At 57.2% G+C, this 69375-nt stretch overlaps 2 protein-coding genes across 3 annotated transcripts; both read right to left on the bottom strand.

Moving 5' to 3' along the window:
* Positions 1-9189: 9189 nt before the first annotated feature.
* On the bottom strand, positions 9190-35272 carry FBXL18 (F-box and leucine rich repeat protein 18). 2 transcript variants are annotated; one of them, XM_065923740.1, is made up of 5 exons: positions 35141-35272; positions 29120-29335; positions 24426-25832; positions 21116-21334; positions 9190-13320 (listed from the first exon to the last, which is right to left on the bottom strand). In XM_065923740.1, exons 1-5 carry the CDS (start codon positions 35156-35158, stop codon positions 13255-13257), a joined length of 1926 nt encoding a protein of 641 aa, XP_065779812.1. In that variant the 5' UTR covers positions 35159-35272; the 3' UTR covers positions 9190-13254. The 2 variants fall into 2 exon arrangements, with proteins under 2 accessions (XP_065779812.1, XP_065779811.1); XM_065923739.1 differs by having other exon boundaries at positions 24295-25832.
* Positions 35273-42245: 6973 nt separating this feature from the next.
* ACTB (actin beta) lies at positions 42246-45698 on the bottom strand. The gene is made up of 6 exons (XM_065923741.1): positions 45574-45698; positions 44696-44824; positions 44302-44541; positions 43417-43855; positions 43145-43326; positions 42246-43014 (listed from the first exon to the last, which is right to left on the bottom strand). Exons 2-6 carry the CDS (start codon positions 44816-44818, stop codon positions 42871-42873), a joined length of 1128 nt encoding a protein of 375 aa, XP_065779813.1. The 5' UTR covers positions 44819-44824; positions 45574-45698; the 3' UTR covers positions 42246-42870.
* Between the last annotated feature and the right edge of the window lie 23677 nt (positions 45699-69375).

Genomic DNA, 69375 nt, shown 5'->3' on the forward strand with positions numbered 1-69375 from the left:
TTCCAATATTCTGGGTGGTGGGTCATAGAAGATCTTGCTGTGATTTATGTCGGAGAGTGTTTTGCCTATGTTCTCCTCTAGGAGTTTTATAGTTTCTGGTCTTACATTTAGATCTTTAATCCATTTTGAGTTTATTTTTGTGTATGGTGTTAGAAAGTGTTCTAGTTTCATTCTTTTACAAGTGGTTGACCATTTTTCCCAGCACCACTTGTTAAAGAGATTGTCTTTTTTCCGTTGTATATCCTTGCCTCCTTTGTCAAAGATAAGGTGTCCATAGGTTCATGGATTTATCTCTGGGCTTTCTATTCTGTTCCATTGATCTATATTTTTGTCTTTGTGCCAGTACCATACTGTCTTGATGACTGTGGCTTTGTAGTAGAGTCTGAAGTCAGGCAGGTTGATTCCTCCAGTTCCATTCTTCTTTCTCAAGATTACTTTGGCTATTCGAGGTTTTTTGTATTTCCATACAAATTGTGAAATTATTTGTTCTAGTTCTGTGAAAAATACCGTTGGTAGCTTGATAGGGATTGCATTGAATCTATAGATGGCTTTGGGTAGAATAGCCATTTTGACAATATTAATTCTTCCAATCCATGAACACGGTATGTTTCTCCATCTGTTTGTGTCCTCTTTGATTTCTTTCATCAATGTTTTATAGTTTTCTGTGTATAGGTCTTTTGTTTCTTTAGGTAGATATACTCCTAAGTATTTTATTCTTTTTGTTGCAATGGTGAATGGTATTGTTTCCTTAATTTCTCTTTCTGTTTTTTCATTGTTAGTATATAGGAATGCAAGGGATTTCTGTGTGTTAATTTTATATCCTGCAACTTTACTATATTCATTGATGAGCTCTAGTAATTTTCTGGAAGAGTCTTTACGGTTTTCTATGTAGAGGATCATGTCATCTGCAAACAGTGAGAGTTTCACTTCTTCTTTTCCTATCTGGATTCCTTTTACGTCTTTTTCTGCTCTGATTGCTGTGGCCAAAACTTCCAACACTATGTTGAATAGTAATGGTGAGAGTGGGCATCCTTGTCTTGTTCCTGATTTCAGAGGAAATCCAAAGCTTTATTTTTAAAAACCTGGCATTTTTGGACATGTCTGGTGGTTCCATGGAAGACCTCATGGGAAAAAATTACCTTTATTTAACCTAAGTCAGAGCTCACTCAGTGCTAAAAAGTATTTCACAGAGGGGTGTTTATCTAAAACAATTACAAGCAAGTGTTTTAACATTGCAGCTGCCTGAGGCAATGAATAACAGTTGGAACAAGTAACAGAGTAACCAGAATAAGAGGTAAATAAATAATAAATAGATAAGAGACTGACCAAATGGCTGAAAAATGCGTTATCCAGAGGGGCTTTGAAAAGCTCTGACGTGTTTGGATCTTATGTCTTTGGTGGGCAAAGATCTCTCTGAGGTCTTGCCTACAAGGCACTTATCCCATTTGTGAGGGCTCTGTCCTCCTGACCTAATCACTTCCCAAATGCCCCACCTCATAATACCATCTCTGTGGGGGTTAGGATTTCAATATATAAATTTCCCTCAGCCAGGTCCAACTCTTTGCAAACCCATATGTAGCCCACCAGGCTTCTCTGTCCATGGAATTCTCCAGGCAAGTATACTGGACTAGGTAACCATTTCCTTCTCCAGGAATCTTTCCAACCCAGGGATCGAATCCAGGTCTCTCGGATTGCAGGCAGAATCTTTACCATCTGAGCCACCAGGGAAGCTCATAAATTTATGAGTAGGGCCGCAAATATTTGTGTGTGTGCTCGGTCGCTCAGTCGTGTCCAACTCTTTGCGACCCCATGGACTGTAGCCCATCAGGCTCCTCTGTCCTTGGGATTCTCTAGGCAAGAATACTGGAGTGGGTTGCCAGACCACAGCATTATATGATTCCACTTACATGAATTACCTAGCGTAGTCAAACTACAGAGAAGGAAAGCAGAAGGGTGGGGGCCGGGACCGGTGGGGGAGGGATGGGGGGAGTGAGTGTTTCCTGGGGACGGAGTTTCAGTTAGGGAAGATGAAGAGCCCCGAGGATGGGTGGTGGGGATGGCTGCAACAGCGTGAGGGTCCTCAGTGCCACGGAACTGTGCAATTAAAGATGGCCACGGTGGTTAAAAGAGGGGAAGGGATGGGGTCAATATTCATACTAGCTTTATAAAGAAACTCTTAGGCCGATATGAAAAATCACAGCAGTGGTTCCCTGGGAAGGGAGGGATGGTGGTGACCTGAGGGCTGGGGGAGGAGTCTTCTCATGCCTATTCACTGCTTTTGGTTTGTTTGTGTTGTGGCCTCACTGCACGGCCTTCCTGCAGGGCCCAAGTTCCCCAACCAGGGATTAAACTGGGCCCCGGCAGCCAAAGGGCTGAGTCTCAACCCCTGGACCGCAGGGGAATTTCCTGTTTTGTTTGTTTGTTTGTTTGTTTGCCAGGCTGCCTGGCTCACAGAAGCTCAGATTCCTGACCAGGGATTGAACCCAGGCCCCGGCAATGAAAGCTCAGGCCCCCAGCCTCTAGGCCATCAGGGCCACTCCTTTGGTTCACGGTTGAATCACATGAATATATCTTCCTGTTCCAAATATTACATTTAAGAAAAAATCAAAATCAGCGAAAGAAAAAAACTGTTAAGAAAGAAGAATTGAACCTAAGTTTGATCAAACCTCTGGACCCAGCTGCCCATCGGCAAGAAACACAGACAGTATAGATCGGCACCGAGGGATACAGTCGGGAAAATCCAGGCGGTGGGAAATTCTCCAGGTGGGCTGGCCCGGGCTCTCCAAAACATCAGTTGTTCAGGAAAGAGAGGGACGGACGGGCCCCTCTGGACAGGACTTGAAGATACAGCAAAGAAAACGCGAGGCTAAGCTGCAGCATCGTTGGGGTGGGCAACGCAGGGCCCGCCTGGACGGGCGGGCCAGGGAGGCGGGCACGGCCGGCGCTGAAGAGCACTGCTCCTCTGTGTGTGTGCTGAGTTGTTTCAGTCGTGTCTGAGTCTGGGCGACCCCGTCGGGTGCAGCCCGCCAGGCTCCTCTGTCCATGGGATTCTCCAGGCAAGAATACTGGAGTGGGGTTGTCATGCCCTCCTCCAGGAAATCTTCCCCACCCAGGGATCGAACCCATGTCTCCTGCATTGCAGGCAGATTCTTTACCATCTGAGCCACCGGGGAAGCCCTGTCTCTCAGTACATTACGCTAACTCATCAAGCTGTTTGTTTTCTGTGATTTTCTGTACTGATTTTTTTTTTAAGAAAAGCTTAAAAGAAACTCAGGCCTTCCACACCCTCCCTTCAGAACAGAAGACCACTGCTCTGTGGCTTCAAACTGGCGATCCCAGGCATGGGGCCCAGAGCAGCTGGCTGGCGGGCGGGCGGGCCAAGGCTGCTGGGGAGGGAGCCGAGCCTCCTTGATCTTTTCTGGAGGACACGGTAACCGTGCACAAAGCTCACGGCTTCTCTGCTGAAAACCGGGCTATGTCTTGGAAGAACTTTCTCAGACCACCAAGGCTTCATGAAACGGTTCACTGCCCCCACACTCACGGAGGAGGGTCTGGACCACCCGCCCCCAAGGGCTGGCTCTGGGCTCTCCCCCACCACCTTAATTTGAGGGGGGTCCATTGCCACCCCAGCGATGGTCTGAACTGCCCAAACGTTGCTTCTCACGGAATCCAGTCTTTTTCTCTTTTTTTTCAAGAAACATATGTGTGTTTTGTTTTTCTTTTGGCGAAGCCATACAACATGTGGGATTTTACTTCCCAAGTGTGTATTAATTGCTTAGTCGTGCCTGATTCTTTGCGGTCCCAGGGACTGTAGCCCGCCAGTCTCCTCTGTTCATGGGATTCTCCAAGCAAGAATACTGGAGTGGGTTGCCACCCCCTTCTCCAGGGGGTCTTTCTGACCCAGGTATTGAATCCAGGCCTCCTGCTTTGCCTGCAGACTCTTTACCATCTGAGCCACCCCTTACTTCCCCAACCAGGGATCAAATCCATGCCCCCTGCAGTCGAAGCTCAGAGCCATAACCACCGGACCACCAGGGAAGCCCTTGGCCTCATTTTGGTAGCCCACTCCCCTAAAGACTCCTCCTCCAGAGTCTGGTGTGTAATTGTGTTGGTCCAGATTTTGCTCTGCACAAACTTACCCTAGGAAGGACTTTCTCTAACCAAAATAGGTCATCATATCCTGTATAGAATCTTGCAACTTGCCTCTGGGATTAATAGACAATGAACAATTTTTTAATAGATCTAGAAATGATCTGTTCTCGTTGAGAGCATCATCCTAGAATATGTTTTTATTTTCTCTCTTTTCTATTTTCCAGAATATGTTTTTAATGACATTTTATTCACTTTCTTTTTATGTGTGTTTTTTGTTTCCATCTCAGCATTAATTTCCTCTGTGCCCATTGTAGAAAATCTGGAAAAAGAAGAGAATGAAAACGCACTCACTGAGAAGTCCTCCTCCCACGGGGAACGTGCCTGCACTTCCCTCCAGTCACTCTTCCTCTCCCCTGTTCCCCTCCCTCGCTTCCCTGGTGGGCTCTGAGTGCAAAGAGGGAGTAGGGGATGCCCCCCCACCCCAAGCCGTATATTCCTTTTCTGTCATCACTGATATCGTGTCAGTGACCACCATTCTAGAAGTCAGGAGTCTGACACGGGGCTCAGTGGGATAAAAATCAAAGTGTCAAAAAAAAAAAAAGTCAAGGTGTCTACCAGGGCTGTGTCCCCTCTGGTGGAACTAAGAGAGAATCCACCTCCTGGCTTTTTCCAGCTTCCAAAGGCCACCCGCTTCCTTGGCTCAAGACCCCTCCTCCGGCAGCGTCAGGCCAAGGCCTCATTCAAGCCTCCCTCCTGGACTTTCAGGAACCTCTGCGATTCCACTGGGTCCATCAGAAGAACCGCTCATCTCAAAGCCTCATGAGCTGCAAATGTAATTCCCCTTTGCCGGTAACCAAGCATAGTCACGGGATCTGGGGATGAGGGTGGAGGTGACTTCGGGGGCCATATTCTGTCTCTGCAGATGGCCAGGCCTGATGCTGCCAGGACCCAGGCCCAGAGTCCGTTTAGGAGGTAAGTGGGCGGGAGGGGCTGGGTCTGTGGATGAGACCAGGAGCCTCAATTTGGGAATATGCAGCCAGAAGTCGCCACCCTCCCTGGACACAGATGCATGTGGTGGGGAATCACCGTTTAGTAGGATTTACATCATTTTAAAAAATATTTATTTTTATTTATTTGGCTTCACTAGATCTTCATTGAGCCACACAGAATCTTAATTGCAGCATTCAAACTCTTAGTTGTGGTATGAAGGATCTAGCTCCCCAACTAGGAATCAAACCTGGGTCTCCTGCATTGGGAGTGCCGAGTCTTAGGCACAGGACCACCAGGGAAGTCCCCCTACGTCATCTGAGATCTATTACTTTTAGTTGATCTGCATTGCTCGCTTGTTCGCCTTAACAATCATTTATGTCCTGGGGACTTAGTGCATTTGAAATCAGGGAACGTAGCAAATAAAAATTCCCGTGTGGGACGCAGTTGAGAGGTGACCTCCGCGTCCTGAAGCCCAAGGGCTGAGATGGGGACTGTCATCCTGTGCAAAGATGCTAAACCCACCCCCCAAATACAGCTCTGCGTTTCCAGTTTCCTAGAAGATCCTCCCTGCCTCTAAAAACTCTCCCTTAGACCCAGAAATCTCACTAACGAGAGTCTCTCCTAAGAAAATCTTTCTAAATATAGAAAAACGCTCCAGCACAAGGGTATTCGGGCTGTTTTCCTTGGAAGAGTGACTAATTAGAGACAACCTAATTGTCCGACTGTGGGGGGCCAGTGGGCCGGAGGCAGCAAAGCCGCATCATTAAAATGATGAGTCCGGGAGAACGCAGGCAGCCGCTTTCATTACCATGCGCGTACACAGGACCGAGATCCGGTGATCACAGCTACAGACGGTTTCTAAAAGCCCGGAACAAAGGCTTGAAGGACATTAACAAAAACAGCAGCGGAGGTTCTCTCTGGCTGGGGAGGACTGGGCTGATTTCTCTTCCCCTTTGTTCTACATCTCGGAAATTTTCAAGTTCCCTGGGATGAGCATAATAGAAACGCCTGCCTTTCAGTGAATTGGTTGTGTTCACCGACTGATGTGTGAAATTAATGCCGTCCCTTTGTGTGGGTGAGTGAACGTGCGTGCGTGTTACACGTGAGTGTGCGTGCATGTGTGAGAGTGCGTGGGATGTGGAAGCGGAGTGTCTGAACGTTGGGTGTAGGTAGTCTGAGTGTGACTGGGTGTGAACGTGCGTATGGGTGGATGTGAGGATGAATGCGACATACATCAGTGTGTGTGTGTGTGTGAAAATGTATGTACGTGAGTGGACACGTGTGTATGTGTGGATGTGAACGTGGGGGAATCAGTGTGGGTGTGTGAGCAAGTGTGCGACCCTGTGAAAGTGGGAACCTGTGTGTTCGTGTGAATGTGTGAGAAAGGGTAGGGCTAAGTGTGATACGGACACGAATGCGGGGGTGTTTGTGGACCTGTCTGTGAGAGTGGGGGGGTGTGGACGTCGGGTGTGTGCAAGTGCACAGACGTGAGCACGTGTGCTGGAGTGTTGGTGAATGTGTGCACGTGCAGCTGTGAGTGTATGTGTGTAAGCAGGAGTGTGTGTGTGGACGTCGGGCGTGGGCACCCATGTGACGGCCAGGTCTGAGGGCACATCTCTGGGAGGCAACCCCCGCCCCCCGCGGTGGGGAGAGAAGCCCGACTCGCCCACAGGGGGGCGGCCCAGCCACAGGCCTGGCCGAGGTCCCAGGAAAGAGCCAGGCCCGACCCCCAGCGGTGAGCGAAGGAGGTCCGGGAAAGAGCCAACCCAGACCCCCCAGTGGTGAGCGAAGGAGGTCCAGGAAAGAGCCAGTCCAGACCCCCCAGCGGTGAGCAAAGCAGGTCTTGGGCCCCCCAAGCGGCTCCAGACGAGACGGAGCCCAGGTCAGCCACCCCACAGAAGCCCGGAGCGTCTCCGAAAGGCTCTTCCCACCCTGGAGTCGGGGGTCTGCCGTGCGCTCCCACCCCCCACCCCCACCCCACCGACCTGTGGCCCCAGGGACCACGTCTCCTGTGTGTGCAGCAGAGCCCGCGGGGGCTTCTCGCACCCACCCTCCTGTCTGATGAATGCCCCCTGCTGCTGCCCTGGACGCAGTGGGCAGAGGGTCAACCCTACCCCTCTTGGGAGGCTCGCTGCTGAGGCCGCTCAAGGATCGTCCTCTCAGTTTGCTCCCCTGCTCCCGGCTGGAAGTGAACGGTAGTGGGGAGTCCCGGGGGGCACCCTGGGCTCGGGCGGTCGGCTCAGGCAGAACCGGGAGGGACAGAGGCTCCTGTCCCCGAGTGACTGCTGCTGCTCAGGTAGGTGGCTCACCTGGAGGACGGCCCAGGGGCTCAGGAGGCATCGCTGGGCCCCCCTCTGCCCACCTGATGTCCCCTGCCCTTGTCCCTCTGTCCTGCCCCGCTCTGGACACGGCCCAAGTCCAGGTCCCCACTTCTCCCCAGACACCTGTCCACCTGCCCTGAGCTCCTGCCTCAACAGTGCCTTTCTATCCTCCCCCTGGCTGCGGGCAGGTCCTGGAACCCAATCTAGGGCAGGAAGTTTCCACGTAAAACCGACGCTGCCAACACGCCAGTCCCAGCTGGACACAGACTGTGTGATTTCACCGGATGAGCTCCCCAGAGAGTCAGCTTCACGAGACAGAAGGGAGGCGGGTGGGTACCAGGGGCTGCAGGAGCGGGGTGAGGAGTTGGTTGTTAGTGGGGCAGAGTCTCAGCTTGGGAGGATGAGAGAACTCTGGAGATGATGGGGGAGCCGGTTACACGACAACGACAACGTCAAAGTACTTAACGCCACTGGACTGTCCAGATAAAAATGGTTTAGACAGTAAGTTTTTTTTTTTAATTATAAAAAGTTTTATTGGAGAAAAATAGAACCACCACGTACACAGGGAAAAGAGCACAAAAATTCAACTGACATGGAACTGAAAGTCACAACTACCCAATGTTGTTTGCAATTACTTTCCAATTTCTTAAATGGTTTCCCTCAATTTTTTACATAGCTTTGCCAATTTTTTTCAGCTGAAATAACATCAAGTTTTCTAAAAAATTAAGAGCCTCAGCGAAGGGACCAGCTTTTAAGATAACAAAGGTGACACCAAGAGTCTCCTAATAGGACCAATTCTACCGAAAAATTCCTGAAGCACATAAGTACTGAGTCTGGTAGAGCAGTAGCTCAGAGACCATCAGGGATCAGTTAGAACGCTGACTCAGACGGTCCAGTCTGTAGAGAGGGCAAACAAAAAAGCTGCATTTCCCTGTCAGATGAGTTCACGTAAGAAAACCAAGGAGGTGCTAAGAAAATACAGGCAATGGCTGCTCAAAATAATAAAGAAGGCATTCTAAATACCACATATTATTAGACAACAGTGTGTAAAGTGATGCAATTAGAAAACAGGCAACTTAAAAAAAATATGGTCACAGGTCTTTGAGAACTCAAGAAAACCGTCAATACCAAACACAAGAGCTGAAAGTCTTCGCAGCTGAGGGGTGAAAGTGAAAGTGAAAGTGAAGTCGCTCAGTTGTATCTGACTCTGCGACCCCGTGAACTGTAAGCCCACCAGGCTCCTCCGTCCATGGGATTCTCCAGGCAAGAATACTGGAGTGGGTTGCCATTTCCTACTCCATAGACAGTAAGTTTTATGTTATATACATTTTACACCTGGAAAACACAAATATGTGTATTAAATGAAAATGAAACTGACTCGGTTTCATCACTGCCCACAGCCCCCATATAACACCTGGGCTGGCCCAGCCTCTGCCAGCCACACAGAGCCTCCATGCGGAGGGCTGCTCAGGTCCCACCGGCGTCCTGCACCCCTGCCCGCCAGCCCTGCCCTGGCTGTGCCCCTCTCGTGGCCTCTGCCCACCCCCACCCTCCAGCCTGCAAAGGTTGAGTCAGCGACTGCCCCCTGATAGCCCCAGGCATCGACTTGCCCCGTGTGGGGTCTCATGTCTCCCTCCAGGGATCCCCAAGCAGCCCGGCAGAGATTCTGTCCTCAACACCCGAACAGCAGCGGGTGACCGGAGCGCCCCCACCTCGGCCCACCCTCTGGGGTCGCAGGGAAAAGGTCAGGGGGCGCCCCAGCTGGAAGGACCACACAGCTGCCCAGTTTTGCTAAATCAAGTCCACTTTATTTGAAACTTCTGACATGCCACAAATTTACATGAAAATACCCATTTGAAATGTAAGTTGGAACACAAAATTCAGGAGCAGCTTCGCCAAAGGACAAGGAGGTCTGTGTCTGTCATCGAAAGGCAGGTGACGCGAATTCGGTCACTTAGCACCTGGTCACACACACACACATGGCCGCGAGACAGCCTGGCACCCGCCGCCCCGCCCCTCACGACTGAGCCCGTGCTGAGCGGGACTCTCTGGTCGGAGGGGCAGGGGCAGGTGCGCAGGCGGGCAGTAGTCAGAGCGGCTGGAGGCAAGCGGCGGCCGTGGGGTGTCACGTGCCATGGCACACGGGCAAAAGCACACGCCGGCACACACCCCTCTGCCCACCCCCGCCGCTCACAGCCCCTCGCCCAGCCTGTGGACACAGCAGGGCAGCCTCTGGGTACCGCTGGCCTGGAGTTTGGTACAGCCAGTGTCCCAACCCTGTGCTATCAATGCAAGACCTCATACTTCAGTGTTTTTGAAAAAAACTTCAGAAAGTAATTTAGATGATGCTGGTCAGCCTGTGTGGGACCTGGGGCTTGTGTGAGTTTCTGTGGGTCTTTGCTCATCACACCCGGCGGACCAGAGACACTGCTCATCAGAATCCTGTGCCCTGAGCCCCTCCGCTCGGGGAGGGGCTTCCCCGTCCCTCTCCTGTCAGCGGGGAGGGGGCCCAGGGCCAAGGCCACGAGGACCACAGGAGTCGGCGTCCACGTCTCCCTCAGCAGGGGCCACACTCTGGTATCCTCACCCACCAATCTCTTTTCCCAAGGTCTCAGGGCTTTTCAAATCTTAACGCGACAGGGAGGCCCAGAGGAAGCAGAAGGTTGAGTGGGCGGGAGGGAGGACCCATCCCGGCAGGTTCCCCACTGCCAGGCTGGGCGGGTTGGAGCGGTTACGCGCTGGGACCCGCCACCATCCTGGCCACGCACCGGGAGACCACCAGGGCAATGAGGTTGTGACCGCTGGGTGGCCCTCCGGCCAGCAGAGACCCAGGCACCCTGGCCCCTCTTCCCCAGGCCAGGCCTCTACCAAGCTTCCGCCCCTGGGTCCCCGGATCCCGCCTCAGGGTGGGGGCGGGGTGGGGGTCAAAGGAGCATCACCTCGAGCACCCAGCCTTGCAGAGCCGCCAGAGGAGGGCGCCTCGGCCCCAGACCTGAGCGGAGACGCCCTTGGAGACCTGGAGAAGGGACCCTCGGACCTGTCTTCCCGGGTCCTCGAAAGGCAGCCAGCAAGCCTCCGGGATCGCGAGCACCTTTGGCCCGTGGCCGTGCTGCCTGGGGGCACGAACTTAGCAGAGCCCAGTCCCAGGAGCAGGCGGGGCCTCGGGCGGGGCACCGGCAGAGGGGAGGCTTTGGGGGGCCAGTTGGGGTCTCTTGTTAACAATGGGAGAAACGTCAGGGTCTCCTCCTCCCTCATTCCCAGCTCCCCGGTGTCTGTCTCATGCACACACCATGCAGACATGTGTGTACCCACACTCGTGTGCACACCACGATCAGAACCCTTACACGGCAGATTACACTCACATGTGCAGGCACACAGATGTACACGCACGCTCCATGCACACGCACGCACGCATACACACACACACACACGCACGCGCAGGCCCCAGTGCTGACCAGGCCCCTCTCCGCAGGCAGCATATGGTCCGCCGCTTAACAGCCCAGATCCGCCAATTGGGGACCATCAGGGTGGGTTCTTTTCCCAGCATAAAAATGCTGCAGAATATAAATTGCAATTAACAACGGTGCCAAAATAGCACTTAGCGAGAATAAGCACATTATTGACATCTGGTGAGTCCTGTCTTGGTTGCAGGAGTAGGGGAAATTCTTGCTCTAAGTAAAGGGTGGTCAGGGGGACAGTAAAAACACAAGCCCGCTCCTAGGGGGCTGCTTTCCAAGGCAGCTCACGCCCCAGCCTCCCGTGAACGGCCCCACCCAGCCCTGTTGGCTGGCATAGACGAGGCTGCTAGTTGAAAGCACTTGCTCGTGAGAACCATGGCCACCTGCGGAGAAGGTCCCAGTGGGAAGGTCACTCTCTGGCCTGAGCCCAGCTGCTCTGGATGAAAAGACACATGTACCAGGGCCCTGGGGCTCCTGCCCCCATCCTGGGTTGAGTCCCCGGGCTGGTCAGGCCGAAACTGGCCACAGCCCTGCCGTGAGGGAAGCGGTCAGTCCCCACACCGCCTTCCTGATGGCCCTCCGGGTGGTCTCTAGGTGCATCCGACAGAAATGCCCAGAAACGCATGGGGGGAGGATCCCACCACCTCTCAGACCCTCGTCCACAGTGTGTGGCCCTGTCTCTCTGGGGCCCAGGGCAGCCTGCCCGGCAGCCTGCGGGGGACCAGAGGAGCCGGCCAGGCCCGTGGGGTGAGGGCCCCACCGCGGGGCATTCCCCTGGAGCAGCCGGCACGCCGGTCCTCCCGGTAGCTGGGGAGGGAGGGGGGCACCCACGGCAGGAAAGCCACGGGGCGGGGGAGGAGCCCAGCTCCACGTGCAAACACGCCGTCCGCCCGGTGCAGGGAGGCGAGAGCAGGGCCAGGGCCGCGGGGCGGGAGGAGGCCGCCAGACAGACGGCGCTTAGGAAGCGCTGACCGGAGCGCTAGGGGCCTGGGTGCGCCCGGGACCCTGACCTTAGGTGCGCTCCTGTCATCCGAAAGCCTCTTGACCCCCTGGGCCTGGCAGGGGGAGGGCTGCTGAACTGTCTGCCCGCGGGAGGACCCCGGGAAAGGCCGGCGAATGTGGACTCAGGGTCCAGGTCCCTTCAACAGGCAAACGACAGGACAGGCAACACGCAACGGGGGGGCAACCAGCATGTGCAACAGAGCGGAAGCCAGCGAGGCTGGGGGCCACGGAGCAGACAGCAGTCACGGGGGGCAGCAGTGGCAAGGCGGGCCTGGCAGCCTGCACGCCCAGCCCATAGGGGCAGAGGCCAGCCCTGGGCCCTGGGGAGGCAGCCTCTCTGGAGAACCAGGGGCCCCTGGCTGGAAGGCCCCCTGACGCCGCCCAGCCTTCCCGGGACATCTCCAGGAACATCACCAGGAGTGTCGGGGCCAGACTCTGGGTGCAGGGCTGGAAGCCCACCAGCCGTGGGAGTGATGGCTCTGGGGAGAGTCTCGCAGTGACAAGGCAGAGGAACCCGGTGACCCCAGGGTGTGAGGCTGGGACTCGGGGAGGCTGCCCCTCGTTTTGGGAATAGCTGCGGTGCCATTTTTTAAAGTGCTAAATACAGCTCTCTGAAACGGGGTAATGGGATCGCTCCTCTGGCCTCACACGTCCTTTCTGGGTTTTAATCTTTCAAGTTTTTCTAACAAAGCAGGTCTGCCTACATTTCCCCAGAAGCAGGGACCCGCAGCTTCCAGAGCTGGTGGCTGTGACCGCGTGCAGCGGGGGACGTCCGGCCACCCGCCGCTGGCCTGAACCTGCCTGATGCCGTCTGGGTAGAAAGGAAGCGGATTCTGGGTTAACAGGAAGAAGGGAGCCCCAAACTGCAGCGCCCCCCAGGAGCTCCCCTCCGCCCCTCCCCAGAGCCTGGAGGCCACCGACCAGCAGCGCAGAGTCAAGGGCACTGCCGGGCGGGGGCACTGGGGCCATGTGGGGCTCTGGGGACCTGGCTCCCAGCGGGTCCGCACCCGGGAGGCACCCCAGCCGGGTCCCCGGTCACCGGCCAGCCACCCTCGCCTCCCTCCTCTCCATCTCAGCCGAGGGGCGCTGAGCCCAGGGTCCTCACGCGAGGAAGCGCCCGGGGGCCAGGTGGGTGCACAAGACAGCGGGGAGGTGGCTTCCTTCCCCCTGGGGCCCCTGGGGATGCGGGCCTGGGCGGGCGGGCAGGGGCAGCAGCTGTGGCTGAGGGGAGGCCACGCGTCCGTTCAGGTTGTGTGTCCGCGGCCGCAGGCGGCGGCAGGCGGGCGGGCGTCCACCCCCATCACCACCATAGGTTGGGGGGCTCCTCGGCCACTCTGCTTTTAAATAAAGTGACCTCGTCCAGGTGCACCATGGGCACGTCCCGGATCACGTCAGTCAGGCCCTCGTGCAGCAGGGGGAAGATGACGACGTTCAGTGCTGGCCGCTCCGCCTGGAAACTGAACCAGAGGCAAGCCATTAGCGGGCGGCTGACGCAGGAGTGTGCGCGGGGACCTTCCCATCGTCCGGGCAGGCCCTGTCTCCCCGGGGCAGCAGGGGGGGTCCCCGAAGGTGACACCAGGGAGCCGCAGCACCGAGGTCCCACAGCCAGAACTCGGCGGGGGCGGGGACAGGCGGCCAACCCCGCACGCACACAAACCACCCAGAGGCACACCGACTCCCAAGTCAGGTGACGCTGTCACTGCCGGGAGGACACACCACGGCGCCTGGCGCCTGCCGCCAGCCCCGAACCTGTGTGTGCAGAGGCCACACCAGCCTTCCACCTCAAGTACCCTTGGGCACCAGGTTCCACCCGGTGGGGTGGGGGAGTTTATACGGAGCCTCTGCCGGGCCGAGCACCACACTGCGGCCGACAAGACGCCACCGCAGGCCACCTCCCCGCAGCCCCTGGCCAGCGGGGTGAGCGCCCCCTTCCCACCCGCAAGCCAAGCTGAGCTCGTCACGGGAGGAACTTCCACCCCATATGACTGCGAAGGGAGAGAAGCAAGAAGGTGGCCACATGATTTGCCAAAACTAAAGCCAGGCGGCCCCCCAGCCCACGCCTGCTGCAAGGAACGAGGAAACCGCGGTCCCAGCCTCCCTCAATCCCCCAGCCACCCCGCCCCCAGCAGCACTGCACTGGGTTTAGGACATGTGCAAACTGAACGCCAGAAAGGCATTCATAAAACGTGACATTGTGGCAATAAAGACGCTGAGGAAATGCCTCCTGGTTCTGTGCGCCACGTTCTGCTCCCAGCAGGAGCGTCTGTGACCATGAACCTCGTGGGCAAGTCCTCACCTGCAAGCCTGCTGTGCGATTAACTTGATTTGAAACAAAATAGTCTCGGGTGTGGGACGTGCGTGCGAGACGCCCGCCCGCCCACCTGCCTCCCTGAGGCTCTTATGGAGCCGCAGTCAAAATGCCGAAGGGGATTAACTTCTCACCGAAGCCCGGAGTGCAGCTGCCCCTTCCGAGCAGCCCTGACCTGCGACTCGTGCCCCAGGTAAACCGACATCCTTCCCAAGGCCTTCTCTGGGGTCAGCACCCAGGTCAGCCCCCACCTTGACACAGCGGGAGCTGGGGGCGGTGCTCAGTCGCCCTCATGCCTCTGAAAGGCGCCTCCCAGGCCAAGGAGCCCACGTGCCCTCCCGGCTGGAGTCTCACCGTCCCTGGGCAGAGTGAAGCCTGGACGAAAAGTGGACGAGGGGCAATGGCCCGCAGAGCAATCGCTCCTTCTGAGGGTGGGGCTGAGGTTCCCTCTCTCTCCCCGGGGCGGGGAGACAGGCTCTTGGTGGGGCTTGTGTGGGGGGCCATCCGTCCACAGGTTTTGCAGGGTCACCTGCACATGGGTTGTAATGTTCCTGTGTACAATTCAAGTGTGGTTTGAGATTGAAGTAAATTGATGCAGAAAGAAAATAAAACTCCTTGCTGTCCACCATGTTCAGAACTAGACAGATGAGCCACAGCAGGGGAGGCCGCCTCTGAGGGCCGCTCCCCTGACCAGGGCCCATCGCATCACGAGAGAAAAGACCCAAGGCTGCAGCCTGGAGTTGCAAGGACAAAAGCCAGGCCTGCCCGGTTGACAGGTTCCCCTCCAGGCACGGGGTGCACGTCCTCCTGGGCGCCTCCACCGGGGCAGCCCCCCACACCCGGCTCCGCCCTCAGCAATCTCCACACCATCCTGGGCAGCAGAGATGGGGAAGCCCCCGCCTCCCCTCACCCCGCTAGCCCAGATCCCGTCTGGGGTAGAAAGAGGCAGGATGTCTGGAGCCCACGCTCAGGCCACACTCACTCTGAACCTGGCCCCCACGAGTGACAACAAAAGCTCTAGATGGCGAGAGGAGACGCCGCCCTGGATGCCGCCCCTCCTGGGGGGTCCGAGGGCACCAACAAGATACAAAGCTTCAGAAAATTCAACCAGACTCTGCCACTCGCAATGGCCGGAAGGGAGGAGACACGCCGAAGAAAACTGTCTACCTGCGGCTGTTACACACACACCAGGGGATTTCCAAGGGGCCTCTGGGTACTTGAGAATCTCAGCTGCCCCAAATGCTTTCTCTGAGCCTCCAGGAAGCAGACAAGATTTTGCTTGTCTTAAAACCATTGTTGTGTTCAGAGGGAAAACACGACAGAGAAAGTGTAAGGTGAGCGCGGGGCCCCCAGCCCCCGGCAGCTCTGCCAGCCCCTCCCACGGCGCCAACGCACCCTCTCCTGCTGTGCTGAGCGTGTTCCTCCTAGATGTGGCCTGGGTGATGTCTCAGGACGCAGACAACGTGAGTTGGGTTTGGTGAATTTCCTGCAGTCCTCGGGGCTGTGTCCAACCTGCGCCCAAAGCAATAAAGCACCCGGGCCGGGGACCACCTCCTCCGTGGTCCCGCCCCGGCCAGCAGGCCACTTCCCCAGGGGACACAGTTTAGGGACCCCTTCCACGCTCGTATTGGTAAGCCTCGTTTCACACAGTATAATCATAAATGAGCTTGAGTTGTTTCCTCAGGATAAACTCCAGAAACAGGGCCATTGGGTCATAGGGCATGAACATGTCTACATGGCAAAAGACGGGCCCACGGAGGACTCGGACCCCACAGCACGGAGCCGAGGGGACGCGGCTGCAGAGTGGCGGGGGGTGGGGGGACGGAGAGGGACAGCCCGCGGCGCGTCTGCCTGTGGCTGACACGGGGGGCAGTGGGGGGGCAGCTGGCCAGGAGACTGAGCCCCACGCTCGCCGCCGACACAGAACTCAACGGGGCAGCCACAGCCCCGGGACCTCAGGCCCGGCCGCGGCCCAGAAGACACGGAGGGGGCGTCCCGCGCAGGCGGCTCTGCGCCCGAGGCCTGCGAGCGCACGAGGGGGCCCCAGGGACCTCAGTCTCCGTGCCTGGCCCCGCAGGTGCCTCGGAGCTGGAAGGGCTCTGGGAGGAGCCGGCTGGGGCCCGGCCTGGCAGCAGCGCTGGGTCACTCATCTCAGTAATACCTGCTGGCTTGCTTCTTAGCCTGAGAAACTAGAGAAAAAATGAAAGTTGACAACCTCAGTCCCCAGTCCCCCAGGTAAAAGTCTTATAGGAAAGCCAAAATCATAAGACCTTTGTAAAAGCCACTCTTGCTGTAACGGGGATTTTCAAGAAGCAGGGAGGAGGGCGGTGGCCAAGAATAAAATAGTCACTAAAGATTCTCAGAACTCAAGACGCACTCGGGGCAGGTGTGTGGGGTGTGCCCTCCGAGCTCCCTGCCAAACCTGTGGGGACCCCCAGGGCCCCTTGGGGCAGCCTGGATCCACCCTCGTGCAGAGGAGCGGGGAGGAACAGACCCTCCGTGTCGGGGCTCACATGTCCCCCTCCCACGCGGAGGGACAGGATTGTAAACCCGTGGGCTTGGGCCTCTGGAGCCAGTAACTCAGCGTGAGGCTCTGTCACCAGAACGGCCTGAATGAGGCAGGCCGGGGCGATGCAGAACACAGAGCAGCTAGTTTGGGGCACCCCTGGGGCGCCTCCCCTTCCCCCCAACAAAGACGCCTCCAGGACCAACACCACAGACTTCTCACAGCGTTCAAGAAACACCTCAGAGAGGCGCCAGAGGGAAACACAGAACGGCCCTGCTTTTGTTTGAGACACACCTTGAAAGACTCCCTGGGGTGACCCCAAGTTTCTTATAGGCTGTATTTCATTACATTGGCTGGACGCATTATAATTTACTTCCCAGCCTCCTACAGATGGGGGGCTTCCCACGTGGCTCAGGGGTAAAGAATCCACCTGCAATGCAGGAGATGTGTTCAATCCCTGGGTCAGGAAGATCCCCTGGAGTAGGAAACAGCAACTCACTCCAGTACTCTTGCCTGGAGAATCCCATGGACGGAGGAGCCTGGAAGGCTACAGTCCACGGGGCCGCAAACGGGTCAAGCACGACTGGCAGACTAAACAACTCCTACTGATTTGCTCTTGGGTTGTGTTCCATCTTCTGCTGAAACCAACAGCGCCGCCACCACCAGGGAGAGCTTGGTGTAAACCTTGCCTCAAGCCCATCTGCAGGACGGGAGCCTGCAGCCTGGCGGGGTCAAGGATGTGAGTTCAGCCTCCACAGAGCTGGCCCACCCGCCTCCGGTAACAGGTGGTCTCCTCCCTCCACTAACACGAGTGGGCTTTGCCTGAAGGGGTGGAAGGGTTACACCAACGTGCCGCAGGGGCCGTGTGACCAGCGCCCACCTGAGACTCTGCAGCACCCCCCTCCAGGAAGTCACCACCACCCTTACCAGAGCGGACCGCGGCCTGCCCCTGCACTTTCCAGAAGCAGAGCGCTTCCTGCCTTTCTCACGGGAGGAGTTGGGTCCTCTCTTTGTCCTACGCCCTCGGACGCCTGCCGGGTGTGAAGGTTGTGTCTGGGCCTGTCCCCTCTGCTGTGCAGGCAGGTAGCCAGGACATTCAGATCTCTGCCTGTAACAGGGCTGACAGGTCATTTTCTCTACATGATTTTTCATTTTGTTTTGCCTTATTTTGTTGTTTTGGCTGTACTGGGTGGTTTGTGAGATCTCGGTTCCCCGATGAGGGATGGAACCCCAGCCGTGGCAGTGAAAGTCTGGAGTTGTAACTGCTGGACCTCAGAGGCACGCAGGTGAGCGGGCAGGTGCTTCAGTAACTCTCTGAGCTTGAGGCAGGAACGACGTGAGAAAAGGTGACGACACCACCAGCCCCTCCTGGTCGGGATCCCAGCAGAAGGCATCCTGCCGTGATGCCTGAAGCCGGCGCCATCCCCCTGAGCCACGGCACCACCTGCTGGGCGCCTCGCAGAAGCACGGCCGGGACCCCCTGCCCCGCAGCAGAGGCCTTGCGGGAACACAGACGCGTCCTTCCAGCGCGGGGCCCGCTACACCTCCACCGCCTCTTGGAGCCTTGGTCTCCCCACTTGTGCTGGGGCTCTGGGGCGGCAGGAACCACAGAGGCGGGACACGGCAGGAGGAGCCCACAGGGGGCCACGTTCCAGCACGCACGGGGCTCCGGCACCAGGCGCTTGGCAGGTCCCCACCATGGCCCCAGCTTGCGCGCGGGAAGTCCACCCAGCCAACGTCAGCCTCAGGCCTGGTCTCGAATACCATGCCCCCAGGGCCCTAAACGAGGGTAGAGACACAATGGTGAGTGGGAAGTGTCCCCTCCACAACACCCGGCTTTTTTCCAGGCTCCCAGGGGCAGGAAAAGCCCAGGCCTGAGAGAAGGGGACATCACAAGTGCAGAGCCAACTGTGAAGGCCAGGCCAGAGGCACCACAATGACCTGTGATGGATGCCAAACGGCATTAAAAGGGACCGTGTGCAGCTTTAACGACGCAGAAAGACACCCCTGATGCAGCGCTAACTCAACAAGATCAGCCCAAAACAACATGACGACTCCGTCCTAGAACCGCAGGCCACTCTGGCGGGGGAGCCAAGGGGAGCTTCACTTGAAAACAGCTTGATCCACAGTCTCAGTTTTTAGAAAGACCCTGAGCAGCAGGGAGGAGAGAACCTCTGCTAGGATTTCTCCTGAGAGAGGAGACAGCAAACTGCAAGGGCTGGCGGCCCCACGAGGACCGTGTGGTGGGGTGGCCTGAGCCCTGTGACTCTGGAGACCTCCTGGCCGATGGCACGTCTGTTATTCTATGACCAGCCTGGCCTCCTCCCTGTCATGCTCCCCCATCCGTGGGACATGGAGATCTGGGAAAGGGCGGCTGGGACCCCCGGGGCCACACTCGACGGCCTCCAGGGGCACGGCTGCATCACCACGTTTCCTCCCCAGGGGGTCTAAGCGCTTGACACCCCTGGGGACCCGCTCGGGGCAGACGCCCCTCCCCAGGAAGGGCTGCTCCAGGCCCGCACTCCAGTCCTCAGTGCTGATCTACGTTCCTGCTGGACCGGTTGTCAAACTCCAGGACCCGCTGGGGAAGGACACGGCCTGGTGTGTACACACCGCACACGTTCTGCAAAGGCCCGGATGGGCAAGGACACACAGACCCACAAGGAGGCAGAATCTTGTGAGCTCTCCGCCCTTACCTACAGCCCCCCAGACACCTGCTGCTCCTAGATCTCAACAAAGTGCAGAGACACGGAAAACGGGAGGAGTGAAAAGACGTCTGTGCCAGCTCACAGAAAACAAAAGTAGAACGAGGTCCCTTTGTGAACGTGCTCAGTGCCAGGAACTGCGCACCGTGAGACAATTAAAATCATCAACTTTAGCTCATGTGCATCTAAAGATCTTTTAAAAATACCATTTTCTCTGGGTCGGAAAGATCCCCTCGAGGAGACCATGGAACCCACTTCAGTATTCTTGCCTAGAGAACCCCATGAACAGAGGAGCCTGGCGGGCTACGGTCCACAGGGTCACACGCAGTCGGACACAACTGAAGCGACTTAGCACACTTATTAAAATAAACCTGGCATCTGGAAGGGCTTCAGCAGGCCTGGCGGGCAGGCGCACAGTCATCAGAAGGAACGGCGGTCAACCTCTCTGAGACTTGGGCTCCACGCCCAGCCCTGACTTCTCCAGTGTGCGCTGGAAGGCTTAGAAGCCCCAGAGGGATCTCTGCACTTGACATAATTGGCCCTCAGAGAGGACCCCGGAGACCAGGAGAACTTCCGGAGCTCCACAAAGAGCTTCCGAGGGCATAGGTGAGAGGTCACAGCACCTGGAGTGTCCCACCGGACTGGACCCTGCAGACATTTCTTCACTTAACTGCTTCCCTACAAATCGTAGGCGAAGCCAAGTTCACCATCTCCTGCTGGACCGACCACATGCTCACTTGGCCAAAGGTATCTGCCATGTACTCAGGTAACACCCACGGGAGCAGCGTTTACAGCAGTCTTGGAACTTTCTGCGCATGCAGGGGTCAGGTTCACGTCTGGCAGTTGCCCCAGAGATTCCCTGCAGCTATCATTCAAAGCCCACGGAGCTGCGTTTTATACACCAACCAAGAGGCTTTGCTGCCTGGGTTCTTGGACCAGGGGCCAGGACAAGTGGCAGATTTAAGAGGACGCTTAGGGCATAGGAGGGTCAGTAGGGGAGGTTGTTGGACCCACAGCCGTAACCTGAATCCACAGTGAACACAGATGGCAGGGAAGCCAGCAGCGGAGAGGTGGGCCCAGGACAGGCGCTGGCACGGTGACTGCAGCGTGGGCTCACCGGTCCCAAGCACCCGCCGCTCCTTGAAGGAACCCCACAGTAGGTCCCCCAGGAATGAGGCAAATTGAGCTCAGACGAGAAGACGTGACCGGGCAACGGGCAAACGAAATGATGCTTCCCGGAAACACACCACATGGACTCACACAGTGGGAGGACAGGCTCACCCAGGAGCCCCGGGAGAGTCTGGCGGCATCTAGCATGGGCAAGGCTGTGGGCCAAGGGCTGTCCCACCCACAGGGAAGCTTAGGCTTGGGATGGCCATGCGGGAGAGCAAGCAACCAGGCCGCTTCCTGGACACAGCCTGACTGTTGCTTCTAGGAACCTGCACACTGGGGGGTGGGGGTGGGAATGAGGACAAGTGAGCAAACAGCACGGGGACAAGAGCCAGGCCTCTGCTGCTCGAGGTGGAGGCTCCCAGGAAAGAAGGGGGCAGAGGTCCTCGTGAGGCAGGGCTGGAAGCAGCCTCCCCCGGGCCCCCCAGGCACTCGGCCGGCCCAGCGCTCTCCAGAAGACGGCCCACCAGGCGTGACAGGGGCTCTGAAGCGAACCCGTGCAGGAAAAGGACATGAGGGGAAACGGGGAGGAGGGTCTGCCGCCGCGAGGGGCCCCCACTCACCTGCGGAGGAGGGCCTGCTGCAGGCTGCGGCACGTGCTGAGGGACTCGCCGGTGAACAGGTGGCACACCACCACGTGCAGACAGCGCGCCATGAAGGCCAGCACGGCCTCGGGCTGCAGGGTCCCGCTGCGCGACACCAGGCAGAGGCGTTGCAGCGCGGAGCACTGGCTCAGCGCCTGGAAGAACTGGGCGTTGGCGCTGAAGTAGGGCTGCTCCAGTCTGCGGGGAGAGGGCACACGGCGTGAGACAGCGGGCGATGGGTGTGCATGGAGCGGGGCTCCTGTCCGGGGGCCCGGGCCGGCCACCCCCCAGGCCCGTCCACACCACAGCCCCCTGGGGGCGCCATGGGAGGACTCAGACCCCCAGGGTCGTCCTTGGTGATCCTGATCTGGGGGGAGAGTCCGCAGGCCAGACACAACCAGCTGTCCACAGACCCAGCAGGCTCGCTCTGCTGGCTACACCACCTTCTCAGAGCCCCTGAGAGCTGGGAGGATGAGGAGGGGAGCAGAGGCCAGCTGAACCGGGACCCCAGAAGACATCTGCAGCCCCACCCCTCGGGACCTGCACGGGGCGGTGGTGGGGAGGGCCCTTATTTGGAAGCAGGGTCTTTGCAGACACAAAGGACTTAAGATGAAGGCACGCAGGACTGGGGCAGGAGCTGGTCCAACGACCGGTTCCTTAGAAGCCACGTGACAGCACAGGATGCACTGCAGGGACACGTCCAGACCCTAAATGCTCACACTGCCCACGGCCACCAGAGGCCGGACAGGCCTGGCACAGGCTCCCACCCACCTTGACCTGGGACTCGGGAGGTGTCCCGAGTCAGGACCTCTCCTGACTGCGAGAGGACGACCCTGTTGTCCTGGGCCACCCAGCTGGTGGTCGTTTGTCAGGGCAGCCCCAGGATATTGGCACAGAAGGGGGCAGGGAGCTGGGGCACAAGCAGAGCTTGAGACTGTTTCCTGGTAAATCACACAGGAAGACCGAGACGGCCTCACGGACAGAGGTCGGTGTGGATCCACTCCACCCGAAACCTTCCCACAAGGAAACCTGTTAATAAGGGTTATCCTTGGAGATCAGCACCAGGCCCCAGTGGTACTTCTCAGACATGCTTGATGTCATCTGAGCTTTGACAGCTCACTCTGACTGCTGGGGGAGTCCCCGGTCACCTGGCCCAAACCACTTCAAAGCTGGCGACACAAGAGGGAGGGGCTGGCCCGAGACGTCCGCCCAGAGCGGGCAGAGGGCGCACAGGCGCTGCAGCGGGCGAGAAAGGCTTCACAGAATAATGGAGATTTGGGCACATTTGTAGGAAGCTACAGTTCAGGGAGTTACGTCTGACCCCGATGACTGACCAGGAGGGCGGCGAGTGGGCATCAGGCAAGGCTCCCTCTCGACCAGCCACCCAGGCCTCTGATGGCCATCGTGCAGGGTGCCGTGGGCCCTCACGCTCCCTGTGAACACGACGGCCGGGAGGAAGGCACAGGACAGCCCCCCACCAGGCCACACCCACACTGTGAGGACACCACCACACCTGGGGTGACACAGTCCTGAGCCCGCTGGGTCCAGCCGCCCCCATCTCCAAGGCCCAGACGCTGCACAAACCACCCCCAGCACAACTCCAGTAACAATTCCAGTGTAACTCCTGGAACAGACACTGACGCTCTCGGTGGGCCTGGGAGGCCAGCAACACCTCCATCAACATGTGACACCCACAGGGAACCCCGAAAGGCCCGTCTCTCCTGGTAAACTGAGGAGGCTGAGTGAGGGCCTTCCTGGGCCGCCCCCGAGAAGCTGGTCTGCAGCCGTGGGCTCTCGTCATCGAAGGAGAGGCTTCCAGGACAAGCAGCAAGAACCCTGAGCCCACTCCCCGCAGAGGCGGTGGGCCTGTGCTGGGGGCAGAAAGCCTCCAGGCGTCAGGAGAGCCTAAGCTCTCTGAACGCAGTGACGCCCTGGGAGAGGCAGGCGTGGGGAAGGGGCTGTCTTCCCCTTCCCCAGACAAGAGCCTGAGAGCCCACACTCAGCCTCCTGATGCCCAGGGACACGGGCAAGGCACAGCAGGGGAAGGGATTTTAAAATCAGGTCTGAGGTGATGGGATGTCTGTTCAGAACCGTCCCACATGGGAGCCACCAGGCCCTGAAACGAAATGCAGCAGGGAGCTGGGGGCTTTGATCACATGTAAGCAGGTCTCCTGGGCTCCTAAAACCATGGGGAATGGGGGTCCCTCTGGGCATGATTCTGACAGGCCTCACGTTCCCTCCGGGTCCAGTAGGAAGGAACCGCCCTCCCCCCCCTCCCCCCCCCCCGGGGCAAGCCCTGACCCAGGACTGCTGGGCTGCAATCACCCCCCTGTTCCAGCCCTAGCTGCCTGCGGGACGGCCATGCCTGGCGAAGGACATGCTGCAGCGCCTCGGTCACTAGGTGGCGATGTGGGGCCTCGCTTCCCACTGGGGATCTCACTGCTCAAACGGCAGAGGGGAGAGCACGCGGTACACACAGACTTCTCAACACTTTTCTCTTTTCCTAACGTGCCCGCCACCTCCAGGTCTGTCCCCACAGACGCCCGTCACAGGTGTTCACGGAAGGCGTGGGGGCATGGGGGGACCCATGTACTCCACCTGCGGGTGGCCAGCACCGGAGCTGAGCTCACCTGGAGCGAGTGACCAGTGTCTGCGGCCGGGGCCCCGGGGCAGAGGAGGAAGAGGCACTTGCCATGACTGGCTGTGTCCTGGGGCGGTGTGGTGCGTGTTCCCCCGTGGTCCCTCACCCTTCCGCCCTCCACAGCTCGCTCCGGGAGGCTCTGTGGGCACAGACAGGGGCTCAGGCACCCCCCCCAGTGCCTGCCCACCTCTCGGGCCCCCCTCTGACCAGCGCCCGAGCCTCTGGAACGCAGGCACTCAAACAGCCAGCGACGAGGGCGATGTCCCAGACTGGGCTCAGGAGCACGGCCCCTGTGCGCTCTGCCGGAATGCCACCGACCGCTGTCGCTCCAGCCCCCCACCCCCACTACACACCGTCAGTCCCTGGTCAAGCCCCCCGCCCTCGAGACTCTCAGGCCTGCACCCTCCGTCTTGGCAGGCACGCGGCAGGAATGTAAAGGCTTGCCGAACTCCAGGCTGCACTCTGCACTTCGCTCTGTGCCCTGGAGACTGCGGAAGGACCCACAGGGGCCCCTCACCTGAGGTCCTTCAGCCGCTTGCAGTGCTTCAGCATGTCTGAGAGGCCAGACATGTAGACCACGTTGCCCATCAGGCCCAGGTGGGCGAGCGAGAGCGACTGCAGCTGCTGGCACTGCAGGCCGATGCTCACCAGCCCCGAGCCCGTCAGGATGCTGGGCAGCTGGGCCAGCGTCAGGTGCCTCAGGAAGGCCAGCTGGCTGATGGCGGCCACCTCCGCGTCCCCGACGCTCTGCGCCCGGCTGCAGGGCGGCAGGGAGTTGCGGATGGCGGGCTCATTGCGCGGCATGGCGGATGAGAAGTTGGAGCCGATCAGCTCGAGGCGGTCCAGGAAGGGCACGTTTTTCAGCAGCGACCAGAACACGGAGGACGGCTGGGGGCCTGCCGGCCCGGGGAAGGAGACGGACGGCACGCCGATGCGGACCTTCTTGCCGAAGCCCCGGGGCACCGCACGCATGGCGGGCGGGACGGGTGCGCGGTCGGCCCGCGGCGGGGAGTCAGCCACGGCGCAGACGGGCAGCGACAGGGAGCGCAGGCGGGGCAGCCGGGCCAGCAGCTGGCACAGGTGCTGGCCCGGGCCCTCGGGGCTGTGGTGGTGGGCGGCCGACAGGTTGAGGTGCCGTAGGTTGGGGCAGGCCACTACCAGCGCCTCCAGGATGGCGGGATCGATGTCGTCCTCCGCCTTGCGGAGCAGGCAGTCGGGCGCCAGGCAGTGCGCGCAGCCGCTGAGGTTCAGACCAGCCAGGCTCCGGAGGTCCCTGCCGCCGTCGATGACGCGCTGCAGGAGGTGGCCGCCGGACAGGGCGCAGCGGCTGAAGCTGAAGTAGAAGGGGCTGCTGAACTTCATGTGCTGCAGCAGGGCCGAGCCGTTGAGCCAGGACTTGGGCAGCTGCAGGGCGTCCAGCGCCACGTTGCGGGCCATGGACTCCAGCAGGTTCCGGGTGGCCCCGCTCTCGGCGAAGCTGCCGGGCACGGAGATGAGGAAGGCGTGCAGGTTCTCGGGTGTGCGGTCGCTGAGCACGGCCAGGTAGAGGCGCACCACCTCCTGGTTGATGTGGCCGGGGGCCAGGCGGGCGTAGAAGACGCGCAGGTGCTGGTAGTGCGGCACGTTGCTCTGGCCCACCATGAGCTGGCCCGAGAGCACGGCGCCCTCCCGCGTGCGGTCCAGGATCTCGAAGTAGAGCAGCAGCTTCTCGAGGCTGGTGCAGCAGGGCACCACGCCGTACGAGGGCGTGTACAGCGTCTGCTTGAGCTCCCGCACGCGGCTCAGCGTGGCCTTGCACTCGCCGCTCAGCTGGCTGGCATCGAAGCCGGGGCTCACGTCGATGGCCAGGGAGCGCAGGTGCGGCAGGGCCGACAGCACCTTGGAGAGGCGCAGGGAGGTCAGCGGGCAGCCCGACAGGTTGACGCGCACCAGCCCACGGCAGCGGGCCACGTGCTCCACCGTGGCGCCCGACAGCCAGTAGCAGCCGGCCATGCTGAGCTGCTGCATGTCCCTGCCGATCTCCTTCACCAGCTGCTTCACCTTGTCCTCGCTGGCCTGCAGATGGCGGGAGAGGGGACAGAGAGGGGCTGAAGGCACTAGCGTCGCCTCCGCCCTCACCCCCCCAGACTGCACCCTCCCCTGTGATGGTCAGGGAGCCGCCGCATCCCTCCCCGCACACTCATCTCCCCCTGGTAGCCAGAGCCCAGCCAGCAGGAGCGGAAAGTGGGGCAGCCCCTGGGGAAAAGTCTGGTGGATCCCCCAAAAAGCCAGAGTCACCCCGTGACCCACAAGTCCACGGTCAGGTATTCACATGAGCACTGAAAGCAGGGGCTTGGACCAAAACAGCAGACCCTGGTTCACGGCAGCACCATCTACAACAATCGAAAAAATGGCAGCAACCCAGGATCAGGATGGGGAATACATGTAAATCCATGGCTAATTCATGTCAATGTATGGCAAAAACCACTACAATATTGTAAAGTAATTAGCCTCCAACTAATAAAAATAAATGGAAAAGAAAGAAAGAACAAAATGGCAGCAACTCAAGTTGTCCATTGACTGCTAAACAGATAAGGCAGCGGGGTCTGTCCACGTGGCGCGATTCTGCTCAGCACCGGGAGGGATGGTGAAGCTCGGATGCTGCGACACCACGGGCCGAGCCCTGAGGACGCAATGCTCCAAGAAGCCCGTCATAAAGATCACATGCTATATGATCCCACTGATGTGAGAGATCCAGAAAAGGCAAGATCAGAAAGAGAAAGTTGAACAGAGGTTACCAGAGGCCTGGGGAAAGGAGAATGGGAGTTATTGCCTAATAGTTCCAATACTTCTGTTTAAGACGATTAAAAAGACTTTCGGGAAGAGTGAAGACGGTTGTGTAACCCTGTGAATGTACTTAGGGCCAACGAAATGGTATGCTTAAAATAGTTAGGAAGGGAAGTTTCATGTTATGTGGGTTTTTTTCAAATCACACAGTGGAATCGTGTCCGGAAAGCAGGCTTTGGCTCTTGCTTTCTTTTACATCACGTGCATGTTCACATGGTTACATGTTCCTCAAAATCCTGGACGGTCAGGGAGCCATAGTATATCCAGTCGTGGGCCCAGCGGCCACTAAGGCCTTCCAACAACACAGCATCGAGCGTCTGTGTATGTAAGGCTCGTGCACGTGATCACTTCTCTAAAGCAATGTCCACACCCAGAACCGCACAGGTGAAAGACACATTCTAAATGCTCCAGACAAGGCCTTCCCTGGTGGTCCAGTAGCTAAGACCCCAGTGCAGGGAGCGATTGCTGGTCAGGGAACTAAGACCCTGCATGCTGCATTGCGCAGCCAAAAATAAATAAATAAAAATTAAATTTTAAAAAACCTCCTCACACCTGTCAGAATGGCCATCATCAAGAAGACCAAAATAACAAGCGTTGACCAGGATGTGGTAAAAAGGGAGCCCTTGGACATTGTTGGTGGGAATGTAAATTGATGCAACCGCCATGGAAAACAGCATGGAGGCTTCTCAAAATATTAAAAACAGAACTACCAAATGATTTAGCAATTCCACTTCCAAAAAAAGCAAGAAAGATTATCTGCACCCCCATGTTCACAACAGTGTTATTTACAACAGCCAAGGCATGGAAACAACTTAAGCGTCCATCAGTAGATGAATGGGAAGAGAAGATGTGATTGAAATACATACACACAATGTGGTATTTCTCAGTCAAAAAAAAAGAAAAGAAGAAAGTCTTGCCATTTGCAACAACATGGATGGACCTTAAGGGCATTACACTAAGTGAATTAAGTAAGAGAAAGACAAACAGTGTAAGATCTCACTTATATGTGGAACTAAAAAAAAAAACCTCTTACAGTACAGGAATATAGTCAATAATATTATAATAACTTTCTATGGTGTGTAATCTATAAAAATATCAAATCATTATGTTGTACACCTGAAACTGATACAATAGCGTAAGTCAACTAGACTTCCCTAAGCAAGAGGAAATTTTAAAACCAAGCTCATAGATACAGGGAACAGATTGGTGATTTGGAGAGAGAGGACAATCAAAAGGCACAAACTTCCAGTTATAAAATAAGTCCTGGGGGTGTGAAGTAGAGCACGGGGATTGTAGTTAATAACCCCACACTATTATCACAGAGATGCAAACATACTTCCGCTTTGAAAGTTGCAAGAGAAGATCTTAAAAGTTCTCATCACAAGAAAAAAAAATTATATCTCCGTAAGGTAACAACTGTTCAACATGATCATTCCCCATTGCATACAAATAGCAAACCATGACAGTGTATACCTGAAAGTAATATAACGTTAGATGAAAAGAAGAAAGAAGACAGCAGCAGGAAATCTTCATGACCTCAGCTTTCACAAAGATTTTTTTCAACAGAGTACAAAAAGCAGGAACTCAAAAATTCAACTGGACATCAGCAAAATGAAAACCTTATACTCTTCAAAAGACTGGCCTCACCGACTCATTGGACATGCATTTAAGCAAACTCCAGGAGATAGTGAAGGACAGGGAAGCCTGGTGTGCTGCAATCCATGGGACTGCAAAGAGGTGGGACACAACTTACCGACTGAATTAACAAAAATGAAAAATTTACATCCTCAAAAGACACTGCTAATAAAATGAAACGGCAAGCCATAGACTATGAGGAAACATTCACAATATGTCTGACCAAGGACTTGTACCAGAACATACACAGAACTCCCAAAACTCACTAAAAAAAAGACAATAAAGAGTGGGCAAGAGCCTTGCACAGACACCAGGAAACCAAGCTGAACCCACAGCGAGACACCAGAACGGCTGCCACCAGGAAGACTAACAGCATCAAGCACTGGTGAGGACGCGGGCAACCTGGAGTCCCAGCTGCGGCTGGCGGGCCGAGGCGGTGTCTCTGACCGTGCTCAACTTCACAGGAGAGCCCAGGACCTTTCCTGGATCTGTAGGTCCGCTCCTGGGTACCTCTCGACCTGGAAATCGGTTTCCCCCCTGGCCTGGTGCCAGGACCTAAGACTCTCCCAGAACGACACCCACCTTGCCTACACCCTGGCCCAGGTGGCTAATACTCCAGGCCCAGCGCCTAGAAGTCTTGGAAAAGTCTTTATTGCATGTGTTAAAATATTGCCCCGGGGTGTTTATGTTCTGGTTCTTTCACTGAGAGGCAGGCGAGCTCTCAGCTCCCCCACCAGGGACTGAACCCACATCCCCTGCACTGGAAGGCGGGGTCCCAACCACTGGTCCCTGGGCCCCCAGCTTTCGTCATCCCTGCAGGCACCCCAGGCCTCAGCGGGGCACCTCAGCTGTTCCCCAGCTCTGCCCCCTGGGCCCCTCACCTCATAGTCCTTCTGCAGCAGCACAGTGTGGGTGAGGCTCTTGTCCAGGCACAGCGCCGCGAGCTTCCGGCAGGTGCGCCGGACATTCAGCACCAGGTCCGTGCTGGGTACATGACTCAGGATGTGCAGGAGGATCTCGTCGGAGAAGCCCAGCAGGTGGGCGCTGGCTGCCACCGGGGCCACCTCGGAGGGCGCGTCGCTGTCATCGCACGTGTCCTGAAAATAAGGGGCACCAAATTTCCACGGGATCCCCAAGGGTGGCCCTCAGCCAAGGGAAGTCCTCACCGTGGTCCATGGGGAAGAGGCGCTGTTACCAAAACTCTTAACAACAGAGCGAGAGCCCTTGACATTCTCCAAAAGCGCCCTTGCCAATCCACACACCAGGATCTCATCTCTCTTGGGACGTAACAGAGTCAAAGTGAAATTTCAAATTTTTTTTTTTAATTTAAGAGAGATTTTTCTTCTACCGAAGTTCCTCAGCCAAGTCTGGCAGGTTTCCGACTCAACTCACGACCATCAGCCGAGGCTGTCGTTTGTGAAAGCTGCCGTTTCCCCTCCTTAGCGCCGAATGTCAGTGTTAAAACCCTTGGGCAGGTGAATTCCATCCAGAAACAATGATACCTGGTCGTATCAGCTCCTCAGAACAGCGCCAGATGGGCACCTCTCAGCACTGTTGTTAAGGACCAGTAAAATGAGAGAACGAAATGATGAAGCCCTCATAGTTAAGAAGCAGCACCGACCAGACCAATGCCATTTTAAAATCTTAAAAGATTCATAAAAAGCAATGGAGGCAACGCAGGTTCTCTCCACTTCTGCTAGAAACCCGTGTTGGAATTTCCACTAAGATGTCCACACGTCTTACTGTTTCATTTTCTTTTTGCAAACATCAACAGAAGATTTTCTGCCCAAATGTGGGCTTCCCATCTTACTGATCAGTGCCTTGTACAACCAAGAGGGAGAGGGACTAGGCCTCTGTTAGTGTGACAGGAAATCCCTGAAATCAAGGCCACTGAAATCAAGGAACTGGGATTCTCTAGGAAGAGCCCATTGAGGGGCGTGGCGGGGGGTGGGGTGGGAGGGAGGCGTCCCTGTATCTTTCCAGCACTTCCGGAAGGGACCCTCTTGCCTCTTGCCGACCTGAGGGGGGGAGGGGGGGCGCCTCTGACACTCGCAGTAGAGTACCCAGAACTATTTCTACCGGCTTGTCCAGTGATTCTGTCTACCAGCCCCACCTTCTCCAGCCTGTTTCTTCGCTGGTAATACTTGCCAAGGATGGAAGCGTCAAGGCTTGGAAAGCCGTGCTGCTGCCATGGCAACCGTTAAGTCCGGGAGGAAGGGCCCCTCTGCGCACCCCACGCAGGCACCAGGGGATTCCTGGGAGCTCTGACTGCGACGCCCCTCTGGCCTCTGCATCAAGTCAAGCCCTCGCCAGGGCAGGAAAGGTTTGATCGTACCCTGCCTACCTACCAGCACCGGCCCCTCCCACTTTCCCGTCCCCCTGAGAGGCGGCAGCCAGGTTTGCCTTCTCTTCCCTCTTTCCTTCCTCCCACCTTTACCAGGGCAGCAGGCGGCCATCAGGCCCGAGTCCACAAGCTGCCCTGGGTCGCTATATCCTGGGTCCAGCCTTTCGAACCATACATTACTTTCCTGAGAAATTTCCCAGGTCCAGTTATCGGGGATCGCCCAGGCACATCTGTTAAAAATCAGATCCCCAGACCCCACGCTACATACAGATACAGATACTCGCTCAGTCGTGTCCGACTCTTTGCGACCCCATGGACTGTAGCCTACCAGGTTCCTCCGTCCATGGGATTTTCCCTAGACCGAGGGATTCCGTCTCCCGAGAGCGGGTGGAACCAGCGGCGATCATTATCAGGCGAGCTCGGTGTGCCGGGCTCCTGGGGACAAGAGGGAAGGGCTGGGCCTCGATTCCCCCGAGCAACCCGAGGCTAACCCCTTCTGACCTCCCCCCGCAATTCGCAGATTTATTAGAGTAAAAATGCCGCTGCAGAGCAAAGAGAACACGGGGGGGCGGGGGGGACACTCTCAGAAACACCAGCATCATATAATTTCCGCAGTTAGGCTACCACCCAGAAACTACAAGAATTTAAAAAAGAAAACAAAAACACACAACAAAGCAGGACTTGAACTGCGTCTTCCTCCGTCCAGTCCCAGCACACGCTGCGAGATCGTGTTCTCCACGTGCTGCGCCCCCCAGGGCTGTCCTGAGGCCAGCGTCCCACGCTCCACCCCAGGCAGGCATGGGCTTTCGGGCCGGCGGGCCTGTGTGAGGAGCAGCTGCCCAGGCAGCAGGGCAGATCGGTTCCCCCTGGTCTCCCGAAGGCCCATGCAGGTAGGAGGCCCAGTCCTGCAGGGTTTGCACCGGTAGTCTTCTCCTTGGAGCCGAGGCAGCCCCCAGCCCCCCAGGAAAGGCTCTGCGGAGGCTCACAGGCGGCCCCACCAGGAGGAAGACAGGAGGCCTCTCGCCTCTTCATTCGCCAAAAAAAAAAAAAACGTGGGCCGCACAAGGCCCACGTCCACGCACACCCAAATACACCAGTTTGCGCTTCCCTCTGTCTCTCCGGAGAATGTATTCTCAGCACGGGAAACTGAGGCAGCCCCATCTTCCATCTTTAAAAAAAAAGTCAGATAGGTAACCCGACGTCAGAGGGCAAGGATACGCAAGACAGGGCCTGATTTGCTGAACCCGAGACCGCCCCGCCCTCCACCACCGGAAAAGGGCAGCAGGGGCTTCCGGCAGGGTCCAGCCAGGGGCTTCCTGGGGTGTCCGGAAATCCCTGCTCAGGGCCAGGTGATCCTTATCAGGAACACTTAGGAATCAGCTAGTACCAGACGACACGCTGAAAACAATTTCAAGAATGGGGGGTTCAAAGAGTTTATTCGATAAACTGTTACGTTCTTTTTCAGAATGTGTAATATTAAACAATTTTTTTTTTTTTTAAAGCTAAGTCAAATTAAGCTGATACCTAGGTACTGGCCCCGTAAAAAAAAAATCCCCTTCTAGGATGTTCACTGTCTGACTGTTTATAGTCAGGCACCCAAAGAAGTCGCAGGGTTCAGAGATCAACTGAGGAGATGTCTATGATGTGCTCTAAATAACCCAAGGGGCAAGGAAGGGGTGGGAGGGTCAGAGAGGAACCAAGACCAGTCCTGTGTTAACTATTAAAACTGGGCGATGAAGCACAGGGAACTCTACTCAACACTCTTGTAATCACCTATATGGGAAAAGAACCTGAAAAAGTGGTAAGTGTATACATGTAACTGATTCGCCTTCCTCTACACTTGAAACTAACACAACAGTTTAAACCAACTGCACTCCAATAAGAATTTCTTAAAAACTGGGCGATGAGTACACAGAGGGAAGTTCACTACAACATTCTTCTGCAAGTATGTGGAACTCTATAATTCTGTTTAATAATCAAAGTAGTGACCTGAAGGGATGATTCTCACATCGCCTTTTTTTTTCCTTAGTTTATTTATTTATTATTAAATTCTTAGCACGTGGGGGTCTTAGTTCCCTGACACGGGCCTGAACCTGGGCCCCATGCCTTGCAAGTGCAGGGTCAGCCACTGGACCACCAGGCAAGCCCCACTGCCCCTCTTTGTAAGTCTTTGCTTCTCTAGTCGGCAATTTCCAGAATGTCCCCCGATACCCAGCAGTCAGACCTCCAAGCCTTGGCACAGCTGCTCCCTCCCCTCGACGATGTCCCCAACACAGAAGGGAAACTGCTACTCTGGAAACCTCAGCTCAAAGGCTCCCTCCCCAGGAAGCCCTTCCAGCACCCCAGACACACTTAACTCACCCCCTCCTGCCCCAGCCACCCTCCTCCCCTCCGGCCTCATCAGGTGGTTGCACTGCTTTGTTACCTGCCTGTCTCCTCACTCGGCCAGGAACAGCTCATGAACAGGGATCACCTTTTAATGCCCAATGGCACTAATGGCCAAGAGGCACTGAACTGGGCGTCAGTGAACCACTGCTTCAGAATCTTTCGAAGAGCTATTCAAAGTGCAGAGCCCAGCTCCTCAGAAGCACAGGAGGAGGACATCTGCATTTCAAACCCAGCAAGGACTCTCAAAATCAGACCGCCCCATTCTGGAATCAGATAGTGGGGATGGTGGCACAACCTTGTGAGTACATTTTTTAAAAAATCACTGCAGTATACACTGGAAAAGTGTAAGTTTTAAGGACTTTCCTGGCAGTCCGGTGGTTAGGACTCCAGGTTTGCACTGAGGGGTATGTAGGTTCAAACCCTGGGCGGGGCACTAAGATTTCACATGCTGTACAGAGCAGCCAAAAAATAAAAGTAAAGACATATTTTAAAAGTATATAAATTTTATGGTATGCAAACTATATCTCAACCAATCAATCAATCATTAGATCCACCCAGAGATAGGGGCCTCCCTGGTAGCTCAGATGGTAAAGAACCCACCTGCAATGTGGGAGACCTGAGTTCAATCCCTGGGTCAGGAAGATTCCCTGGAGGATGGCATGGCAACCCACTCTGCTATTGTTGCCTGGAGAATCTCCATGGACAGAGGAGCCAGGTGGGCTACGGTCCATGGGGTCACAAAGAGTTGGACATGACTGAGCGACTAAGCACAGCACAGAGAAAGGGACCTTATCTCCACATCCAGGACAGAACAAGACTCCCCTCTCTCTTCTCAAGCCAAGAGATGCTCATGATGTGACAAGAGGCTTCACTGGGCAGCTCCCCAACATGTACTTCAAGGAACAGAGAAGTCTTTGCACCAGGATCACAAAAGACCACAGCAGCAGACACCCTCCAACCCCCCCCCCCCCACAAAGCACATGCAACTAACCAGAATCTGCTAACACAGCCAGTCTACCCCCATGATGCTTCCTCGGGGAGCTGGTACTCTCTGGCCCTTCAATGCTACCGAGAGAGAGAGAGAGAAAGAGAGAGAGAGAGAGAGAGAGAGAGAGTGTGTGTGTGTGTGTGTGTGTTGGGGGGGTGTGGCACACAGTCTCCCTCTCAATTTAGGGGCCACTTCTGACCCAAATTCACTCGAAGAGCTATCAGTAACCCTAGCCACCTTCCACATACCCATGCCCCATCCACTCCAGTTCCCCAGAGCACAAGCAAGCCCATAAGACTCAGGAAGTTCACTCAGTGGTTGCGGATGCCAGACGAAAGCCATAAATACAGATGCACACAAGTATACATAAAAGTAGGGAGGAAGCAACGAATGGGAAAGCCCTAGTAAGAGTCCAGATCCCCTACTCCATGGTCTACAGAGAAAATACCTTGCACCACATTACAGGAACTCGGCGGGATTCTCTGTCGGACCCAGATTTGTGGAACATTCAGAGTTAAGTCATAAGGCCCCCAAGTGAAATGGCTTTTCCTCCACTACACCCCGCCCCCCACAAGTCACACAACAAGCAGGCTCAGAGAAAAGTGGGCTGGGCTAAAACTGAACATTCAGGGACAGAGAATAGGATGGGAAGCGGGCAGGGAGGAGGAACGTCTCAGAGCTCCAAGGGCTGAGCCAAGGCCCGGGGCAGGAGGGAAAGGCCGGGGAGGCGCAGAGGAGCTGGAAACTCTGGGAAAGCAGGGAGTGGGGAGAGGTCTGCCCATCAGGATGAGGGACTGGGAAAGGGACGTAAAACCGAAGGTTGAAAGAGCTGACACCTTCAGATACAGTGTGAGGTCCTAGGGGGCGGGACTGGTCACGGATAGGGCAACGGGTAAGGCCCGGGACCGGATGGGAAGGACCGGCGAGGCCAAGGCCAAGGGTCGGGGCAGGAAGGACCAAGCCAGGCCGACGTCAGGGTCGGAGTGTGAAGGACCGCCCGGGGCCGCGGTTGGGGGCCCGGCTGGGAAGCACAGAGCCAACCGAGCTCAGGACGGGCAGGATGGAGCGGGACAGGGAACGAAACGGAAAGGACGCAGGGGAACCGAAGTCGGGGTGGGGAGGACCGAGCGGGGGCCAAAGCCGCCGGACAGGGAGGAGAGCGGAGAGAGGCGCCGGCCGTACCTCTCCAGAGCTGGCCATGTCGAGGGCGGGCCGAGCCGCTGCCTCCGGAGCCAGAGCTCCAGGGCCTCCCGCCTGGCTGGCCAGGGATGCTCAAAGCCGGCGCGTCCGCGGCTCCACAGAGACCCGACCAGGGGGGCGGGGCCATATGCCACTTCCGGCGCCCTCAGATACGCACTTCCGCTCGCCCGCGGGCGGGTTCCGTGTGGCCGCCATGTTGGATGCGGCACGCAGGAAAGGCCCCGCTAGGGCGCGGGTTCAGCCCGCGAGGCCAAGCCGACCCGCGCCTGCTCTCCGGCCTCATCTCCAGCTCTTCTGCGCACTGCACACCTTTGCAGCCGTGCGGGCCTATCTTGCCGTTCGAGCGCTCTCTTGTCTCTAGGCCTTTGCATTCGCTGTTCTTGGTGTCTGTAGTGTTAAGAAACCACCTGTCAGAGAGCCGGTTAACAACGCACAGGCGCGCACACACACACTCTCTCCCCTCAGAGAATAGAATTACCTCCTCCCCATCCTCCCGAACACACACCTAAACTTGTCCTTATCCTGCGCAATTTTTCCCCATAACTCTTCTCACCATCTGATCTACTGTATCTTTTTTTTTTTTTTCCTGTCCTACCCCAATAAACTAGACGCACTCCCTGACATAAGCACTGAATAAATATTTTCTGGGTAAGTTAATGTATAGATGATATGCTCTCACTCGTAACGTTTTGCATTTAAAAATCATTTGTTGGGCTCCCACAGTGGTACAAGTGGGTAAGAATCCGCCTGCAAATGAAGGGGACACAGTTGAAACCTGGCTCCTGGCTTGGGAAGATCCCACGTGTCGTGAAGCAAAGCAGCAACGCCTGTGTCTCACAATTAGTGATACAGCTGCGGAGCCCAGGAGCTGAAACTACTAAGCTGGCGTGCTGCAACTCCTAAAGCCCTGTGTCTAGAGCCTGTGCTAAAAATCCTGTGGACAGAAAGAACTGGATTTGAGTGCTTGTTCTGGACTTCCTCCTGGGTGACTCTAAGCAAGTGTGTTTCTTGGGAGGAGGGTGTCAGACTACAACCAGCTGAGTGGCTTAAACAACAGAAATTCATCTTCTCACACTTCTAAGGGCTAGACGTCAGAAATGCAAACGTTGACTGGACCATACTCCTTCCAAAGGTCCAAGGGAAGAATCCTTCCTTGATCCTTTTATGTTGTGGGGAGTTGCAGGCAATCCTTGGGCTTCCTGGATGGCTCAGCAGTAAAGAATCTGTCTGTAATTCAGAACCTGCAGAAGATGCAGGTTCAATCCCTGGGTACGGAAGATCCCCCCGAAGGAGGGCAAGGCAACCACTCCAGTATTCTTGCCTGGAGAATTCCATGGACAGGAGAGCCTGGTGAGCTAGAGTCCATAAGGTCACAAAGAGTCGAACACGACTGAAGCAGCGTAGCACACACATACCAGCAATTCTTGGAGTTCCTTGGCCTGTAGCCACATATACCAAGTGCTGCCTCTGGGGCCATCTTCCCTCTTTGCCTCTGTGTATGTGAGTGTGCGTACGTATCTGCTTTTATTTATTTATTATTTATTTTTTGCAGGGGCGTGGGGGGCGCGAGGGCCTCACTGAACAGCTTGTGGGATCCTATTTCCCTGATCAGGGATGGAACCTGCATCCTCAGCAGTGAAAGTGTGGTGTCCTAAGCACCGGACTGCCAGGGAATTCAGGGAATTCCCTCTCCTTTTCTTATAAAGACACCAGTCATGCTGGAGTTAAGATCCACCTTAGGCCAGCATGACTTCATCTTAACTAATGACATCTGCTGAGACCTTGTTTCCAAATAAGGTCACATTCTGCGATTCCAGGTGAACCTGAACCTTCGGGATACACTATTCAACCCAGTACATCAAGTTTCATTATCAAACCCTCTCTGAGCGTCATTTCCCTCCCACCTCACCAGGTTGAGCCAGTTAAGTATCCAGTTAGTATCGAGAGCGCTCTGAGGACAGACCTCCGTGGGGACAGGCACAGTTGGTGCCTCAAAGAGCTCATGGTTTGGTCAGCCTTTAGGTACCACTCCAGACACACGTGTTAATGGAGTCCCCATTGTTTAACTATGCAAGTCTCCATAGTGTAGCTCAACTCTGACTCAGGCAGGTGTGTGGGGGAGTTTCACAGAGGCCCAGACCCTCCTGACTGCTACGCCCCTTCCTTTTCTTCCGTTAGGAGCAGAATCAGCTTTGTTTCTCACTGTGCGGTGTGTTTACTGCTCTGCACCCCTGGACAGGGCAGGGCAGCAGCAGGCCCTCCATCAGCATTGTCAAATCAATGATGAGTCAAATGCGATTGTAGAAGTACGTGTCCAGCAGAGAGGAGCCATTCAGTACTTATAAGCTGGAACCATCATAGTTCTTACTCATCCTAGTGAGGAAGGCACTCCATGTGTCCTGGGATCCCCAATTCCAAGGAACACTTGACCTGGAAATCACTGAGTGTGGGGCTTAAGGAGACGGGGATAGGGGCCAGCTCCAACGCCTCACCGCTCCTGCGCTGTCACAGGCCTTTCTGGGTTTGGGTGACACTTCCCTCAATAGCATCCACCGAGAAGTGTAGGTGAACGGATAAATGAGCACAGTCCATCGAAACCATGGGATATTATTCAACACTAAAAAGAAATGAGCTGTTGGGATTTCCCTTGTGGCCCAACGGATAAGAATCTGCCTGCCAATGCAGGGAACATGGATTTGATCCCTGATCCGGGAAGATTGCACGTGTGGCGGAGCAACTCAGTCCAAGCTCCACAGCTACGCGGCCTGTGCTCTAGATCCCTCGAGCCACAACTCCTGAAGCCCATGGGCCTAGAGCTCAGCCACAGGGGAGTCCCCATCGTGAGACGCCTATGCAGCTAGAGAGGAGCCCCCGCTGTCTGCAACCAGAGAAAGCCCCCATGCTGCAATGCAGACCCAGTGCAGCCAAAAATAAACAAAGCAGTGTATACACATTAAAAAAATCTGAAAAAAAAAAAAAAAAAAAAAAGAACGAACTGAGCTATTAAGCTGAGAAAAGACGTGGGAGAAATTTAAAAGCATATTACTGAGTGAAAGAAGTCAATCTGAAAAGGCTACATACTGTATGATTCCAACGACTTGACATTCTGGAAAAGGCAGAAGTTATGGAGACAATGAAAAGATCAAGAATTGCCAGGAGTTAGGGGGACAAGAAGAGGGAGGAATAGGCCGAGCACAGAGGATTTTTAGGGCAGGAAACTGCTCTGTATGATACTGTAATGGTGGACGTCTGTCCAAACGCATACCAGGTAAACTGAGAGTGAACCCAAATGTAAAGTATGGGTGATATGATGAATCAGTGTAGGTTCATCAGTGGTAACAAAGGCGCATTCCTGCTGGGGATGTTGATGGTGGAGGCTATGCAAGCATCGGGTATATGGGGAATGGCTTCCGCTCAGTTTTCCTACAAACCTAAAACTGCTCTACAAATTAAAGTCTCTTATTTTTGAAATATGTGTATCTGACCTTCTCACTCCTGAAGACCCTCTCTCTGTCTCTGCCTGTGCCGCCCCCTCTATTGGGCAGCTTTCACTCCAGCTCTGGCTCTCTTTCATTATCCTCCCAAAATCCTTTCCACAGAAAGCAGTTCTGTTCTCCGTCAGTATCCTTTCAAGCATTCCTTGAAGGCATTTATCCCAGTGGATAATTAAAGAACCATCAGTGTGAGTTTTTGGTCCACATCTCTCCTCCCACCAGGCCAGTGCCATCCACTAGAACTTTCTGTAAGGAGGAGAATGTTCCATACCTGTGCCGTCCAGGGAGCACTTGAACTGTCACTTGTGCAACTGATAAACTAAATTCTTGATTGTAATTTTGTTGTTCAGTCGCTAAGTCACATCCAACTCTTTGCCACCCCATGGACTGCAGCACCCCGGGCTTCCCTGTCCATGGGATTCTCCAGGTAACAATACTGCAGTGGATTGCCATTTCCTTCTCCAGGGGATCTTCCTGGAGCAGGGATCGAACCCACATCTCCTGTATTGGGCAGGCAGATTCTTTACCACTGAGCCACCAGGAAAGCCCACAATTGTAATTTGTTTAAATGTAAATAGCCACCTGTGGCTCAAGGACCCCTCAGGGACAGTGGGGCAAGACTGGAAGCCCTCTGAGGGCAGGGACAATGTCAGGATATCACTGCTGAACACCCCTTCCTCCGGAACTCTGTCAGTGCTCAAAATACAAGTTGAATGATGAATAAGGCGAAGGAGTGAATGAAGGCGTCAACCACTGGCAGGGGCTCTGAATGATCCCAGTCCCTGGGTCCCTTGGGTGACTCGAACTACCTGCCACTGGCCCCGTAGAGCTGCCCACGGCCTCAGTTCCCCCCAAAGAAGATGACTGGTCTCCAACAATGTCACTGGGGGCATGTGAACCTCCCTCACCACTGGGCTCCAGGAAGGCACATCGGGATGAAGGCAGTGACCTGAGGCTCTGAGCCTCTGCACTTGCCGAGACTCCCCTCCCCTCAAGACACCTGCTGGGGTGCAGTTCCCTCCTGGCAGAGGGTGCTTCTGAGAGGAGGGACGTTCTGGGCAGCCAGAGATGGTTTCGGTGTCTTAAGAAGGTGAAGCTCCGGTGTTCAGAGTGGCCTCACGGGGGAGCCAGCCCCCTGGGAAAGCAGGGCGGAGACTCCGGGGTCAGAGAAGCCCAAGGTCTGTACAAGACAACAGCTGTGTGGGGGCTGAACCTTGCCTTGTCCGGCCTGTTGATCTCGCGGGCTTCCCAGATGTCAGGGTCAAGTTCCAGCATCCTTACTCATAAGGTGGGTGACCTGGAGCCGGTGTACCTGGCCTCGCTGAGACTGTTTTCTAATCTGTAGAATGGTTATAGGAGGAAGGTGGGAGGCAATCAGCACCCTCTGGCTTAACCCAGATGATCAGCCCAGCAGTGGGCCCTGGAGGGAAGGGGCAGCCCCTGCAGGGTCAAACGTGTGTCTCCTTTTGAAGGGGAAGACTGAGGGGGCACCTGCTCACAAGCACCCTTCCTGCTGTTACTGACATTCCCATTTCTCAGATGGACATGTAGACAGTAACACAATTCTCCAGGGCCACATAGAAAACACACATGGCCCCAACCACCCTCCCATTCATCCACGGGCGTCTGACCTCACTCAATCAGGGCCACTGCCTGAGATGTGCACGCCCACACTCCACCTCCCCAGGTGACTCCTGGCCAGCTCACATACCCCTCCCACAAGAAGCCTTCTGAAGAAACCTCCTATTCAAGAACCATGGCTACTCCCACCCTACCATCAACCAGGTTTATAGTCCTTTATTACTTTATTTGTTGTTGGTAAAAGGCAAAATGATGACTGCTGCTTTTGTTACCTGTATTTTTCTTTTTTTAGCTTTGATGAGCTTGGATATATGGACGTGATAAATGGCCCCCATCTTCCCTGACTGACCCTGTGGTCTTCATCACTCTCAACCTCTGCACTTTTCTTCTCATTGCCACTGGGCATGATACGTTCGTATTTATTCTGTCTTCACCAGTGAACAGGGCGCCTCATGAGGGTAGGAAACACAGCTGGTTTCTTCTCCACTGCAGCCCATTCTGGGGCACAGAGAGTGCTTGGAAGGAGGAAGGAAGGGAGGAAGGAAGACAAGGAGGGAGGGAGGGGAAAGAGAGGAATTTCCGGACTGACAGCTCCTCCAGGGCTGGGTCTGTGTCCAAGGCATCAGCATACAGTAGGCGCCCAACTCTTACCTGAGGAATGAATAAGCAGTCCAAGGTGGAAACTTAACTTGTAGCTCCGAGTCCAGGACTCACCACCACCCCAGAATTAGACTAGACTAGACCCGACTAGAACTGAACCCACCCCAGAATTAGACCAGAACTAACTAGAACTGACCCGACCCGGCAGGGACTTCCCTTCTCAGCCCCTGCGTTCTGAGCCTCTGTCCTTGGCGCCCCTCTCCTCCTCTGGGCCAGGTGGAGGCGGCAGTCTGGGACGCCCTGAACAGGACCCCTTCGGGATGGCACGCTCTGCACCCGCCTGCTGTCTTATGCGCTGACCCAGGAAAACCTGCCCGGCGAGCCCAGGATTGTGGGCTCCTGTTTGGTTTTGGAAGCCAACAAGAGGTCAATCAGTCCCCCTCCCAGTGCAGATAACCGCCTTGCACTCACATTTCTCCTCTTCCTCCAGACCTGGAGTTGACCACACCACCTCAAGATGCAAAAGGACATTCCTGAGAGTTTGCACTTTCTCCCCAAGATGGGAGGCGTGGGTCATTCTGCCCCCAGGGGCCACAACTCCTAGTGGAGTGCTGGAGGGACCCCCAGGTTCATGGAGGGAGCCTCCCCCCACCAAAGGCCACCTATCTGGGCTAACTTGGGGGTCAATCTCCGGTCTCTGTGCCTCTCACTCCCTCTAGAGAGGGGGGGCATCCATCATAGGGGAACCTCACGCCTTTCCCTCCAGAGAAGAGCCCCAGACTGACCTGAGGCGCCAGGCGGACCCCGCCCTCCAGGAGTGGGGAATCAGGAGCTGTGGCCCTCCCACAGGGTCTTGGGAGAACTGGTGCAACCTGCACTTGCAATTGGGAACCCTCCAGTCCCAAGGACTGGATCCAGACCTTGGCCAAGTCCCCCCAGAGCCATCTCTGCCAACCCCCACAGCCCCTCACCCACCGGTTGGGGCAGGTGCCCTGAAGACCCATAGGAAGAGCCCCTCTTGTGGGGGTCACTGCAGGTGAATGGACAGGTGTTACTCTGGAGCTCAGCCTCAGAGCCCCTGGCCTGCTGCAGGTTCTGAAGTCTGACTTAGGAGGCCCCACCCCCTTCCAAGATAGAAAGTTTTCAAAGGCCCCCACCCAATCACAGGAGGTATGTATAAAGAACCCCAACTCCCTGGCTCCAGACTCTTCAAGAATCACAGTATCAGAACCAGTGAGAAATGGGGATACCAGGGCCAGGCCAGGAAATTTATCTCAAAATAAACATGAGAGGCTGGAATCCTTAACTCCTCCTGCGTGACCCTCCAAGAACCCCCAGGGAATGTGGTGTCTCAAGAGAGGCCCCCAACGCCCCACCCTTGTCACCAATGCCCAGCAACAACCAAGCATGAGTGTGTTTAAGGTGTGCACTTTATTGAACTGGTCTCAAGTCAGTGTACAGGAGAGCCCTGGCTGCCTCCGCACCTCAACCCGCTCCCAGGGGGACCAAAAGCCTTCATACATCTCAAGTTGGGGGACAAAAAAAGGGGGCCATGATGGCTGACCATTCAAAATAAAACAAACAAAAAGAACAAGTATTAAGGCGAAGATTAAAAAACAAAATTTTTTTTGGAGTACATAATTTACACAAAAGCGATGCTATCACCTCCCCTGTGTGGACTGGGCGAGGACTGGCCCCCTCTCCTTAGGAAGAATCGGGGTGGCTTTTGGGAAGGCAAAGGACTTCCTGTAACAATGCATCTCACGATATTTGGAATGACTATTAAAAAAAAAAAGAAAAACAATGTACAATCAAAGTCCTCGGCCACATTGTAGAACTTTGGGGATGCTCGATCCAACCAACTGCTGTCACCTTCACCGTTCCAGTTTTTAAATCCTGAGTCAAGCGCCAAAAAAAAAAAAAAAAAATCAAAAAAGACAAAAAAAAAAATCAAATAAAGCCATGCCAATCTCATCTCGTTTTCTGCGCAAGTTAGGTTTTGTCAAGAGAAAGGGTGTGACGCAGCCAACAGTCCGCCTAGAAGCACTTGCGGTGGACGATGGACGGGCCGGACTCATCGTACTCCTGCTTGCTGATCCACATCTGCTGGAAGGTGGACAGCGAGGCCAGGATGGAGCCGCCAATCCACACGGAGTACTTGCGCTCAGGGGGCGCGATGATCTGGGGAGAGAGAAAGGGGCAGTGAGGGCCCTGGCGTCATCTCCCTGTGCACGCGGAACCCCGGCAAGTTGGCCGCCTAGACAACCACCACGCCCATCTGCACCCCGCCCAGCTCTGGCTGGGCGCTCACCTTGATCTTCATCGTGCTGGGTGCCAGGGCAGTGATCTCTTTCTGCATCCTGTCCGCGATGCCAGGGTACATGGTGGTCCCGCCAGACAGCACCGTGTTGGCGTAGAGGTCCTTGCGGATGTCGACATCACACTTCATGATAGAATTGAAGGTAGTTTCGTGAATGCCGCAGGATTCCATGCCTGGGGAAGACAGAGAAGGCAGACTTAGCCTCCAGTGTGGCCACAGGGTGACCTTTGTGTGGGGCAGGCAGAGCGGGCCTTCTCACTCACCCAGGAAGGAAGGCTGGAAGAGAGCCTCGGGGCAGCGGAACCGCTCATTGCCGATGGTGATGACCTGCCCGTCCGGCAGCTCGTAGCTCTTCTCCAGGGAGGAGCTGGAGGCCGCAGTGGCCATCTCCTGCTCGAAGTCCAGGGCAACGTAGCACAGCTTCTCCTTGATGTCACGGACGATTTCCCGCTCGGCCGTGGTGGTGAAGCTGTAGCCACGCTCCGTGAGGATCTTCATGAGGTAGTCCGTCAGGTCCCGGCCAGCCAGGTCCAGACGCAGGATGGCGTGGGGGAGGGCGTACCCCTCGTAGATGGGCACCGTGTGGGTGACCCCGTCACCGGAGTCCATCACGATGCCGGTGGTGCGGCCAGAGGCATACAGGGACAGCACAGCCTGGATGGCCACGTACATGGCGGGGGTGTTGAAGGTCTCGAACATGATCTGTAGGGAGAGACGGGCCACGTCATACTTGGGACGCCACAGTGGGTAGTCAGGCCAGACTGGGGACATGCAGAAGAGTGCAAGGAACACGGCTAAGTGTGCTGGGGATCCCAGGATGGGGATTCACTTCAGAACGTATTGTGCACCTACTGAATACACACTCCAAGGCCGCTTGGCAGCAGCCTCGGTTGGCTTTTGTCACACGAGCCAGGGTTAGTACCTACACCCACAGCACTTTATGCTTTCAACACCTAGTCAGAAAGGCAAACACCAGAAAAAGATCCCATCTGGGGAAAAGCAAATAGAACCTGCAGAGTTCCAAAGGAGACTCAGCTCAGAGAAGAAAGTCCTAGGAAAACGGCAGAAGAGAGAATAAGTGAGAAAAGGCGTGGCAAAGAAGGGCAAGAGAGGAGGGGCGCTGAGGTGAGGCCGGGCGGCCCACTGACCTGGGTCATCTTCTCACGGTTGGCCTTAGGGTTCAGGGGGGCCTCGGTCAGCAGCACGGGGTGCTCCTCGGGGGCCACACGCAGCTCGTTGTAGAAGGTGTGGTGCCAGATTTTCTCCATGTCGTCCCAGTTGGTGACGATGCCGTGCTCGATAGGGTACTTGAGGGTCAGGATGCCTCTCTTGCTCTGAGCCTCATCACCCACGTAGGAGTCCTTCTGGCCCATGCCCACCATCACGCCCTGCGGAGAGAAGAGCGAGGAGGCGCCTTCAGCTCCGGCCAAGTCTCACCGACACCCCCCCCACCCAAAAAGGCCTCCCCCCACCCTCCTCCCCGCCAGCTCCTTAGAGCGCAGGACCGACCCACCAAGCCAGACCCCCAGGCTGGAGCCATACCTGGTGCCGGGGGCGCCCCACGATGGAGGGGAAGACGGCCCGGGGAGCATCGTCGCCCGCGAAGCCGGCCTTGCACATGCCGGAGCCGTTGTCGACCACGAGCGCAGCAATATCATCATCCATGGCGAACTGCAGGGGACAACCAGGCGGTGAGCCGGGGTGTGAGGTGGGTGTCGGGCGCGGCCGCCCCCGCCCTACCCACTTCCGGCGCAGCGCGCCTTCGAGTCGCTAGGGGGCGCCAGCGCGCGCGCCCAGATTAGGGACAAAGGAAGTCAGCCGGCCGCGTTATTACCATAAAAGGCAAACGCGGGTTGGAGGCGGCCCCCGCGGCGCGCGGCAGGAAGCCAGGCCTCCGCCTCCTCCCCACCCGGCGCCAGCCCCGCCCCGCCCCGCCAGCGCCAGCGCCAGCGCCAGCGCCAGCGCCAACCGGCAGGCGCGCGGCCGCGACGGCCACGCCCGCCAGGCGGCCGGCAGCGCAGGGAGGAAGTGCGCGCAGGCGCTCTCGCACCACGGCAGCCCCACCCCTTCCGGCCTGCTGCCCCGCCCTCGCTTCCCGAGCCTAGCGCGCACGCGCACGCGCAGAAGCGACCCCAGCCCCCACTCCGCCGGGCCGCGCCGCCGCGCCCACCCTCCCTCCCCGCCGCCGCCCCGGGATCACCCTGGAGGAGTAAAGCCGCCCGCTAGCGGACAGAGATCCAGGGCGTCCCCAGCCGCGATGGAGCGCGCCCCGAGCGCAGCTCCTGCCCCAACCGAGAGGAGCGCAGGAGCCCGCTCTCTGCAGCCCGGCGGTCTTCCACGGTGGCCGGGGGGCCCTCCTGCCCGGAGGAGGCGCCGGCCCCCCGGCGCAGCAGTGGCCCAGCCGGCGCGGGACCCCTTACCTGGTTGCGGTGTCGGCTGGCGGCGAAGGCGGAGCGGCGAAGGCGAGAGGCCTGTGCTGGCGGGGCGGACGCGGTCTCGGCGGTGGCTGCGCCTCGCGCCACCGGGTTATATAGGGCGCCGCTGCGGCCGCTCGAGCCATAAAAGGCAACTTTCGAAACGGCGGGCGCTGATTGGCCCCGCGCCGCTCACTCACCGGCCTCGCCGCACAGTGCAGCATTTTTTTTTTTACCCCCCCCCCTCCTTTTGCAAAAAAAAAAAAAAGGAGATGGACTGGGAGAGAGCGAGAGCGAGATTGAGGAAGACGAGGGAGAGAGTTTTCACGTTGGCCTCCCTGGGGTGCTGGGCGGCCCACGGGCAGGGGGTGCGAGCCCCGGGCAGCCGCCCCTCCGAGCAGTTGCCCCAGGTCCGGCCCCGTGCGGCCAGGCCCGCACCCAGCCTGCCTCTGTCGCTGCGGGACCCCTGCCACCTCAGGCCCCTCCGGGTGTGGATGCCCCAGGGCAGCGAGCGCCCGGTGGGCAAGGGTCAGCATGGATGCCAGGGTTCCTGGTCGCTGTGGGTGCATGCTTAGGGAACAGATGTGGGGGGAAGGGGTGGGCAGAGAGCCCCCCACCCTTTCCAACGTTAGCTCAACTGTCCAGAAAGCCTGGGTTACAGGAGGGCCTCTGACTGGGGGTGCCCTGCTTGCTAAGTGGGTGTTGTCAGTGTGCTAAGGGGGCCATGATTACTCAGACCTGGGGCTCAAAACTGTGTTGACACCGGGGACTCAGGGGGCTTGTGACCATTTAACAGGGGCTTCAGGACCACGGTCCCCAGGGACAGGGCAGGCCTCCCCCCACCCCCAACCCACCCAGGGGCCAGCGGCTGGCCGAGCGTCCCCTGCTGCAGGACTGGACAGAGGTGGGATCTGTAGAGTGGAGGAACTGTTTCCATGGAGCTGGGCTGCCTCTGAGAACTGCCTGGTCACACCCAGCCAAGGCCAAGCCTGGGCCGTTAACCCGGGCAGCTGCCAAGCTCTACTGGGTGCAGGCAGGCCGGGCCATTCAGCGCAGCCCTGGGGCCCGGGCCCCACTGTCCATCGTCTGCCTGTCACGTGCAGCTGAATTGCCCTGGACCATCTGGAGGCCACCAAGCAGAGGGGAAGGACACTCAGCGTGCCAGCGAGGAGTGAGGGTGGGGGGCTGCGGTGACAGTCCCTGAAGACCAGCTGCCCTCAGCCGAGACCCAGCGCACCTGCTCCTGCCCTGGGCCTCCCCCCAAACACTGGGCCAGACCTGGGTGCCGCACAATGTTCTGGCTGCTTCCCTGATCTGAACCATGCCAGATAGCAGGGAGAGCTTGCCCCCCTCCCCCCAGAGGGTGGGCAGCAGTGGTCAGCGTTTGGCAGAGAGACACCCAAGAGGCCATGGAATCCCAGCAGGGCACCCAGCCCAGCCTGGGGGAACACGCAGCTTCTCAGAGGTGGCCACACGCTGAATTCTCACACAGAGCCAAGGGTGGGCTGTGTGGGGGCCCTGCCAGCCCCCAGGGGTCTTCTGTCTGCAGGCACCCCAGGCCTGCCTAGGGCTTTGCTACACATAGTAGGTGCTCAGTGAGTGTGTGTTGAAAACAGCGAAAGATTAGTCCATATATGGATGTGGAATCTGGCCAGGGAAGAGGCAGCTTGGTCCAGCCCACTGCAGGAGGCCGGTGGCAGGGCCTTTGAAGGTTGCCGAGGCCACAAACAGGTAGGAAGAGTGACCGGCTCTCAGCACGCAGCAGAGCCCTGAGGCTCAGAGCTGCAGGCTGGCATTCTCAGGGAACCACTCTCAACAGCTCCCCCAGCACCAGCCCGGGGCCTGGGTGAATGTATCCAATCCGTCCACTCCCTGCCTCCCAGGGACCAGATTGCCCTGTCCCTGGCCTTGTGTCTCAGTCACGGGCATCTGGCCAGCCACCCTGGGCCCTGCCAGCCCTGTGATTCAGGAGCTGTGGTGGGGATGGGGCGGGGTATAGGTGAGAAGCCTCTTTGCTGCCAGTTGATGAGGGCTGTTCACTGAGCCTGGTGGGGTGCCGGACAGACTGGAATCATTGCTGTGGGGCCGTGGGGCAACACGTGAGAGACTTGGGTGGCCCCCGGCAGCTCTGTGGGCTGGAGATCGAGGCCGCTCCCTGGGATGCAGGGCCTGGGCCGCCATCGCGCCTCTTCTCGAGCGAGGGGCCCCACCCACCCACCGCGGGCTGGAGGACTCCTGGCCGCCTCTGTCTGCGGCAGCCTGGTGGTCTCCTATGCATCCTTCAAGGCCCATCCCAGAAGGCCCCTCCCTTGAAGGGAGTCCTTTGGGATCTGCAGCATACACCTCCCTCCCACCAAAGACCACTGCACAGGGTCGGCCTCGCTGACCAGAGGCGAGTCCTTCCAGGTCTCTGTCCGGCGTCCACCTCCTTCCACCGAACCACTCCCCCACCCCAGGGTTCTGGTCTCAGTGCCTTAGTGACCCCGCTGGGTGTCCTCGGCCTTGAGAAAGGACCCTGGGAGGATGGAGGGTTGGAGGGGTGGCTGGGTCGCCAGCCTGGGGGGCGGGGAGGAGCTAAAGAGAGAAAGGCAGCAGGAGGGAAAGAGGAAGTGGAGCGCCAGAGGAAGAGGGAGGAGGCCCGCAGGAGAGGAAGTGAGCAGGTTCTTCGCTTGCTCGCGGGAACTTTGCCCTTGCAGGGAGTTTTCCGAGCTGTCGCTGGGGCAGGCCGGCACCCAGCCCCCGGGGCCCTTAGGCGGCTCAGCCAATGAGGACGGCACTTGCGTTTCTGGTGCTATTTTTTTTTCTTCTCTCCTTCTTGCGGTTCCCCTCCCCGAGAGGCCTCCAGGCCAGCGGACCTTTACAGCCCATACCAGAGGACCACTCCCCCAGAGCCCGCTCTGCCCTAGGGGGCCCCAAGCCCCATTTTTCAGAGGAAGAGACGGGGGAGGAGACCTTCTCTCTCAGACTGTTGGCTCCAGGAGGGCAGTGACCCTGCGCACTATGGTTCCCCGCAAGGGGCAACTGGTGAACCAGGGGCGACATTCCGGCAAGCACAGCCCTTGTTACGGATGAGGCGACTGAGGCCCAGAGTCTGGAGTGAAGGGCTCTAGGTGTAGGGCCTGGAGGCCCCTCACTGCCCCTCCCTGGGTAAAAATGTCCCCAGGGATGGAGATCAAAGGCTGCTCCACAGTGCACATTCCTAGGTCCCAACCCCCTTCTCAGCGCTTATCTCCCAAGGCCTGGAGAAAGCAGCCCGAGCCCCTGGTCACGGGACAGTGGGTCCTGGCCCCCAGGCCTGCTCTTCTCCTGCCCCGTCCCCTTTTCCCGGGATGGTCTCAAGAGGCAGTTCTGGACCTTGGATTTTTGAGGTCCTGGGAGGGACTGGGCTTGAGGTGCCTCTTGTCTCCTGCCCAGCTTTCCCCCCCAGCCTTCAGGGCCAGCTCTTGGGCTGCCTGCCCCCTCCAGGAAGCCTCCCATGACCGCCTCCCTCCTCTGCCATGAGAGCAGCAGCTCTCCCGCTAAGAGAGGGGAAGTGACCCAGTCAGGATTCCCAGCCTCCTGGATCGCACCACTCAATCCCGCACACCAGCACCAACCAGCCAGGTGTGTTTCCAGCGAGGAACAGCCCCAGATCACACCCCGAATAAAGCAGGTGTGATCCCTGAGGCAGGTCTCACAAAAGAGCGCAGTGCTGGTGCCCCAGACGGAAGGAGAGAGGCAAGGCCCTCTGAGGAGGTGCCCAGCCGGCCGAAGGGGAGCCTGGAGGCGGGACGGCTGGGCCGGGCCCTGTGCTCTTGAGCCTCAGCCAGGCCTCGGTCCCCACCCTGGCCAGGACTCTAGCCAGAGTCTCTCCCGGGGCGGCACCGGGCGGCCTCCCCACATCCCTGACGCTCATCTACCCAAGGGGGATCCCTGCCCCGGAGAAACCGGGAACTTCTGACCCTCCTTGGGAGTGTTTTAAAAAATCCTGCAAAACTACCCTTTCTCTTCCTGTCCCCCGGGGCACCCAGAGAAAAGCCTCCTCCTGGGAAGTTCCCAGCGTGGCTTACTTGGTTGAATTTTTTTCAGAAACAGACATGAGGTTCCGTGGGCTTCCCCCCTCTACACACACGCAGCTGAGCCCCTGCTGATCCCTCGGCCCTTCTGCCGGGAGGACTAGTTGCTGGCATACTCCAGAAGAGAAGCAGTGATGCAGCGCTGAGACAGGGAGCCCCCGAGGGGGTCTAACAGCCGTCCCAGGCAGACGGGGGACGGGGAGGGGGGCATCCCGGTCTCAGGCGCCTGCCCCGGGGGGGCGGTGTGGAAGCTTTTGAGGGCCTGGGTCCACGTCCACCCACCGGGAGTGGCTGGTGACCTGCCGCGGGTCACCTGAGTCAGTGCTCCGCGGCCAGGCGCCCCTGGTTCTCCAGCCAGCAGCCTGAGACAATTACGACCAGGTTGAACCAAGTGGGGTGGAGTCAGCAGCAACTTCAAGTTCAGGGCCAAGCGGGGTCCTTGGGCCTCAGGACCCAAAGTGTGGGCAGACTTGCCCAGGGGAACGGCGCAGACAGGAGGCCACAGGGGCCCCCTGCTCCTGGACACCCGGCCCTGGGCTGCGGAAAGAGGCTGCGCGCGGGGGCGCTTCTGGACCCAGGGGACCAGGGACAGTCAGTGACGTGACGTGGGGGCTCATGTCCCGGGCACCCAGCGACATGGTCAGCGTTGGGGGCTCAGCCCCTCCCTGGCTGGGTGGCCTGCTCTCCGCTGGGGCAGCGGAGGTAAGAGGGGATGCCCCCCCAAGTTGGAGGGGCCCAAGGAAGTGAAAGGGGAACGGGAAGGGGGACAGGAGCCGTTGGGAAAGTGCAGGCGGGCGGGGCGGGGGTGACTCACGAGCCACAGGCTCACCCACGTCAAGGTGCAGGCTGGCCCTGGCGTCCATGGGGGACAGGGCCGGTCAGCAGGGTCCCCAAGGGCCCGCGGCCAGCAGGGGAGAGCCCCGCCTGGACACACACAGAAAGCTCACCACACCCCTGCCGGCCAAACTGGAATCTCTCCATTTCTCAGAGGAACAAATTGAGGCCAGTGAGAGTGGGGAGTGCATCCCTGGGAGGGCCTGGCACCTGGGACTCCGGGGCCCATCTCGAAGGCGCCCCGTTCATCTGGGAGCCTCCGGACAGTTCTGTTCCCCGTGTTCCAGGCGGGCAGACCAAGACACAGGGTGACCAGTGGGCAGCACAGCTCACCGCTGAGGCGTGGGGCACCCTCCTCTGCTGGCATCGGCTCCTCCGGGCTTGGGGCCCATCCAGGTGGAAACCTGATCGGCTGGGCCTTGCCACTGGGTAACCGGGCCCTCCTCAGCCAGAAATCTCAGCCGCCCAGATCTAATGAGACCGATTCTGTGTGAGCCTGCAGTGGGCCTGCATCTCAGACCTGGGTTTGATGGGCCAGGTGGGGAAGGGGCTTCCCCTGGCACAGAAACCTCTGTTGGCCTCTGGGGCGGCAAGCAGGGCTCCCCCCGACCCAGAGACCCTGCTCCCTCCACATCCCAGGCCCCCAGGGAGTAATCTGGGCTGAGTCACCTGAGCTGTGGAGACCCATAGCACTGGGGGCACACAGCTGTGACCAGAACAGGTAGTGGCCAGGCCGGAAGGTCCGTCCAGACCCAAGTAGGACTCAGCAGTAACTCCTCTGTGCCCAGGGCCAGGGGGCTACGCGCCGTGCCCTCTTAGTCAAGCAGAGTGAAGGAGCCCCAGAGCAGGTGGGGTAGCCCAGGAAGGAATGGGCATCTCCCCCCCTACCCCCACTGTGAGGCCCCAAGAAGCAGACCATGTCTTTTGGAGACCCTGGTCTTTCCTCTTCTGATTTACTTTCAGGCACTCTGTTGAGTAGGTCTCGGTTCTGTCGCTCACCCCAGATGTCCTTGGAAAGGGACTTGACATCTCTGAGCCCAGCAGGGTCAGCAAGACCCAGTGCGGACAGCACCATCCGGGTGGGCTTTCTGGACCTTTCAGGGGCTTGTCACAGACAGTCCGGGAGCTAGCTGTCACCTGCCTACTTACCAAAGGGGAAACCAAGGCCCAGAGATGGGCAGAGGCTCACCCAGCGTCACACAGCACTTGGTGCAAGCCGGAGGAGCCCAGGTCTGGAGGGCTGGGGCTTTGCATTCTGTGTGCCTGCAGGATGGCAAGGAGGATGCCCAGCTTTCTGCTGGGAGAGCCGGGCTGGTCAGTCCAGGATAGGTGCAGGGCCCGGCACCCCTCGGCCAAGATGGCTTTGAACAGCCTGAGCAGGCCGACCTGCTGAGACAACCCTGGGCCACGTGGTGCTGGCCCGTTCGGGTGGATGTACCCAGCCCTGCGGGACTGACGGCCTCGTCCCTCATCCGTCCTCGGTCAGCTGCCTCCGGGGCCCTCGTGGGGCCTGGCTCAGGGGCCTCCTGTCGCCCCGCCGTTGCTCCCTCTCTGCAGGTTCGGGGACCCTGGAGGGCAGGCCCAGGCCGGGCCATCCTGGCTCTTGCACACACAGGCCGGGGGACGGCGGGAGCGGGTGGGAAGCTGTGTGTCCAGCCCTGCGACCTCCCGCCCCCGGGACACAGCTGAGCGGCCTGTGCCTTGGTGGCCTTGACCTTGGCCACCTCGCTTCGCTACATCGCGGAGCTGCAGGAGGGGACAGGCGCGCGACAGACAGGCCAGAGCTGGGCCTTGCCCAGAGTGGGTACAGGGCGGCCGTGGCTGGCCGCTTGGGCCGGGCACACTGCGTGAGAAGCCATGTACCGCACTGCGTCCCACGCCTGCCGGGGGGCTGCAGGTATGGCGGGCGCTCCAACAGGGGCCTTGTCCGCGCGTGCGCAATGGCGGGCCTGTCCCTGGTCTGCAGGCCTGTGACGCGCAGCGTCCGGTCCAGCTGGGGTGGGAGGTGGAGACCGCCCCGTTCTTCTTGACGTGCCGCTGATTGTTCTTCCACCGGAGAATACTGGCTAGCCTTTGGGCAAGAAAGAGAGGGGAAAGGCAGGGAGGGGAATGAGAAACAGACCTGGAGGGGCATTTTATTTATTTATTTATCATTATTATTATTTTTGGCTGCACCGCACAACTTGCTGGATCCTAAGTTCCCCAACCAGGGATCAAGCCCGTGCGCCCTTTACTGGAAGCAAGAGTCTTGATCACTGGATCGCCGAGGAAGGCCCTGAAGGGACTTATTATTATTATTATTTATTTTTTTGGCTGTACGGGGTCTTCCTACTGTAAACACATTTTTCTCTAGTTGTGGCGAGCGGGGGCTACTCTGGTCGTGGACTGCGGGCTTCTCGTTGTGGCTTCTCCTGTTGTGGAGGTCGGGCTCCAGGGCACACGGGCTTCAGTAGTTGCGGCTCCCGGGCCCGAGGGCACAGGCTCAGTAGTTGTGGTTTATGGGCTTAGTTGCTGCAAAGCATGTGGGATCTTCCTGGATCGGGGATCGAACCCATGTGTCCTGCCTTGGCAAGCAGTTTCGCTACCACTCAGCCACCAGGGAAGCCCCTGAAGGGACATTTTAAACAAAAGTCCACCCAAAACTCCACGTCACCAGGAAAGATAAAAGGAGACTTGACATCATGGGTCATCCGGGAAATGCAAATGCAAACCACAGTGAGCTCCCACTTCACACGCAAGAAGGGATTCTCCCTGATCCTGTCTTTGCAGAGTTTAAAGATGGGGAGCCAATCTATGTGCAAAAGACAGGACAATGGTGCCCTATGTGGAGGACCACTAGAAAGGTCATGATGGAAGCTTCTGGAATCTAGGCCTCTCTGTCAATCTGGGTGCTGGGTACTTGTGAGTGTTCAGTTTGTGGCAATTCAAGGAGCTGCACATTGACACTGCACATAGTTGCCGAGATAGTGGCTATTTTGGGAGTGTGGTTAACCCCACCCTCATGGCCCTCCAGCCTGACTGGTTGTTCCTAGACACTGCCTTCTCATCCTTAGAACACCAAACTCCTATCTGCCTCAGGGCCTTTGCACTTGCTGTTCTCTCTGTAATGGACCCTGCTCCCCACACGCATCCTTTCTGCTTCTTTAATTTCTGCTTCTCCTTTAGGGTTTGGTGTAAACATCACCTCTTCCAGGAAGCCCCCCTGGATTCCTAGACAAGGGCAAGGTTCTCGTGGCTCCTGCACTTCTTCCTCATGCTCATCATAGCCAATTATTGGATGTAACTGTGTCATCATACTTTCTTCCTCCATGCTCCACTGGCAGGGACCATGAATGTTTTGATCACTGTGGGGTCCCAGGGTGTGAGTTAGTGCAATTTTGAGCTTCTGTCTTCAGATGGAAGGAAGGAGGAGAGGAAGGGAGGGGAAGATGAATGAATCCAGTTCTCTACAGCAGGGACAGAGGTTACAGGAGTCAATGTGCTGTCTCTCCAAGGTGTGAGCACCCTGTCCCAGGAGGGTGTGAGCACAGCCCTGGCAGGGATAATGTCCTAAGACTGCCAAAGCTGATGAGGAATAGGCCTGGGGAGGAAGGGGCTGGGCCAGCTCAGGGCTCACACCTTCCAGCGGATGTTGACAGGGAGTATAGGAGGGTAGGTGTCACAGGAAGTCCTCGAGTCCCTGGGCTGCAGCTGACTCACCTGATGTTTGATAATACTCACGAGTCAGACTTGAACCTTGTTCTCCAGGGGTCCCTGGGGAAAACTGTCTGATATCCTGAACACAGGAGGCGCTGAACTGGAGGAGGAGCAACCCAGTCCTAGGATCAAACAAGGCTTTCTATAGGATGGGGCTTTGGGGGCTGGGCTTTGACATGTGAATGGAGTTCACAAAGGAGCCAATTTAGAGAGGGCTTGACAGAAGGGTACGTTGGGAGAACTGCAAACATTTGATGTGGCTGGGCCCTTTGGAGTCCATAGAAACCTCAGCGTGGAGGTCTGGGCTCAACAGCATTTCTACTCTGGTCAGCTCTCAGCAGAGCACACGGAGGTCCCAACTGGGGAAGACCCCAACTGGGCAAGCAGGGTTGGGGTGGGTGTGGGCTCGGGGGAGCCCTCTTAGCACAGCTCAGAGGGGGCTGTGTGTCCTTACCCCTTGGAAGGAATGTGCTGGGCCTTGAATTCAGGTCCATCTGTGCAGGTGGGGAGACTGAGGTGGGCAGGGTCTGAGTGAGGCTTGCAGAGCTGAAGCTGGCTTCTAGAGCCCACAGGGGCAAGAGATAGGCCCTCTTGGGAGTCGGACACCAGCTTACCAGGCCAGCCTCTGGTGCTCAGCCCTGGGGGTTCCGTGACACCCATCAAAGAACCGATTGGAGACTAGGGGCAAGAACTCTGCAGCAGGCAGTAGCTGCAGGGCCTCTGGGCTTCCCTCCCCCAACGTGGCCAGGAGCCCCTTCGTCTCCTCCCCAGCCTCCACCTTGGCCCAGAGAAGGAAAGCAAGCTGCAGGGTCACAGAGCAAGAATGTCTCCTTGGAATTCAGCCAGGAGGTGGAAAGTACTTCCTAGGCCTGGAGATTAGCTGGCGCCCAGGATGCCTGGGGCGGGTGTGTTCTCAGAGGACTGGGGCATAAACTCAGGAGCTGGGACTTCGTCAGCAACGGTAATGTGGTAATGCGGAGCCATAGAGGGTGTGGGAGCAGGAGAGGGGCAGGGCCACATCCAATGTTCCAGCAGCTGGCTCTACATTGTGAAAGGGCCCAGGAGGCGCCAAAGCAAACTGTCGCCTCACATGTCAGATTTCTCTCTGCTTCTAGCCAAATAGAAGTTCATATTAGAGATAGTTTTGGTTTAGTCACTAAGTCGTGTCTGACTCTTGCGACCCCATGGACTGTAGCCTGCCAGGCTCCTCTGTCCATGGGATTTTCCAGGCGAGAATACTGGAGTGGGTTGTCATTTCCTTCTTCAGGGGATCTTCCTGACCCAGGGATCGAACCTGGATCTCCTGCATTGCAAGCAGAACCTTTACCTACTGAGCTGCGAGGGAAGCTACACAGTCATGAGGATGATAATAATAAGAGCCATGAGGATGATAACTTGTTTGTCTGTGATACGCTCACTTTTCTGATGTTCTCTAATTTGACTCTGTCCCCATGGCAACCCCAAGAGGCAGGAAGGGGCATACCTGTCATTTCTGTGATTCTGGGCAAGTCCCTTTCCCTGGAAAGGGCCTCAGTTTTCTCACCTGTGAAATGGGGGTGAAAACTGTGTGGGGCTGCTGGAAGGATGGAAATCAGAGTGTGATTCTGATTTCTGAATCAAGAGGTCGAAAAGCACAGAGTGGTCGGGCTGTGGTCACTACTGCTCTTTTTCCCGGGAAAGAACCGGGGACCAGGGGCCCCTCTGTGGTATCTGCTCACAGTTGGTTTTAGAGTAGTGGGTGGGGGGTGTAGGGAGGAGGAGAAAGGCGGTCATGGATCAACTGATGAGCTAAGCTTCCTGGCTCTGCCCTAGCCCATTCCCAAGGTCCATGTGAACAGAGGGCAAAGGGCCAAGGGCAGGGGCTGGAATCCGGCCTCCCCCTGTCATCAGGGGCACTTTCTAGACTTAATCATGACGGTGACCTTTCCCCAGGGTGGACTGGGTGTGGTGCCAGCCTTCCAGCTCAGGAATCTGCAAGTCTCCCTGTATTGCCCCCACCTGTCCCCACCCTCCACTGAACTGTCACCTCAGGCCTGGGGTTGGGAGCAGGTATCCGTTACGGGCCTAGCGACCTTAGCAGCCCACACACCTAGGAAGGACAGCCTGGTCTTGCTGACCCCGGAGGAGGGAGGGGGATTTGTGAGCATCATAGGGTGTTTGCAGGTGGGCTGGACCAGAGTCCCCGGGCCTTGCCACAGCCCCGCTTCTATCGCTCAGCTCCTTAGGCCTGCGAAGTTCCTTCAAGGCCGGGAGATCTCAGAGCAGGGCTCAGGAGGACACGGCACTCGTGAGGGCTCTCTTCGGGCACACCCAGGCCAACACTCCGTGTCCAGGCCCTGCAGTCCGGGTTCCGGTGGCCACAGCACAGGAGCAGAGCCTTGGAACCACCCCGAGCCACGCCCTGCTCTGTCTGAGCCTCAGTGTGTGCATCTGCAAAATGGAGCCCAGTGGCCTGGGACCAGCCTCCCAGGGTCCCAGCTGGACCCTGGACCACTGGATCAGGCGGAATACTGGGTTCTCAGAACTCCATAGCTCATCCTGGCCCTCCTCCCGCGAAGCAGCCCAGGATTGGGGTGGAGGCCGTTGAAGGTGGAGGAGAACTTTCTCTGGTGGGAGTCTGGGTGGGGACACTGCGCCGCGGGACAGAGGCCCTGACTCTCCCAACTCAGGGGGAGGGAGGGTGTCTAAGTCATACCAGAGGGTGGAGGGTCCACCCGGACACCCCAGGTAAGCCTGGGGCCCCAAGGTGAGCGTTCTCAAGCCCATCCCCTGGGAGGCTGGAGCCCGGGGCGGGCCGGCTACCCAGCCGGGGCGCAGGCCCCGCCTCCCCGGGCTCTGCGCTCGCGGCCCGGGTGGGGAGGTCATTATCTGGCGCTCCCAGGCCCGCGCGGCTCACGTGGCCGCGGCTCAGAGCCTCCCGGGTCCCAGGGCCGCTCAGCTCGCGAGGAGATAAGCCCTGGCGCCCCCAGTGCGTGTCCGGCGCGGGCCGGCCCGGGGCTGCAGGCCCCCACCCCGCCCCTCGGGCGGGCCCGGCCCACTTGGCCCAGCTTCCTCTCCATAAAAGGCGAGGTTTGGGAGCGCCCGGGGAGGGGGTGCTGGCCCCACAGGCCCGGCCGGAGAGGGTGGCCGGAGCTGCCCACCCCCTGGCCCCTCCCCCCAGGGAGCCGCTGCGGCCCTGGCGGACTCAGGGTGGGGAGGGGGGCGCAGCCCAGCGCCCGAATTTTCTAAATCGCTGCCTCTCTCTTCCCAGAGCGCCACCCCGAGCGGGCTCCCCGCTCCAAACCGGACCCCCTGGAGTCCCCCCCGTTGTGCATGTGAACACAGTGAGGCCCGCAGCGTGGCAGGGCCGGGGGCGGGGGCGGAAGAGCAGCTGGAAAAGCCAGTGTGCCCCAGGGTCACGCTGCGACGCAGGTGCCAACAGAGATCTATTCCGTGCCGGCCCTCTGTGCGTTCCGATACCCCTAGGATTGGGGTACCCGCTCCCAGACGTCCTTCGGTGCCTTGCCACTTAGCTCCCCGGACCCTCAGTTCCCCATCTGTTAAAATAGGGAGATGGTTTCCATCTCCTGAGTGTGTGCAGATGTACAACAGCCAGCCGGCGCAGGGGAGGGGGGAGGGGGAGGGGAGCTGCTTCTGCCACCCCTTTCACACCCCCACCCCGCCCCCGAGAGAGCCCTGGGGTTCGCGGACCCAAACCCGCACTCAAAGGACTGGGAGGCCGAGAAATCTGGAGGCCAGGAGACAAACAGTGAGTGCTCAATAAATGCAGCTCCGCGCCCTTGGAGGTGTGAGTCATGCTGTCCTGGCCCTGGGCTGGGAAGCGGGGCCTTTGGGTGTCATCGGGCGCCACCCCGCCGCGGTGCGAGGTGACCCCGGCAGGACGCCACGCCTCCCCGGCCTCAGTTTCCCTCTGGGTGAACGAGGAGGCCGGGTCTGGCCAGCTGGGGGTGGGGAGGGGGAAGCGGGCCAGAGGATGGGCGGCCCTCCGGGGAAGTGCCCGAAGCTGAACCCCCACCTCCGCCGTCTCCCGCCCCCTCCCAGCCGTGCCCGCAGCCCCCTAGGCCGGGGGGCCCGGGCAGCCACGTCCGCCGCCGGCGAGTCAGCCATAAAAGGCAACCGGCGGCGCGGCGCGCGGCCAGACTTAGTCATCCGGCCCGCGGGCCGCCGGGCGCGCGCCGCGCTGCTTCCTCCCCGAGCTTCCCGTGTTCCGCCGGGCCCCGGAGGGGTCCGAGGTGGGGCTGCGCCTTTCGACACGTTCCCGCTTCTCCGAAGGGCCGGCCGCGGCGGGGCCCTGGCGGGGGACACCCTCGGGGAGGCTGCGGGGAGGGGGCTTGGCCTGGGGGGGGGTCCCGCCGCGGACACCCGTGACCCGTACCCCGGCCCCCTAGGCCGGCGTGCGGGCGCTTTAACCCCAGAGCTGCCTGACAGCCTGGCGCCAGGGCGCCCTCCAGAAGACGCCTGAGAGGGAGGCCGAGGTCTGCACTTAGATCAACCCCATCAAGCCCCGGGGAGAAAAGTACAAGGCGGTCAGGTCCAGTTTGCAAAATGTAAAAAATACTTTGTGAAACCACCGAATACCGGCCTGCAGGAGCGGCGGTAGATAAGAAGGGTATGAGATGCGACCTACAGGCAGGGTCAGGAACACCCAGACGGAGCAGCCTCAGGCAGCAGGGCTCAGGGCCCCCTTACAGCCAAAGCCAGCCAAGGGTGACAGCAGTCAGGATGGTGGTGGTCGTTCAGGGTCGGGGGTTGGGGAGCCTGCCTGGAACCGAAAAGGCCTGTGTGCTAATTAGAGTGGTGGTCCCAGGGCCTTCCACTCAGGATCCAGCTGTAGAGTCAGGGCTGGGACCTCTACTGTAGATTAAATTGCACCGAAGCCGAACTGTAAAAAGGGCACTCCCATTTATAGTTCAGGGGCATCTAAACAGATGGCAGGGGGCCACCAGGGATTCAGGGTGGAGCATCCATTGATTCCGATGCCCTGTATTTCTTCGAGAAAACAGAGCTGAATACAGTGAAATAATGCGCAGATCTCAGGGTGAACTACATTCCTCTCTAGACTTCTCTGTATACTCAGAATATTTCACAGTTTTCAAAAAGGGACAAGTGAAGCACCGAGCCGGGAGTTGGGCACTGTGGTCAACCTCTCTGACCTCAGTTTCTTGTTCTGTATGATGGGCCAGCATCATCCCTCTGGGGCAGGTGTGTTAGGACCATACGGAGGGGTGCACGTCAAGTGCCGAGCCTGAGCCCGAGGCAGCCAGTAGGTGCTCCACAAAGAGGAAGGGTGTCAGGCCCCCTTTTTCCTCAGCGCTCCTGGGAGAGAGGAGGACTTGCTGGGGTGGGGAAGGTCTTTAGGCCGTAGGCTAAACGGGCCCATGATGGCTGGGCCCTGGGGCAGCTAAGGACAATCCTGCCGGATGCTTTCCCATGGCCACTGCTTGTCCAGCAAGGCCTGGGGGAGGCCAGGCAAAGGGGTGCCATGAACGGGGGGTGCCTATGAAGGTGTCTGAGCTGTTCCGGAGTGGCTAATGGCCTGGCCCGGCCTGGCCTGGAAAGGCTTGTGTTTCTGACAAACGGGGCCAGCCAAGCCGGGCCCTGCTGTCCGGGCCTGGCTGCCCCGTCCCTGGGGCGAGGGTCACTCCAGGTGAGGCTCGGGGCCGGCACGTTAAACAGGACACGGGCCTGCAGGTCGCCTGGCCTCGGACTACAGGTGGCCAGGCCCACGGGCAGCTCCCGTGGGCAGCGAGGGCACACCGGATGTGCGTGCCACCCGGCCAGAGTGGAGCCTGGCCCGGGGTGGTCGGCGCAGGGGGCTCGGAGGGCCGAGGGCCAAGCCAGCAGGGAGGGAACGGGGGAGGCTGTGGGGTCAAGAAAGGGCCTTCGGGAAGGGAGAGGAAGAGAAAGTAAAATGAGAGTCTGCTTTTCCTCCCGAGACTTAGGGGCCCCCACAGGTGGGCGCCGCACCCGGGCGCGCCAATGAAAGCCACCAGGACCCTGATGGGGAAGGAAGACCCCCAGAGGCAGCGAGGTTAAGGGCCTAGGTCCAGGCTGACCCAGCTAATGACAAGCATGCGCAAGACAGAATTGTCAGAAATGTGGCCAGGGGACCCCCGAGTAGGAAGGGGCCAGGAAGCAGCCCAAGTGAAGGGGAGGCCCTCAGAGTAGGAAGGAGGGGCAGGGGTCCCAGGCAGAGAGAAGTACATGCCAGCCAGGTGGGGCCAGCCTAGAGGCAGGACCAGTGGACAGACAGTGCTCCTGGGTGCCCTCTAGTGGGGACAGTCTTCCCAGGCGAGGTGATGTCCCCACAGGATGTACTGGGGACCAGCTCTACTCCCCCTGTACCAAGGCCAGAGTTTCATAGGCAGCCCCTGTTCATGGCACCCCTTTCTCAACCCACCCTCACCCCCGCAGGCCCTGCCTCCCCCAGGCCTTGCTGGGTAAGAAGTGGCTGTGGGAAAGTATCCAGCAAGAGGCACATCCTTAGCTGCCCAGGGGCCCAGGTCATCCACCCACTGAACTCTCCAGCCGGAGCCTCCCAGCCACCCTATGGGGGCGGGATTTCTCCGCCCCTTTTCCGGATGAGGAAACTGAGGTCTAGAGTGCTGGGAACGCCCATCTCTCATGCCCACGCATGCACCATGGAACTGGGCGCCCTGAGTCTGGACACCGGGGTAGATGCAGATGAAGCTGAGAATCTGGGTTTATTAGTCTGCCCACTGGTGAAAGCAGCCCTTCCTCCACCATCTGATGAATCCTGCCTTCTCTGGCTGGAAGGTGCTCCGACGCCCTCACCTGAAGGGACCCCTCTTACAGGCTTTTGCTCCACCATCCCTGTGGCCTTCAGCCCCAGAACTAGGGTCTGATTTCAGCATGCCCCAGGGGCTCAGAGGTCGAAGTTGACCCCAGAGGAAACAGCTCATACTCGAAGAGAAAGACAGATGTTGCTAATTTCCATCAACAGGAACGTTGGGCTCCATGGAGATGGGCTTTACCAGGGTCAGGTCCCTGGGGGCGACACAGGGGCACCAAATCTACGGACGTGAGTGTGCATCCCAGAGTCAGAATGTAATGCGTCAGCTGGTGTAGCTGAAAGGGCCTCCACCAATTTGCTTGGTCTGTTGTCTGAAGTTACATTGCATCCCATCAGTGGTCTATGTTCACTGAGGCAGGCGTGAGAGGACTTCCCAGGCATGGTTGGAGGAAGAATCTGAATGATTTAGCACGTGTGACCTGCATGCCTCTGAGAAATATATCAACAAGGCAATGCCAGCGTCCCTGGGCACCAGCAACCATCCTCTCTGGGCTGGTGTGAGGGGGCAGTACTCCCCTGCCATGCGCTCCTGATCCCAGGGGGCTGATGCCATCCTGAAGGGCAGAGGCCAAGCGCCGACCCTTCAGTGCTAGAGACAAGGTGGGCAAATGACACAGAGATGGGGCTATTTCCAGAAAGTTCTGGCCTGCAGGAATTTTGGATGGCAGCTAATGGATCGTGGTGTTCTTAGGAATGAAGTAGATTTGCCACATACTAACTGATCACTTGAGCTATAAACCAGGAAACTGGAGATCTGTCAGGAGGAAATCCCACTGGAGTCCACACACCCTAGAGTTTCTAGGGTTGAGGTATGTTATTCAGTGTATAATAAATACTTTTACTGGTCACTGTATCACACATTTGCGCTTTCAACTTGTGCTTGCCAATGCTAAGACGTTCAGTCGTGTCTGACTCTGTGCGACCCTATGGACCGTAGCCCGCCAGGCTGCTCTGTCCATGGGATTCTCCAAAGAATACTGGAGTGCGTTGCCATGCCCTCCTCAGAGGATCTTCCCAACCTAGGGATCGAACCTGTGTCTCTTACATCTCCTGCGTTGTCAGGGAGGTTCTTTACCACCAGCACCACCTGGGAAGCCCCTTAACTTGCTGACAACTGCTATTGCTACAGTATCCTTTTGTAATTTCTTTGTAATTCCATGCATTTTATTTTATGAATTGAAAGGCATGATTCTTATTGTCTGCGAATGGATGAATGGATCAACAAAATGGGTGTGTGTGTATATATACATCTAATAGAATATGGTTCTGCTTTTTATTTTCTTTTAATTTTTAAAAATTTTTTAAATTCTTTTTTTATTCTACTTTTTAAAGGGAAGGAAGTTCTGACATATGCTGCAAGGTGGATGAACCTTGAGAACATTATGCCAAGTGATTAAAACAGTCACAAAAAGACAAATACGGTATGATTCCACTGACCTGAAACAGCTACCATAGTCAAACAGAAACAGAAAGTAGAAGCGTGGTTACCAGGGTCTGGGGCTCTGGGGCCAGGGTGAAAAGGGGAATTTACTGGGTATAGAGTTTCAGGTTTGCAAAACGAAAAACTTCTGGAAAGTTGTTTCACAAGGGTGAATGTCTTACTGCTAGGAAGCTGCAATTAAAATGGGCTTGGTCAGTTCAGTCACTCAGTCGTGTCCGACTCTTTGCGACCCCATGGACTGCAGCATGCCAGGCTTCCCTGTCCATCACCAACTCCCGGAGTCTACTCAAACTCATGTTCATTGAGTCAGTGATGCCATCCAACCATCTCATCCTCTGTCGTCCCCTTCTCCTCCTGCCTTCAATCTTTCCCAGCATCAAGGTCTTTTCCAACGAGTCAGCTCTTCACATCAGGTGGCCAAAGTATTGAAGTTTCAACTTCAACATCAGTCTTTCCAATGAATATTCAAGACTGATTTCCTTTAGGATGGACTGGTTAGATCTCCTTGCAGTCCAAGGGACTCTCAAGAGTCTTCCCCAACACCACAGTTCAAAAGGATCAATTCTTGGGCGCTCAGCTGTCTTTATAGTCCAACTCTCACATCCGTACATGACCACTGGAAAAACCATAGCCTTGACTAGACGGATCTTTGTTGGCAAAGTAATGTCTCTGCTTTTTAATATGCTGCCTAGGTTGGTCGTAACTTTCCTTCCAAGGAATAAGCGTCTTTTAGTTTCATGGCTGCAGTCACCATCTGCAGTGATTTTGGAGCCCAAAAAAATAAAGCCTGCCACTGTTTCCACTGTTGGAAATGGGCTAGGAAAAGGCACGTGTTACGTGTATATTACCACAATTTACCAAACACAGGATGCAATAAACACAACAGGAACTCTAAAATATATATATATATATATATATATTTTTAAGGCATGATTCTGAGAAGGGTCGCCTCAGTATCCTCAGATGCTAACGGCATCCGCGTGGGTGAAAGGTTAAGAGCCCTCGCACCTCCAATTGGAGGATCCCGACAGGAATTCCGGAGCAACCAGGGATTCTGGGAATGGTAGTTCACAGCCCCCAGCTGGAGCCTCGCGGAGAAGGGTGGGCTTGGAGCTGGGAGACAAAAGCTCCGAGACCGACATCGGGTGGGTGGGGGGTTCGAAGGATGCACGCTCGGCGCGCCCGGCCCCCACGCTGCCCGCCGGTCTCACACGCGCACACACACCTGTCCACTTGTGCCGTGCGGCACGTGGCGCTCCGGGTTGCATTCGCACACTTTTTCCAATACAGGTGCCCATCCGAACGTGTGCGGGTCAAGCTCGCAGACGCTTCCTCGCTCTTCCCGGAGACATCCCCGCTGGAGCAGGGGCCTCGGCAGTGACCGCGAAGGGCCAGGGCGAAGGGGTGATGCGCAGGAAGAGTGTGCCAGGCAGAGGGCACAGAGTGCAAAGGCCCCGAGGCAGGAGGTTGCGTGGCCAGCGGGATGGCTGGGGGAGAATGGCAGGAGACGAGGGAGGCTCGGCATCGTTGGCCAAGGAGGGGCGTTAGGACAGGCCAGAGGCCGGGTCTCGCAGGTGAGCGCCGGGCCGCTGCCTAGTGAATTGAATGACACTTATTGTTCTCCCTGTGGGTGCAGCGGCAGCCTCGGAAGTGACTCAGCGGAATTCCTGGGCTCTGGGGGTGGGCGGGAGGGATGCTCCGAATAGGCTGGGGAGGGGGCGTTGCCCGCACAGAGGCCCCACCTCCGAGTTCTGGCCGCACCCACCCCGGAGTTCTCCACCCGCCCCCCACCTACACCCCCTCTTTGGGCTTCTGGAGGGACCCGCGGGAGCATAGGAAAGGAGGGTAGCGGTGGGCGTAGAGCCCGAGGGTTTCAGGGAGAGAGGGAGGGAGCGGGGTGGGCGGGGCCTTCTCCGCATCCTCGGGACCCCCCCATCCTTGAGCCTAGACTTGGGTGGACGTGGGGCGCCCTGGAAGGAACTGGGGTGCGGGGGGGAGACGGCTCTCTTCAGTTCCGGAGGCCCGGGCCTTTGGCGGGGAGCTGAGCTGGCCCAGTCCGGACTCCCTGAGTGACTCAGCCGGATCAGGACCTCTCTAGGACTAACTTCTTCCCCTAAATAAAGGGAACCATTCAGTAAGCACGCTCAAGCTGGTTCTCGGTCGCTAAGTCGCATTCAATCGTAAAGTCGCTCGTGGCCGACTTGGCATTTGGGTGGGTGGGGTGCCAGGGCAGGCTGAGGTAAGACGATCTGAGCACTGAACTGGGGGCCCTGGTGAAAATATTCTAAGAACTGAGTCTCAGTTTTCCAATGCGTAAAACGGGTATATATAAACCCCCCAAGAATGAGACTTGCTAGAGGAAGCTGCACGCGATCCACCACCCGGGGTGGCAGGACTGAGAAGGTGAATTAGTGTACTTTATGGCCCAGCTCCAACTTGCCCTCCTTGGAGACATCTGCCACCACCACCAAGACAAAATGTACGGCCTGTTCCCTCCTAGGGTCCGCCCCAACCCCAGCCCCCAAGGAGCCCACTGCCCTCTCCACCGCCCGACCGGGCTGCGGGCCGCCTGGCGGCCTCCAGGTGGCGCTGGAGACGCGCCTGCCACGCCAAGCTGGGAGGGCCTGGACGCGTCCTTGGGAAGAGGGGCGCTCGGGAGGCCACCCCAGGCCCACGGAGAAGCCCTTTGTATACCCGCCTCTGCCCCCGCCACCAGAAATACTGCGTTCAAAAAATGCAAGATAAGAGTAAGTACACATAGGTATTTATGTGGTCAAGTTACAACGGAACAGGCCTTATCCCGAATTGGGGTCTGGAGCCAGTGACAGATAACTGATTAGGATGCTTATCGGAGCAGGTCGGTTTAAACAGGGCCTGGAAAGGTGAGTAGGATGTGGAGCAGAGGGGAGGGGGGATTCTAGGCTGGAAGGTGGGACAGGTTCCAACAAGTATAGACTTTTTACAGGAGTTCATTTCCCAGGTAAGAGGGTGGAATTTCGCAAGTGGAGTCTGATGGAGGTGGGTGATGGCCTCGCCTCACCCAGCTTGGGACTGGCCACGGTTTGTCTCAGTGGCCTCGGGGACATGCAGGTGGTGATCCATCAGCGTGGTATCCTGGCGCCACTGGCATTGCACTCTGATGAACAGACAGTGAGAAGTCACCCTGCGGACACAGCTGGCCAGCCTGCCTTCTCCCAACCCAACATCATCCGTAGCTCTCCAGGGCCCTTGAGACAAAATCTGGGGCCTCAGCTCGAATCTGCCTGCCAACAGCCACTGGACATTTCCTGGCAGATGGAGACTAGGAACTTTGTGGGATGCCGGACCAGGGGCAACCTCCCAGCCTCTTGGGTCAGAAAGGCATAGAAAGGGACTTTACTGGTGGTCCAGTGGCTAAGACTCCATGCCCTCTCAATGCAGAGGCCCGAGAGCTTCGATCCCTGTTGGGGAACTGGATCCCACATGCTGCAACTAAGAGTTCACATGCAAACTAAAATGTCCTGCGTGCCGAAACCAAGAACTAGCGCAGCCAAGAGAGAAAGAAAGGCATAGATGAGAAGGTCTTAGCGCAGGTGCTAGGGTGGGCCGGCAGTGACTCTGGCCTCGGAGTGTGTGTAGGGGGGTGGTGAGCACTAAGGAAGAACCAGGCCGTGACCCCCTACCCTGCACAGACTTGATCAAGGTCGGGCGGTGGAAAGGCCCTGTGCTGGGAGGCAGGTGTCAAAGTATGATTTTTCAAAAAGCTAAGGTCATGACTCTCATACACTTAGAAAATGAACATTTGTGAAAGATTTCGTTAACTCATTAATTAATGAGGGAACAGTAAAATGGTAACATTGACGCAAAGAGCATTTGTGGACCTGGGGTTTATATAGTCACTTAAAAAATAGTAGGAGGAGATTCCTAAATTCCAGCTTCCCTAGTGGCTCAGTGCTAAAGAATCGGCCTGCCAGAACTGGCAGGAGACATGAGTTCAATCCCTGGTCTGGGAGGATTCCACATGCCCGGGAGCAACTAACCTCGTAGTTACCACTATTAAGCCTGGGCTGTAGAACCCTGGAGGGGCAACTCCTGATGGCTGTACAGTGCAGAAAGAGAAGCCACTCTAATGAGAAGGTCAGGCCCCGCAACTAGAGAGTCGCCCCCACTCTCTGCAACCAGGGAAAAGCCTGTGTAAAAATAAGCAAATAACTTAAATTTTTAAAAAACGATTCCTAAATTTGATTTCACAAACCACCAAAACTTGACTAGTGTCCTAGGAGTAACCTTTGGTGTTATCTTTTGTCTCAGACACAAATCTACAAGTTAACCTGTAACTTCACCAAGTTTGGGCCCTTAATTAAAAGTAAATAGCAAGGCAAACAGAAGTTTGCTAGAGAGTTAGTTAACCCTTAGGTGGGCTCCTTACACACAATGCGGTCCTGCTCTGGGCCTCATTTCTAGGTCTCAGATAATCTTTCCAACACAGGAGATATGGGTACTCAGCTGGGAGCTGGCATATACCAAGACTGGGAACAGTTTTCACTCTTTCTTGCCTCAATTTCCTTAACCAAAGGGTTGGACCACATCTTCTTGCTCTGACAATCTCCTCCATCCCCCAAGATTGATTTTACCTTCCAAATAGATACGCAAGACCCCCACTCCAGTCCACTTCCACCCGTACAGTAGCCCCAGTTCAGTTCAGTTCCGTCGCTCAGTCGTGTCTGACTCTTTGCGACCCCATGGACTGCAGGACTTCCCTGTCCATCACCAACTCTCAGAGCTTGCTCAAGCTCATGTCCATCGAGTCAGTGATGCCATCCAACCCTCTCATCCTCTGTCGTCCCCTTCTCCTCCTGCCTTCAGTCTTTTCCAGCATCAGGGTCTTTTCAGTCATATCTTCACATCAGGTGGCCAAAATATTGGAGTTTCAGCTTCAGCATCAGTCCTTCCAATGAATATTCTTTTTTTTTTTTTTTTTCGCACAGTCATGTCCGACTGTGATTCTTGGACTGCAGTCTGTCCCACTCCTCTGTCCATAGAATTCTCCAGGCAATAGTACTGGAGTGGGTTGCCATTTCCTTCTCCAGGTCAATGAATATTCAGTACTGATTTCCTTTAGGATGGACTGGTTGGATCTCCCTGCAGTCCAAGGGACTCTCAAGAGCTAAATAACCCCACTCTGGTCCAAATGTCTTAGGGACCCCAGGAAGCTAGTGACTATTGGGTTCAGAAGGACTCAAAGTAGCCACAGTCTCCAGCTCCTCCAGAGTGCTGTGTGATTTCAGGGAAATTTGGTCCCTCTCTGGGCTACAAGTTTCCAGTGGGGCAGAGGGCAGGGTGGAGGGGGACCTGTGGTTGCCTCCGCCTGCTGTTGGAAATTTGGGAATCCCCCTCCCCAACCCACCTCCCCCTTTCAACTGGATTCCATTCAACTGAAATGGATTCAGCCCCTGGGGAAGAAAGAACTGATAAACAACTAGTGGTCAAGAGCTTGGAAAGGACTTGTGATCTCCTAAGAGAATGAGATTCCCAGGTGGCTCACTGGGAAAGAATCTGCCTTCCAGTGAAGGAAATATGGGTTCATTGGTTTCAGTCCTTGGATAGGAAAGATCCCCTGGAGGAGGAAACGGTAACCCACTCCAGTATCACACACATCTAGCACAAACAGCACTCAAAAAGGATTCAGGAAAGCCCCGATCCTGGTCCTAGTTTTGCCACTGCTCTCCGGAGTGAACTGAGGACATTGCCCACTGTGACCCTCTGTCCCCCTACCTGTAAAATGAGAATTAATTATCTCCCCAGGGTTGATGGGCTAACATGTCAGTGAACATCTTCACATTGCAAGAAATGGAAAATCCCAATGCATCTTTTCTAGAAGAGCAAATACGGGATGTCAGGGATGGTATGATCGGGGCTCTGGCTTAACTTCTGACTCTCTAAACACTGTCTTCTCCCCCATGGGTCAGCTCTGCCTACAGGATGGCCAAATGCTTGCTGCAGGTCCAAGTGGCACATCCATAGGGCACGGTGACTTGGGGCAGATGGCAGTGCTCTGGGCCAGGGTGCCAAGCATGCCCTGGGGTCACTCCACATTGGGCAACCGAAGTCAGGCCTATCCCTGAAGCCATGACTGTGGATGGGGAGGTCAGGGGTGGCCCCAGCCTCAGGAGTTGAGAGGAAGAGCACAGAGTGGAAAGAAAACCTGTGTGCGGTGCCTGCATGCTTAGTCCTGTCACGGACTGTAGCCCGCCAGGCTTCTCTTTCCATGGGATGGTCCCAGCAAGAATCCTGGAGTGGGTTGCCATTTTCTTTTCTGGGAGTTCTTCCTGACTTAGGGATCTAACCGGGTCTCCTGCATTGCAGGCAGATTCTTTACCATCTGAGCCACCAAGATAAACCTCAGCTGTCCTTAAAAAGAAGGGGAGGGTTGGATGTGGGGTAGGAGCCCTGGGAAGCATAGTGGAGGCGGAAAGGAGAGACTGACAAGGAAATTCTTCAGGCGGGTTCAGGATGCGGCCATCACCCGGCCTTGGGGTATGTCTGGCTGGGAGGGGGCTGCAGTAGCTGAGGTGTGGAGAGTGGAGGACGGAAGGGGCTCTGGAAGAGCTGCTAGGGGGGGACTCCGGAAACCACACCCAGAAGGAAGGCAGTCAGGCCCTGCCAGGAGCCTCCAAGCTCCCCGCACCTCCAGCTGCGCGAACTGCCGCCTCCGCCAGCAGGAAACGAGCGGGGGAGGGGAGGCTGAGCGCGGAAGGGGCCGGGAAGGGCCGTCCCGGGCCGCAGCGGGAAGCGATCTGGAAGCGGGAGTTGCCGAGGGAGGAAGGATCCGGTTGGGGGGTCCCATGGGGCGGGCAGGGCGTGTCCCCGCAGTGCGTCGCGGACCCGGGGGCGCCCCCTTTCTAGCCGCGCCCAGAGTCGGGGGCTTCCCCCATCGCCGGCGGCGGCGCCTCTGCTCGCCCAGATTCCACCGCTGGATCCCAAGCCCC

This window comes from Muntiacus reevesi, chromosome 2 (genome assembly GCF_963930625.1).
Source record: "Muntiacus reevesi chromosome 2, mMunRee1.1, whole genome shotgun sequence".
NCBI lineage: Eukaryota > Metazoa > Chordata > Mammalia > Artiodactyla > Cervidae > Muntiacus > Muntiacus reevesi.

Coding starts and splice junctions, on each gene's coding strand:
- FBXL18 (XM_065923739.1), bottom strand. Junction 25,833..29,119: donor TGCTGCAGAAGGACTATGAG/GTGAGGGGCCCA, acceptor CGCCATCTGCAG/GCCAGCGAGGACAAGGTGAA. Junction 21,335..24,294: donor AAGCGGCTGAAGGACCTCAG/GTGAGGGGCCCC, acceptor CTCTCCCCGCAG/ACTGGAGCAGCCCTACTTCA.
- ACTB (XM_065923741.1), bottom strand. CDS start 44,818: ATGGATGATGATATTGCTGCGCTCGTGGTCGACAACGGCTCCGGCATG. Junction 43,327..43,416: donor CTTCCAGCCTTCCTTCCTGG/GTGAGTGAGAAG, acceptor TGTCTTCCCCAG/GCATGGAATCCTGCGGCATT. Junction 43,015..43,144: donor CCAGCACGATGAAGATCAAG/GTGAGCGCCCAG, acceptor CTCTCTCCCCAG/ATCATCGCGCCCCCTGAGCG.